General features: G+C 44.2%; 1 protein-coding gene across 1 annotated transcript; it reads right to left on the reverse strand.

The window, feature by feature from the left end:
* Positions 1 to 7,129: 7,129 nt before the first annotated feature.
* Positions 7,130 to 60,339, reverse strand: LOC128705603 (uncharacterized). Its single transcript, XM_070080793.1, has 4 exons — positions 60,249 to 60,339; positions 38,629 to 38,743; positions 29,268 to 29,392; positions 7,130 to 8,607 (listed from the first exon to the last, which is right to left on the reverse strand). The coding sequence occupies exons 1-4, from the start codon at positions 60,337 to 60,339 to the stop codon at positions 7,592 to 7,594; spliced, it is 1,347 nt and encodes a 448-aa protein (XP_069936894.1). The 3' UTR covers positions 7,130 to 7,591.
* Between the last annotated feature and the right edge of the window lie 11,750 nt (positions 60,340 to 72,089).

The raw sequence follows: 72,089 nt of genomic DNA on the forward strand, positions 1-72,089 counted from the left end.
TTTTACACATTCGGCAAGACATATATGTATATATAAATAAATAAATATATAATATATATATATAATATATATATATATATATATATATATATATATATATATATATATATATATATATATATATATATATATTTATTTATTTATTATTTTTTTATTATCACACTGGCCGATTCCCACCAAGGCAGGGTGGCCCGTAAAAGAAAAACTTTCAACATCATTCACTCCATCACTGTCTTGCCAGAAGGGTGCTTTACACTACTGTTTTTAAACTGCAACATTAACACCCCTCCTTCAGAGTGCAGGCACTGTACTTCCCATCTCCAGGACTCAAGTCCGGCCTGCCGGTTTCCCTGAACCCCTTCATGAATGTTACTTTGCTCACACTCCAACAGCACGTCAAGTATTAAAAACCATTTGTCTCCATTCACTCCTATTAAACACGCTCACGCATGCCTGCTGGAAGTCCAAGCCCCTCGCACACAAAACCTCCTTTACCCCCTCCCTCCAACCTTTCCTAGGCCGACCCCTACCCCGCCTTCCTTCCACTACAGACTGATACACTCTTGAAGTTATTCTGTTTCGCTCCATTCTCTCTACATGTCCGAACCACCTCAACAACCCTTCCTCAGCCCTCTGGACAACAGTTTTGGTAATCCCGCACCTCCTCCTAACTTCCAAACTACGAATTCTCTGCATTATATTCACACCACACATTGCTCTCAGACATGACATCTCCACTGCCTCCAGCCTTCTCCTCGCTGCAACATTCATCACCCATGCTTCACACCCATATAAGAGCGTTGGTAAAACTATACTCTCAGACATTCCCCTCTTTGCCTCCAAGGACAAAGTTCTCTGTCTCCACAGACTCCTAAAAGCACCACTCACCCTTTTCCCCTCATCAATTCTATGATTTACCTCATCTTTCATAGACCCATCCGCTGACATGTCCACTCCCAAATATCTGAATACATTCACCTCCTCCATACTCTCTCCCTCCAATCTGATATCCAATCTTTCATCACCTAATCTTTTTGTTATCCTCATGACCTTACTCTTTCCTGTATTCACTTTCAATTTTCTTCTTTTGCACACCCTACCAAATTCATCCACCAATCTCTGCAACTTCTCTTCAGAATCTCCCAAGAGCACAGTGTCATCAGCAAAGAGCAACTGTGACAACTCCCACTTTATGTGTGATTCTTTATCTTTTAACTCCACGCCTCTTGCCAAGACCCTCGCATTTACTTCTCTTACAACCCCATCTATAAATATATTAAACAACCACGGTGACATCACACATCCTTGTCTAAGGCCTACTTTTACTGGGAAATAATTTCCCTCTTTCCTACATACTCTAACTTGAGCCTCACTATCCTCGTAAAAACTCTTCACTGCTTTCAGTAACCTACCTCCTACACCATACACCTGCAACATTTGCCACATTGCCCCCCCTATCCACCCTGTCATACGCCTTTTCCAAATCAATAAATGCCACAAAGACCTCTTTAGCCTTATCTAAATACTGTTCACTTATATTTTTCACTGTAAACACCTGGTCCACACACCCCCTACCTTTCCTAAAGCCTCCTTGTTCATCTGCTATCCTATTCTCCGTCTTAATCTTAATTCTTTCAATAGTAAGTCTACCATACACTTTGCCAGGTACACTCAACAGACTTATCCCCCTATAATTTTTGCACTCTCTTTTATCCCCATTGCCTTTATACAAAGGAACTATGCATGCTCTCTGCCAATCCCTAGGTACCTTACCCTCTTCCATACATTTATTATATAATATATATATATATATATATATATATATATATATATATATATATATATATATATATATATATATATGTATCTATCTATCTATATATATATATATATATATATATATATATATATATATATATATATATATATATATATATATATATGTCGTGCCGAATAGGCAGAACATGCGATCTTGGCTTAAATAGCAACACTCATCTTGCCATATATGACAAGCGAAAATTTGTGTATGCAAAAATTTCGCCAACATCATTCTGAACCTAACGAAAAAAATACATTTCACTGTGTTTAGTATTAAATTATTGTAAACAAATCTAAAATATATTTAGTTGGGTTAGGCTAAAATAAATTGTTCTTATTATAATAAGCTTAGGTAAGTTTTCTAAGATTCTTTTGGTGCAAAATTAAAATTTTTACACCAACATTAATGAAAAAAATATATCTTTAAACGTATAAGAGACATTTTTTGAAAGGATTTAATTTTAAGTGAGTTCTTGCTAATTGACCAGTTTTACATATTCGGCACGACAAATATACATATATATACATATATATATATATATATATATATATATATATATATATATATATATATATATATATATGTCGTGCCGAATAGGCAGAACTTGCGATCTTGGCTTAAATAGCAACATTCATCTTGCCATATAGGACAAGCGAAAATTTGCGTATACAATAATTTCGCCAAAACCATTCTGAACCTAACGAAAAAAATACATTTCACTGTGTTTGTTTAGTATTAAATTATTGTAAACAAATCTAAAATATATTTAAATGGGTTAGGCTAAAATAAATTGTTCTTGTTATAATAAGGTTAGGTAAGTTTTCTAAGTTTCTTTTGGTGCAAAATTATAAATTTTTACATCAACATTAATGAAAAAAATATATCTTTAAACGTATAAGAGAAAATTTTAGAAAGGACTTAATTTTAAATGAGTTCTTGCTAATTGACCAGTTTTACATATTCGGCACGACATATATATATATATATATATATATATGTCGTGCCGAATAGGCAGAACTTGGGATCTTGGCTTAAATATCAACGCTCATCTTGCCATATAGGACAAGTGAAAATTTGTGTATGCAATAATTTCGTCAAAATCGTTCTGAACCTAACGAAAAAAAATTTATTTCGCTGTGTTTGTTTAGTATTAAATTATTGTAAACAAATCTAAAATATATTTAGTTGGGTTAGGCTAAAATAAATTGCGCTTGTTATGATAAGGTTAGGTAAGTTTTCTAAGATTCAGTTGGAGCAAATTTAAAAAAATTTATATTAACATTAATGAAAAAGATATATCTTTAAACGTATAAGAGAAAATTTTAGAAAGGACTTAATTTTAAATGAGTTCTTGCTAATTGACCAGTTTTACACATTCGGCAAGACATATATGTATATATAAATATATATATACATATATATATATATATATATATATATATATATATATATATATATATATATATATATATATATATATATATATATTATATATATATATAAATATATATATATATATATATATATATATACATATATAAATACAGATATATATATATATATATATATACATATATATATATATTTATATATATATATGCATATATGTCGTTCCGAATAGGCAGAACTTGCGATCTTGGCTTAAATAGCAACGCTCATCTTGCCATATAGGACAAGCGAAAATTTGTGTATGCAATAATTTCGCCAAAATCATTCTGAATCTAACGAAAAAATTATGTTTCACTTTGTTTGTTTAGTATTATATAGTTGTAAACAAATCTAAAATATATTTAGTTGAGTTAGGCTAAAATAAATTGTTCTTGTTGTAATAAGGTTAGGTAAGTTTTCTAACATTCTTTTGGTGCAATTTTAAAAATTTTCACATTAGCATTAATGAAAAAAATATATCTCTAAACGTATAAGAAATTTTTTTTAGAAAGCACTTAATTTTAAATGAGTTCTTGCTAATTGACCAGTTTTACATATTCGACACGACTTATATATATATATATATATATATGTATATATATATATGTATATATATATATATATATATATATATATATATAGATATAAATATATATATATATATATATATATATATATATATATATATATATTTACATGTATATATATATACATACATATATATATGTATATGTATCTATATATATATATTTATATATATATATATATATATATATATATATATATATATATATATATATATATATACATATATATATATATATATATATATATATATATATATATATATATATATATATATATATATATATATATATATGTCGTGCCGAATAGGCAGAACTTGCGATCTTGGCTTAAATAGCAACACTCATCTTGCCATATATGACAAGCGAAAATTTGTGTATGCAAAAATTTCGCCAAAATCATTCTGAACCTAACGAAAAAAATACATTTCACTGTGTTTAGTATTAAATTGTTGTAAACAAATCTAAAATATATTTTGTTGGGATAGGCTAAAATAAATTGTTCTTATTATAATAAGCTTAGGTAAGTTTTCTAAGATTCTTGTGGTGCAAAATTAAAATTTTTTACACCAACATTAATGAAAAAAATATATCTTTCAACGTATAAGAGATTTTTTAGAAAGGATTTAATTTTAAGTGAGTTCTTGCTAATTGACCAGTTTTACATATTCGGCACGACATATATGTATATATATATATATATATATATATATATATATATATATATATATATATATATATATATATATATATATATATATATATATAATATAAATATATAGGGAAGTACCACCTCTATAGCTGGAATGAGGACCCTCATCCTCAGAAAAGACAATAAACGTACCTCAGGGAAAACTCAAGGTTCTCCCCGGAGCTGTTTGAATATTTTCTTCTCCTACCACCCCCTATATATTTTTTATTCTATGTGAACATTTATTAATAAACAAAATACATTTACAGAAAAAAACATAAACATGAATACAATGGCACAATGTATCAAAGATGATGAATTTCCTCCAGCTCCTCCTAGGCTGGACGTGAGCCAAGTATGCAGCAAGCATTTCCCCTCTGGATGGCGACGCTGAGGCGCTGGAACATGAAAGTGGCTGCCCTTGGGTCCCTGGTGGTGTCGATGAGTCTGGAACCCAATTCTTTAAGGAAACGTGTGGCATTTTTTCCCCATGATCCCAAGGTCTCTGATCCCACTGGGACAAATTGATACTGTTGGCTAATGTCCCTGTACTTGCTGATCTTGTACTCCTCCCTGTGGTCAGCAGCTCCTCCCTGTCGCCCCACACTGTGATGGATATAGGTGTCAGCCAGTGTGGACACACAGGTATAGTCCCATGCTAAGAGCTTGCCATTCTTCCAAGGATAGATGGTGATCCCGTCGTGCCGAATATATATATATATATATATATATATATATATATATATATATATATATATATATATATATATTTATTTATATATATATATATATATATATATATATATATATATATATATATATATATATATATATATATATGTATATGTCGTGCCGAATTGGCAGAACTTGGGATCTTGGCTTAAATATCACCGCTCATCTTGCCATTTAGGACAAGTGAAAATTTGTGTATGCAATAATTTCGCCAAAATCATTCTGAACCTAACGAAAAAAAATGTATTTGATTGTGTTTGTTTAGTATTAAATTATTGTAAACCTATTTAAAATATATTTAGTTGGGTTAGGCTAAAATAAATTGTTCTTGTTATAATAAGGTTAGGTAAGTTTTCTAAGATTCTTTTGGAGCAAAATTAAAAATTTTTACATTAACATTAATGAAAAAATATATCTTTAAACGTATAAGAGAAAATTTTAGAAAGAACTTAATTTTAAATGAGTTCTTGCTAATTGACCAGTTTTACATATTCGGCACGACATATATATATATATATATATATATATATATATATATATATTTATATATATATATATATATATATATATATATATATATATATATATATATATGTATATATATAGATATATGTATATATATAGATATATGTATATATATAGATATATGTATATATATAGATATATGTATATATATATATATATATATATATATATATATATATATATATATATATATATATATATATATATTTATATATATATATATATATATATATATATATATATATATATATATATATATATATATATATATATATATTCATTATTATTATTATTTTTGTAATTTTGTTATTACTATTATTATTATGTTTTAAGCAGTAAACCAGCGTGAGTCAGTGAGTCCAAGGAGAGGTGGAGGCTCGATCCTGTTTTGGATCAATATTTACATCAGAAATTAAGAGACGAGGAAGTAAAACCACCTTGTATTGTCGTTAATATTTTATTAACTTCACCAAACTTCCATCAATCATCGTCAAACACTTGATCTACAAAAGTATCAATTATGATATTTGATATGTATGTATTTAATATTTCATGTATAAAACAGTGCTTAACCCGAGACACCAGTTACAGTGGCATGCGTATAAAAGGGGGACACGTGTGAATATACTGAATAATGATACATAGTACCATTGGCACCTTTTTATGTATAATCAGGCTCTTGTGCCTTTGGAGTACATACATTCATAAATACATATGTACATGCATGCAAACATATATACGTAAATACTTACACACGCGCACACACACACACACACACACACACACATACAGGAGCTGTGATTCTACCCCTGCAACCACAATTAGGTAAGAACACAAACACACAAAATACTGAGGGGAAGTGATAGGTGAATAGGAACTAACTGTTCGAGAGGCGCGAAATAGGAACACGAGGGCATAGCTGGAAGTTGATAAACAGATGATTCACTGGAATTTTATGATGTACTTCTTCAGCCTTCTAGTAGCCAGAAAAAGGAATGACTTAGAGAGCGGAGTGGTAGAGGCAGGATCCATACAGAGCTCTAAGAAGAGGTACGATAAGGTTTTCTAAGCCAGGAGAGAGTGAATCCAGTAGCGACCAGTGAAGAGACGGGGTCAAGAGCTGAGACGCGACCCTTGCAACACATACAGGCAAGTACACACAAACACACACATACACACACACTTCCAGTTTCAATATTTATTTCCGATATCCACTTTTCTGTCTTTAAGAAAAGTGAAGAATATTATGGACAAATAATAACGTATTATATATATATATATATATATATATATATATATATATATATATATATATATATATATAACTGCATACAGTGTTGATGGGTAAACTTATGTGTTGAGCACCTCACCCGTTGTCTATAACAGCACCATCTTTGTTTATATATGAAACTTCATATACTGAGTTTGAGGCCCAAGATATATATATATATGTGAGAGAGAGAAATGGCGGAGTTTTCGGATTTGTTTTTATACGAGTTGGCACTGAGAGTCACTGAGCACTTGTCACCGATAAAAATGTCTAGAAACTGTGGAAGAAATTGTTGCCCGCTCCACCACGCTCTTCTGAGTCACCGTACCCACCTATGTTTGCAGACACTAGCCTGTAACACATAATGCAACCCAAGCTTCTTAGACAACGTTTCGCTCAGGATTGAGCTTTAGTAAGCTGAAAATGAACGAAACGCCTTCGAAATGTAGGTTTGGTGGTGCATTAGGTACGTTTTACACCCAGGTCTCCCCTCCTGGGTCATAAGAGTATCGCCTGGAGTGTCGCCTCACGGCGTCTGGTTCTCATACCTCTGAGGATATTTTGGTGGTGGAGCGGGTGAGTGTGGCTGAGCGATGGCCAGACCGTCTCTCGAACACTGCCATTTGGCGTCCCTCGGTGGGTAAGGTGCGACTGTAGTCCCCCATCGTGAAGGAGTTGTACTCTGGTAGTCGAAGTGGCTCGCAGAGTGGTCTGTTGGTGGCGCTCTCGGCGTGTCTTCGTGACCCCCCTGCTGTTGCTGCCCTGGTGGAGGGTGGCAGGGGTAGTGGAGGCTCCAGGGGAGATGTGGAGGAGGAGGAGGAGCTTAGTGGAGGAGGAGGTACTACTGGAGTTAGGGCTCCACGCGGGGCTTCAATGATTACTCTCGAGGTTTCCACAGGCCAACTCCTCCCCTGTTGCTGTGTTTGTGACGGTTTTGACTGTTGTTGCTGCTGCTGCTTATGCTGTTGTTGTTGTTGCTGCTGCTTGTGTTGCTGCTTTTGCTGCTGCTGTTTTTGTTGCTGTTGCTGCTGGAGGTGGATGTGATCCCGTATAATATCCTCACCGAGGATAGTGGCTCGTGAGGAGCGCCTTGAGGCTGGAGGTTCAGAGGTGGAGTGGTCCTCCACGGGTCGTGTGAGGTCGACGATGGAGGGGCAGTGATGGAGGGGCGGCGGGGGCGGGGGAATGCACCCCCGAGGCTGGTGACGCCTGGAGTCACAGGTCAGGTAGGTTCTGATAGTGTCTGAAGTGAAGGACCTCTGGCCCAGGCATCCCTCACTGCGGCACCTCAGCAGGGGACGTGCCAGGCTCTCCTCCGTGCTACTCGACCGTGTCTTCATCATGCCACCCACCAGGGGGGCGTGGCGGGCAAGGTGGGCGTGACCTGTGAGGAGGGCGGCCAAGAGGGCGGCCACGCCCGCGCTGCTAGCCGCCATGAGGGACCATCCGTAGCGGTAAGCATACATGCTGGACCAACTGGTCCTTCGACCGGAAGCGATGGCGTATTCTTCCGATACCACTGACACAAACCACACCACGCCCACGCCCACGCTCAGACCTGCCATGGAGAAGCACATGATAAAATTACGTACCTAGCAACAGACAGGTATTTAGGGAGGTAGTAGAAGGCTGCAACTCAGTATTATTATTATTATTATTATTATTATCAAGGGGAGCGCTAAACCCTTAGGGATTATACAGCTCCTGTGGAGGAGGGGACTGGAAGGCATTCAGGCTTAATTCATGGAACTGGAGCACAGATCCAATTTCCTAGATCAAGAGCCCCTCACCAGCATCAACTCCCTTGAGAGGCCACAACTCATACAATATTTACCAAAAGTTTCGGTCCTCAGTACTTCTTTAATTAAGTGTATTATCGTGACAACAGCCGCGGTTCATACTCTAACATAATCCTTGTCGGAGTTCATTGTTTCCAACCTAACTAAAAAAAACTATTTTCACGATATGCTGAGTTTCTCACTTCATTTAAAAGCTGTGATGGTGGCATCACAACCAGCCTCTCACCTGAGGATCACTTAGACAAAATAACATATGCGAGAAACATAATGTTGGCAAAATATGTGAATAACGTCCAGGTTGCTTCTTATAGAACAGCGCAGAGCCAACACTAGCGGCATGGCTGGTCAGAGACGGGGCTGTGATTAGAAGACCGAGGACCCTACTTGAGTTTAGCAGCACACATTATAAACAAACTGCAAGACATACGTGAGGTCAGTGTTGGAATATGCAGAGCAAGAATGGAACCCTTCTTACTAAGATACATAAATAAGATACATAACATTTTCACAAGTCTGCTACAATGTATAGAGCAGCGAGCGTTGCGATGCTAAGACAAACTAAGAAGGCTGGAGCTAACTTAGAGCTTAGTAGAAGCGAAGGAGACATGAAATAAGAGGGGATAAAGAGGGAGGGGCATCTCACATAAATTGTTAAAGAAAAAAAAAACACAGATTGAACATCACTTCAAACGTATCCTTAGATACATGTAAACATAATAACATTGTCACAGATTCACAGGTTACACTCCCAAACACGAGAGTAGCATTGAGAGACACAGACAGGCTCGCTCACAGCATTACCTCACACGCGCGATCCCTCCACGAGCATGCAGCACCGGCGTGGAACCCTCACCTAGCGTAACACAAAGTGAAACTTGGGGAGTTGTAAAGGAGGGCATCAAGACTAGTGCCTGAGGTGAGAGGAACTAATTAGAATAAACTGCACTTACTAGACGACTGAAGATGAGAGGGGATAACACCAGTACATACAGAATACTTATGAGTATAGGCAAAATAGACAATAAGAGAGATATTAAAAAAATAGAAGGACATTGGTGGAAATTACACCAATGGGACACATGCAGTAGAGAATTGGAATGAACTGTGTAGTGTTACAGTGAGAGCTGACACTATACATGGGCTACTGTGCAGTGTTATAGTGACAGCTGACACTATACAAGGGCTACTGTGCGGTGTTATAGTGACAGCTGACACTATACAAGGGCTACTGTGCGGTGTTATAGTGACAGCTGACACTATACAAGGGCTACTGTGCAGTGTTACAGTGACAGCTGACACTATACAAGGGCTACTGTGCAGTGTTATAGTGACAGCTGACACTATACAAGGTCTACTGTGCGGTGTTATAGTGACAGCTGACACTATACAAGGGCTACTGTGCAGTGTTACAGTGACAGCTGACACTATACAAGGGACACTGTGCAGTGTTATAGTGACAGCTGACACTATACAAGGGCTCCTGTGCAGTGTTACAGTGACAGCTGACACTATACAAGGGCTCCTGTGCAGTGTTACAGTGACAGCTGACACTATACAAGGGCTACTTTGCAGTGTTATAGTGGCAGCTGACACTATACAAGTGCTACTGTGCAGTGTTACAGTGACAGCTGACACTATACAAGGGCTACTGTGCAGTGTTATAGTGACAGCTGACACTATACAAAGGCTCATGTGCAGTGTTACAGTGACAGCTGACACTATACAAGGGATAGTGTGCAGTGTTACAATGACAGCTGACACTATACAAGGACTACTGTGCAGTGTTATAGTGACAGCTGCCACTATGCAAGGGCTTCTGTGCAGTGTTACAGTGACAGCTGACACTATACAAGGGCTACTGTGCAGTGTTACAGTGACAGCTGACACTATACAAGGGCTACTGTGCAGTGTTACAGTGACAGCTGACACTATACAAGGGCTACTGTGCAGTGTTATAGTGACAGCTGACACTATACAAGGGCTACTGTGCGGTGTTACAGTGACAGCTGACACTATACAAGGGCTCCTGTGCAGTGTTACAGTGAGAGCTGACACTATACAAGGGCGCCTGTGCAGTGTTACAGTGACAGCTGACACTATACAAGGGCTCCTGTGCAGTGTTACAGTGACAGCTGTCACTATACAAGGGCTCCTGTGCAGTGTTACAGTGACAGCTGACACTATACAAGGGCTCCTGTGCAGTGTTACAGTGACAGCTGACACTATACAAGGGCTCCTGTGCAGTGTTACAGTGACAGCTGACACTATACAAGGGCTCCTGTGCAGTGTTACAGTGACAGCAGACACTATACAAAGGCTCCTGTGCAGTGTTACAGTGACAGCTGACACTATACAAGGGCTCCTGTGCAGTGTTACAGTGACAGCTGACACTATAAAAGGGCTTCTGTGCAGTGTTACAGTGACAGTTGACACTATACAAGGGCTCCTGTGCAGCGTTATAGTGACAGCTGACACTATACAAGGGCTCCTGTGCAGTGTTACAGTGACAGTTGACACTATACAAGGGCTCCTGTGCAGTGTTACAGTGACAGTTGACACTATACAAGGGCTACTGTGCAGTGTTACAGAGACAGCTGACACTATACAATGACTACTGTGAAGTGTTATAGTGACAGCTGACACTATACAATGGATACTGTGCAGTGTTACAGTGACAGCTGAGACTATACAAGGGCTACTGTGCAGTGTTACAGTGACAGCTGACACTATACAAAGACTACTGTGCAGTGTTACAGTGACAGCTGACACTATACAAGGGCTACTGTGCAGTGTTACAGTAACAGCTGACACTATGCAAGGACTACTATGCAGTGTTACAGTGACAGCTGACACTATACAATGACTACTGTGCAGTGTTCAACACACAGACACACACACAGACACACACACACACACACACACACACACACACACACGCACACACGCACACACACACACACACACACACACACACACACACACACACACACACACACACACACACACGATTTCAACCACGGAGATCGACTGGGAAAACCTGGAGCCACATGGGGGTCCCGAAACATGGAGAGCCAAGATGATGGATGTGGTACTTGAAAACCTCATGCATCAACATGTCAGGGACACAACCAGAGAGAGAGGGGAGGATGAGCCAGCAAGACTGGATCTTGTGTTCACCCTGAGCAGTTCAGACATTGAGGACATCACTTACGAGAGGCCCCTTGGAGCTAGCGATCACGTGGTTCTGAGTTTTGATTATATAGTAGAGTTACAAGTGGAGAAGGTAACAGGAACTGAAGGGGATAGGCCAAACTATAAAAGGGGGGACTACACAGGTATGAGAAACTTCCTGCAGGAGGTTCAGTGGGACAGAGAAATGGTAGGAAAATCAGTAAACGAGATGATGGAATATGTGGCAACAAAGTGCAATGAGGCAGAGGAAAGTTTTGTTCCCAAGGGAAACAGGAAGACCAAAACGAGTCCTTGGTTTACCCGAAAGTGTAGGGAGGCAAAAACTAAGTGCAACAGAGAATGGAAAAGGTACAGGAGGCATAGGACCCAGGAAAACAAGGAGATTAGTAGAAGAGCCAGAAACGAGTATGCACAGATAAGGAGGGAGGCCCAGCGACAGTATGAAAACGACATAGCATCGAAAGTCAAATCTGACCCGAAACTGCTGTATAGCCACATTAGGAGGAAGACAACAGTCAAGGACCAGGTGATAAGGCTGAGGAAAGAAGGTGGAGAACTCACAAGAAACGATCAAGAGGTATGTGAGGAGCTCAACACGAGATTTAAGGAAGTATTTACGGTAGAGACAGGAAGGACTCTGGGGGGACAGACCAGATGGGGACACCAGCAAGGAATACACTAACAAGTGTTGGACGACATACATACAGATGAGGAGGAGGTGAAGAAACTGCTAAGGGACATCGATACCTCAAAGGCAATGGGACCGGACAACATCTCCCCGTGGGTCCTTAGAGAGGGAGCAGATATGTTGTGCGTGCCACTTACCACAATCTTCAACACGTCCCTGGAAACTGGGCAACTACCTGAGGTATGGAAGACGGCAAATGTAGTTCCCATTTTTAAAAAAGGAGACAGAAAAGAGGCACTAAACTATAGACCTGTGTCATTGACGTGTATAGTATGCAAAATTATGGAGAAGATTATCAGGAGGAGAGCGGTGGAGCACCTGGAACGGAACAAGAGTATAAATGCCAACCAGCACGGATTCACGGAAGGCAAATCCTGTCACAAACCTTCTGGAGTTTTATAATAAAATAACAGAAGTAAGACACGAGAGAGAGGGGTGGGTTGATTGCGTCTTCTTGGACTGCAAGAAGACCTTTGACACAGTTCCTCACAAGAGATTAGTGCAGAAGCTAGAGCATCAGGCGCATATAACAGGAAGGGCACTGCAATGGATCAGAGAATACCTGACAGGGAGGCAACAACGAGTCATGGTACGTAATGATGTATCACAGTGGGCACCTGTGACGAGCGGGGTCCCACAGGGGTCGGTCCTAGGACCAGTGCTATTTTTGGTATATGTGAACGACATGATGGAAGGGTTAGACTCAGAAGTGTCCCTGTTTGCAGATGATGTGAAGTTAATGAGGAGAATTAAATCTGATGAGGACCAGGCAGGACTTCAAAGAGACCTGGACAGACTGGACACCTGGTCCAGCAAATGGCTTCTCGAATTTAATCTTGCCAAATGCAAAGTCATGAAGATAGGGGAAGGGCACAGAAGACCACAGACAGAGTATAGGCTAGGTGGCCAAAGACTGCAAACCTCACTCAAGGAGAAAGATCTTGGGGTGAGTATAACACCGAGCATGACTCCGGAAGCACACATCAATCAGATAACTGCTGCAGCATATGGGCGCCTGGCAAACCTGAGAACAGCATTCCGATACCTTGGTAAGGAATCGTTCAAGACACTGCACACCGTGTATGTCAGGCCCATACTGGAGTATGCAGCACCTGTTTGGAACCCGCAATTGATAAAGCACGTCAAGAAACTAGAGAAAGTACAAAGGTTTGCCACAAGGTTAGTTCCAGAGCTAAGGGGAATGTCCTATGAAGAAAGATTAAGGGAAATCGGCCTGACGACACTGGAGGACAGGAGGGTCAGGGGAGACATGATAACGACATATAAAATACTGCGTGGAATAGACAAGGTGGACAAAGACAGGATGTTCCAGGGAGGGGACACAGAAACAAGAGGCCACAATTGGAAGTTGAAGACACAAATGAGTCAGAGAGATATTAGGAAGTATTTCTTCAGTCATAGAGTTGTAAGGCAGTGGAATAGCCTAGAAAATGACGTAGTGGAGGCAGGAACCATACACAGTTTTAAGACGAGGTTTGATAAAGCTCATGAAGCGGGGAGAGAGAGAGCCCAGTAGCAACCGGTGAAGAGGCGGGGCCAGGAGCTAAGACTCGACCCCTGCAACCACAAATAGGTGAGTACAAATAGGTGAGTACACACACACACACACACACACACATAACAATATTCAATACATCTATCGAAACAGGGAGATTGCCTGAGGCATGGAAGACAGCAAATGTAGTCCCAATCTTTAAAAAAGGAGACAGACATGAAGCATTAAACTACAGACCAGTGTCACTGACATGTATAGTATGCAAAATCATGGAGAAGATTATCAGGAGAAGAGTGGTGGAACACCTAGAAAGGATTGATCTCATCAACAGCAGCCAACATGGTTTCAGGGACGGGAAATCCTGTGTCACAAACCTACTGGAGTTCTATGACATGGTGACAGCGGTAAGACAAGAGAGAGAGAGGGGTGGGTGGATTGCATTTTCTTGGACTGCAAGAAGGCGTTTGACACAGTTCTACACAAGAGATTAGTGCAAAAACTGGAGGACCAAGCAGGGATAACAGGGAAGGCACTACAATGGATCAGGGAATACTTGTCAGGAAGACAGAAGCGAGTCATGGTGTGTGGCGAGGTGTCAGAGTGGGCGCCTGTGACCAGCGGGGTCCCACAGGGGTCAGTCCTAGGACCAGTGCTGTTTCTGGTGTTTGTGAACGACATGACGGAAGGAATAGACTCCGAAGTGTCCCTGTTTGCAGATGACGTGAAGTTGATGAGTAGAATTCATTCGATCGAAGACCAGGCAGAACTACAAAGGGATCTGGACAGGCTGCAGACCTGGTCCAGCAATTGGCTCCTGAAGTTCAACCCCACCAAGTGTAAAGTCATGAAGATTGGGGAAGGGCAAAGAAGACCGCAGACGGAGTTCAGTCTAGGGGGCCAGAGACTACAAACCTCACTCAAGGAAAAAGATCTTGGGGTGAGTATAACACCAGGCACATCTCCTGAAGCGCACATCAACCAAATAACTGCTGCAGCATATGGGCGCCTAGCAAACCTCAGAACAGAATTCCGACATCTTAATAAGGAATCGTTCAGGACCTTGTACATCGTGTACGTTAGGCCCATATTGGAGTATGCGGCACCAGTTTGGAACCAAAACCTAGCCAAGCACCTAAAGAAACTAGAGAAAGTGCAAAGGTTTGAAACAAGACTAGTTCCAGAGCTAAGAGGTATGTCCTACGAGGAGAGGTTAAGGGAAATCAACCTGACGACACTGGAGGACAGGAGAGATAGGGGGGACATGATAACGACGTACAAAATACTGAGAGGAATTGACAAGGTAGACAATGACAGGATGTTCCAGAGATGGGACACAGCAACAAGGGGACACAGTTGGAAGTTGAAGACATAGATGAATCACAGGGATGTTAGGAAGTATTTCTTCAGCCACAGAGTAGTCAGGAAGTGGAATAGTTTGGGAAGCGATGTAGTGGAGGCAGGATCCATACATAGCTTTAAGCAGAGGTATGATAAAGCCCACGGTTCAGGGAAAGTGACCTAGTAGCGACCAGTGAAGAGACGGGGCCAGGAGCTTGGACCCGACCCCTGCAACCCTAACTAGGTGAGTACAACTAGGTGAGTACACACACACACACACACACACACACACGCACATGAAGATCGGAGAAGGGCAAAGAAGACAGCAGACAGAGTATAGGCTAGGCGGACAAAGACTGCAAACCTCACTCAAGGAGAAAGATCTTGGGGTGAGTATTATACCGAGCACGTCGCCAGAAGCACACATTAACCAGATAACTGCTGCGGCATATGGGCACCTGGCAAACCTGAGAACAGCGTTCCGATACTTCAGTAAGGAATCGTTCAAGACTTTATACACTGTGTACGTCAGGCCCATACTGGAGTACGCAACACTAGTTTGGAACCCACATCTGGTCAAATAAGTCAAGAAATTAGAGAAAGTGCAAAGGTTTGCAACAATGCTAGTTCCAGAGCTAAGGTGAATGTCCTACGAAGAAAAGTTAAGGGAAATCGGTCTGACGACACTGAAGGACAGGAGGGTCAGGGGAGACATGATAACGACATACAAAATACTGCGTGGAATAGATAAGGTGGACAGAGACATGAGGTTCCAGAGATGGGACACAGAAACGAGGAGTCACAATTGGAAGCTGAAGACTCAGATGAGTCAAAGAGATGTTAGGAAGTATTTCTTCAACCACAGAGTTGTTAGGAAGTGGAATAGTCTGGGAAGAGATGTAGTGGAGGCAGGAACCATACATAGTTTTAAGAAGAGGTGTGATAAAGCTCATGGAGCAGGGAGAGGGAGGTCCTAGTAGCGGTCAGTGAAGAGGCGGGGCCAGGAGCTGAGTCTCGACCCCTGCAACCACAATTAAGTGAGTACAATTAGGTGAGCACACACACACACACACACACACACACACACACACACGCTAAATCACTCTGGTTCTAGTGTATATTTTCCCACCCTCCGGTAATTTGATTACCGGGTAATAAATCGGGCGTATTAATTACTAATTCGCGCATATTAATTATTAATTTACTTAAAAAACGCTTCATAAATTACGCCAGCGAGTTAATTGAATCAGGAACCTCAGTCAGAGGATTCGTCTGATCACGTCTGAGCTGTATGCCTGTGACACACCTGTGGTATACCTGTGACACACCTGTGGTATACCTGTGACACACCTGTAGTATACCTGTGACACACCTGTGGTATACTTGCGACACACTTGTGGTATACCTGTGACACACCTGTAGTATACCTGTGACACACTTGTGGTCTACCTGTGTCATGCCTGATATGTACCTGTGGTATACCTGTGACACACCTGTGGTATACCTGTGTCATACCTGATATGTACTTGTGGTATACCTGTGACACACCTGTGGTATACCTGTGTCATACATGATATATACTTGTGGTATACCTGTGTCATACCTGATATGTACTTGTGGTATACCTGTGACACACCTGTGGTATACCTGTGTCATACATGATATATACTTGTGGTATACCTTCTTGTTGCTCCCTGGAAATAGGTCACAATGTAATATTTAGTTACGGTCAGAGAATGATTCTCACTTAATACTATAATTTGTTACTATAATTATTATTTCTGTTATTATTATTATTATTATTATTATTATTAGAATTGTAAATAGTAGGATGTGTTTCTTTTGTGACATGAAGAAAAGTAATACTTAATGGCTGGAAACCGTCAGGTCAATTACTGTTAACTGGTTTAAGGTCTAGCTTACAGTGGACGGGGTCCCTTGATCCAACCTGGTGTCAGTTTTAACAGCCTCGGAGTCAAGCAGTCTGCTCCCTAGACCAGCCCTGAGTCAAGCAGTCTGCTCCCTAGACCAGCCCTGAGTACACAACGTATATCTGTCCTCACGCTGCTTGGTAAAGTTTCCAATTTCTTTGAGAATCAGAGTTTGAGGTGACTCTTAGTTTACAACTGAGTTATTCATAATCTCGATCATTTGTGGTGTCTTTGGAGGTATATGTCTTTCAGACATTTTTCATGTATCTATTTTCTTTAATATAGAAGATTGATTTTTATCAATTAACGTACCCACGTTTAGACATAGCTTGAATTATTAGTATGGAGCCAATATTTGGCCTACAAAGGAAAGGTTTTAACGATGGTCGTTATTCCTTGTTTGTGACTGAGGACAGATATACTCCTGCTTTATCTTGAACTGAGTTTCACATCTGAATTATTTGAAAAAGTCGTATGATCCGTCATTACATGTACAATGTAATATTTCCATTGAAATTAAGTGTTTGTAACTTCTATGAAAATTTATTTCTGTGACTTAGAGTTACAATACAATAAAACAATTGTGCTTTGTATATAATTTATAAACAGAAGAACAGAATGTTGTGATTAAACACTTTAATGATTAAGATGGTAATTCTATATTTGTTGGATTGTGTTTAATAGTGGAAATAAGATCATTACCCTTATACTGTAAAAGGATAACTAGGATAAATATTGTTCCAATACCTCGTTGCCCGTAAGGGGCGATCTTAGTTACAGGATAAATACTACTTGGAGTACCTGGAGTACCTGGAGTACTTGGAGTACCTGGAGTACCTGGAGTACCTGGAGTACTTGGAGTACCTGGAGTACCTGGAGTACCTGGAGTACTTGGAGTACCTGGAGTACCTGGAGTACCTGGAGCTTCTTCACAGAATTCCAGGAAATAATGTCTTTACAAAACCCTTACTCGCTACACTGATATATACTTGTGGTATACCTGTAACACACCTGTGGCATTCCTGTGACATAACTGTAGTATACCTGTGACCCACCCATGGTATACATGTGACACCTGTGGTATACCTATGACACACCTGTGACATATCTATGGCACACCTATGATCAGACTTCCCTTCTGACTGCCTGATCAACCAGTCTCTTGCTGCCAGGGACTGGCACGTGTATCTCATCCATCACAGCGTGGTTGATCAGACATACACCATGCTTCTCACACCTCGCCGTCTTACCTTATAAAACTGTCTTACCAAAGGTCCTTCAAGGCAGGCTCTTTGACGCTGGTGAGGGGCTCTTGATCTAGGGAATTGGATCTGTGCTCCGGTTCCCTGAATTTCATCCTATAAGGGCTATATAATCCTTCCGGATTTAGCGCTTCCTCATGATCATAATAATAATAACTGATCAAAGATACAGAGAGATTTTTTTTTTTGTATCCCTCTTTGAGAATGTACCGAGTAGCGAAATTATCCAGCCTTGATAATCTTTGAAACTTGGATAAAATAGGATACATTGACAGATAATTGATAAATGACTATATCTATAATTATAATGATAAATATTGATGATAGATATGTTAAATAAGGCAGGTCTCACTACTTAATAAGATCCACTTCACAACCCGTACCGTAGCAGTGGAATTTTGTAGCAACATTACGGTACTGGAGCATTGTGTCTCACCGGTGCTCCATCACGTCAAGTAAGTTTATTCAGGTATACACAAATACAGTTACATAGATTATCATACATAGCAGCGTATGTATAGAGATCCTGGGATAACCCAAAAAAAAGTCAGTGACTTATTTCCATTGGAGTCATAAGGAAAGTGCGGGTTTTTAGTGAGCTGTTGCAGACACGGTACTGTGACCTGTTAATTACTCAGTAGTGTCATGTGTAGTACTGTGTGACCCAGGCGGGCTTTGCGCTTCACATAAAGTATCTTCAGCTAACTAGTAACTTACAGACTTAGGAAAAAATGGAATGAACAACAACAACAACAACAACAACAACAACAACGACGACGACGACAACAACTTTCATTACTACAAGTACGGGATACAACATTTACAGACCATAGCTGACACCAGTGCCATACTACTATAAAAAGTCCCTCGTTATGCAAAGCATTTCTGGTAAGTTAGGTTAATTTTGTCCTCAGGATGTGACCCACACCAGTCGACTAACACCCAGGTACCTACTTGCTGCTTGGTGAACAGGGACAGCAAGTGTCTTAAGGAAATACGCCCCTATGTTTCCATCTGTACCGGAAATCGAACAACGATCATCAAAGTTTGAGCTGAGTGCGCTACCAACCGAGCTGCGGGACACCACAATAATACTTGGTTGCTTGGTTAATGGGGGTTTCAAGCCTATCGACTACACTAGGCTGCATACAACCTCTTCACCACCAAACGAGAATAATTCCTAAATTAGAGATCAAACTCTTAGCAGTTATACACTGGGAGAAATACACCTCCTAGTGTATAGATCATGTATCATCATGTATGAAGGTATAAATGAAGAGTTTTGATGAAGGTAAAATGTTCATCTCAAGATGGCGACTTATTATGTATGGTAAAGATAATAACGTAAGTAGTAAAGAGATGGGGGATACGGAGACTTTATTTACGTTTCAAGAAAAGGATTTGTAAAGGTTATTTTTAAAGGTTAATTTGGATAATGAGGCCATTGTTCAGGGTCACCATTATGGTGGCACAAGTATCAGTGTTGTCATGGCTCAGGGTCACTAGTGGGGTGACACAAGTATCAGTGTTACCATGGTTCAGGGTCACTAGTGAGGTGACACAAGTATCAGTGTTACCATGGTTCAGAGTCACTAGTGAGGTGACACAAGTATCAGTGTTACCATGGTTCAGGGTCACTAGTGAGGTGACACAAGTATCAGTGTTACCATGGTTCAGGGTTACTAGTTGGGTGACACAAGTATCAGTGTTAACATGGTTCAGGGTCACTAGTGAGGTGACACAAGTATCAGTGTTACCATGGTTCAGGGTCACTAGTGGGGTGACACAAGTATCAGTGTTACCATGGTTCAGGGTCACTAATGTGTTGACACAAGTATCAGTGTTACCATGGTTCAGAGACACTAGTGATGTGACACAAGTATCAGTGTTACCATGGTTCAGATTCACTAGTCATGTGACACAAGTATCAGTGTTACCATGGTTCAGAGTCACTAGTGATGTGACAAGTATCAGTGTTACTATGGTTCAGTCACTAGTGAGGTGACACAGGTATCAGTGTTACCATGATTCAGAGTCACTAGTGAGGTGACACAAGTATCAGTGTTACCATGTTTCAGGGTCACTAGTGAGGTGACACGAGTAACAGTGTTACCATGGTTCAGGGTCACTAGTGAGGTGAAGCAAGTATCAGTGTTACCATGGTTCAGGGTCACTAGTGAGGTGACACAAGTATCAGTGTTACCATGGTTCAGAGTCACTAGTGAGGTGACACAAGTATTAGTGTTACCATGGCTCAGAGTCACTAGTGAGGTGACACAAGTATCAGTGTTACCATGGCTCAGGGTCACTAGTGGGGTGACACAAGTATCAATGTTACCATGGGTCAGGGTCACTAGTGGGGAGACACAAGTATCAGTGTTACCATGGTTCAGAGTCACTAGTGAGGTGACACAAGTATCAGTGTTGCCATGGTTCAGGGTCACTAGTGGGATGACACAAGTATCAATGTTACCATGGGTCAGGGTTACCATTGTGGTAACACAAGTATCAGTGTTACCATTGGTGAGAGTCACTAGTGAGGTGACACAAGTATCAGTGTTACAATGGGTCAGGGTTGCCATTGTGGTGACACAAGTATCAGTGTTACCATGGTTCAGAGTCACTAATGAGGTGACACAAGTATCAGTGTTACCATGGTTCAGAGTCACTAGTGAGGTGACACAAGTATCAGTGTTACCATGGCTCAGGGTCACTAGTGGGGTGACACAAGTATCAATGTTACCGTGGGTCAGGGTCACTAGTGGGGAGACACAAGTATCAGTGTTACCATGCTTCAGAGTCACTAGTGAGGTGACACAAGTATCAGTGTTACCATGGTTCAGAGTCACTAGTGAGGTGACACAAGTATCAGTGTTACCATGGTTCAGAGTCACTAGTGAGGTGACACAAGTATCAGTGTTACCATGCTTCAGAGTCACTAGTGGGGTGACACAAGTATCAATGTTACCATGGTTCAGAGTCACTAGTGAGGTGACACAAGTATCAGTGTTACCATGGTTCAGGGTCACTAGTGGGGTGACACCAGTATCAATGTTACCATGGGTCAGGGTTACCATTGTGGTAACACAAGTATCAGTGTTACCATTGGTGAGGGTCACTAGTGAGGTGACACAAGTATCAGTGTTACAATGGTTCAGAGTCACTAATGAGGTGACACAAGTATCAGTGTTACTATGGTTCAGGGTCCCTAGTGAAGTGACAGAAGTATCAGTGTTACCATGGTTCAGAGTCACTAGTGAGGTGACACAAGTATCAGTGTTACCATGGTTCAGAGTCACTAGTGAGGTGACACAAGTATCAGTGTTACAATGGGTCAGGGTTGCCATTGTGGTGACACAAGTATCAGTGTTACAATGGTTCAGAGTCACTAATGAGGTGACACAAGTATCAGTGTTACCATGGTTCAGGGTCACTAATGTGTTGACACAAGTATCAGTGTTACCATGATTCAGAGTCACTAGTGATGTGACACAAGTATCAGTGTTACCATAGTTCAGAGTCACTAGTGGGGTAACACAAGTATCAGTATTACCATGGTTCAGAGTCACTAGTGAGGTGACACAAGCATCAGTGTTACCATGGTTCAGGGTCACTAGTGAGGTGACACAAGTAACAGTGTTACCATGGTTCAGGGTCACTAGTGAGGTGACACAAGTATCAGTGTTACCATGGTTCAGAGTCACTAGTGAGGTGACACAAGTATCAGTGTTACCATGGATCAGGGTCACTAGTGAGGTGACACAAATATCAGTGTTACCATGGTTCAGAGGCACTAGTGAGGTGACACAAGTATCAGTGTTACCATGGTTCAGAGTCACTAGAGAGGTGACAAAAGTATCAATGTTACCATAGTTCAGAGTCACTAGTGAGGTGACATAAGTATCAGTGTTACCATGGCTCAGGGTCACTAGTGGGGTGACACAAGTATCAGTGTTACCATGGGTCAGGGTTACCATTGTGGTGACACAAGCATCAGTATTACCATGGTTCAGAGTCACTAATGAGGTGACACAAGTATCAGTGTTACCATGGTTCAGAGTCACTAGTGGGGTGACACAAATATCAGTGTTACCATGGTTCAGGGTCACTAATGTGTTGACACAAGTATCAGTGTTTCCATGGTTCAGAGTCACTAGTGATGTAACACAAGTATCAGTGTTACCATGTTTCAGAGTCACTGGTGGGGTAACACAAGTATCAGTGTTACCATGGTTCAGGTCACTAGTGAGGTGACACAAGTATCAGTGTTACCATGGTTCAGGTCACTAGTGAGGTGACACAAGTAACAGTGTTACCATGGTTCAGGGTCACTAGTGAGGTGACACAAGTATCAGTGTTACCATGGTTCAGAGTCACTGAGGTGACACAAGTATCAGTGTTACCATTGGTCAGGGTCAATAGTGAGGTGACCCAAGTATCAGTGTTATCATGGTTCAGGGTCACTAGTGAGGTGACACAAGTATCGGTGTTACCATGGTTCAAGGTCACTAGTGGGGTGACACAAGTATCAATGTTACCATGAGTCAGGGTTACCATTGTGGTGACACAAGTATCAGTGTTACCATGGTTCAGAGTCACTAGTGAGGTGACACAAGTATCAGTGTTACCATGGTTCAGGGTCACTAGTGGGGTGACACAAGTATCAGTGTTACCATGGTTCTGGGTCACTAGTGAGGTGACACAAGTATCCGTGTTACCATGGTTCAGAGTCACTAGTGAGGTGACACAAGTATTAGTGTTACCATGGTTCAGGGTCACTAGTGAGGTGACACAAGTATCAGTGTTACCATGGTTCAGGGTCACTAGTGAGGTGACACAAGTATCAATGTTACCATGGTTCAGGGTCACTAGTGAGGTGACACAAGTATCAATGTTACCATAGGTCAGAGTCAATAGTGGGGAAACACAAGTATCAGTGTTAAAATGGTTCAGAGTCACTAGTGAGGTGACACAAGTATCAGTGTTACCATGGTTCAAGGTCACTAGTGGGGCGACACAAGTATCAGTGTTACCATGGGTCAGGGTTACCATTGTGGTGACACAAGTATCAGTGTTAAAATGGGTCAGGGTCACTAGTGAGGTGACACAAGTATCAGTGTTACCATGGTTCAATATCACTTGTGAGGTGACACAAGTATTAGTGTTACTGTTGCGAATAAGAAATTTTTTAAAGAACTTCAGAATGTGGCCTGTTACCATTTATTTCTTATGCAACAAGATTTTTGGATCCGAGTTCTTTAAAGGTCTTTTAGAGTCTAGGGGAAATAATTTCAACTGGGAAACTCCATAGAATAATATTCAAATTTATTAAAGTATTTAAATACAATACTTTATCTTCTCTTTGTAGTTAATGTAACTTAATACTTTGTACAATAAATTTACCATATACATTTAGTTCAAAATCATGGAAATGTCACATTAATAAGGAAGTTTAATTATTCTTCCTGTAATTCAGTCTTCAATAACATTTACGTCTTTGTCTTAACAAGACTGTAGACTCAAAATACAAAAGGTACAAGATTTAACAAGACCTTTGAATCTGGCCGTATAGTATCTCTATGGATTACTGAACTGACCAAGAATATAAATATCAAAAGAGTCTTTCAAAGTAATGAGGAACAAGGTGAGTCAGCTCTAGAGTCCAATTCTCAAAACCATTCAACTGTAAACCGTAAGAGCCAATATACGATCAGTTGTCAGGGCTAGAGCAGAGAGCAGACTGACTACTTGCCAGTCTGTTGACGTGTCGTCAGGTTGGATCAGCTGACCCACGTCAGCCAGCCGGACATAAACAATTGAACAATTCACCGGATAGTTCCGAGACTTGAACTCTATATACACAAGAAATCCTACCTAACCATAATAGTAAAATAATAGTGATAATAACAAAATAGTGATAATAACAAAATAGTGATAATAGTGATAATAACGATAATAGTGATAATAACGATAATAGTGACAATAACGATAATACCGTGGTATTTTTCATATATTAACAGATAATAATATAACGACGAAAGTCTCTATTTTAGCTATAAACGGGGACTTTCGCGCTATAATATTAAGTGATGAACATATTCTGTTACAATAGTTAAATAACACAGGATGACCAATTTCGAAGATATAACAGTTACCCTGGTTCAGGGTCACTAATGAGGTGACACAAGTATCAGTGCTACCATGGGTCAGGGTCACTAGTGAGGTGACACAAGTATGAGTGTTACCATGGTTCAGGGTCACTAGTGGGGTGACACAAGTATCAGTGCTACCATGGTTCAGGGTCACTAGTGGGGTGACACAAGTGTCAGTGTTACCATGGCTCAGGGTCACTAGTGGGGTGACACAAGTATCAGTGTTACCATGGGTCAGGGCCACTAGTGGGGTGACACAAGTATCAGTGTGCCATGGGTCATGGTCACTAGTGGGGTGACACAAGTATCAGTGTTACAGTGGGCCAGGGTAACTAGTGGGGTGACACAAGTATCAGTGCTCCCATGGTTCAGGGTCACTAGTGGGGTGACACAAGTATCAGTGCTACCATGGTTCAGGTCACCAGTTGGATGACACAAGTATCAGTGCTACCATGGTTCAGGGTCACCAGTTGGGTGACACAAGTATCAGTGCTCCCATAGGTCAGGGTCACTAGTGGGGTGACACATGTATCAGTGCTACTGTGGTTTAGGGTCACCAGTTGGGTGACACAAGTATCAGTGCTACCATGGTTCAGGGTCACCAGTGGGGTGGCACAAGTATCAGTGCTACCATGGTTCAGGGTCACCAGTGGGGTGGCACAAGTATCAGTGCTACCATGGTTCAGGGTCACCAGTTGGGTGACACAAGTATCAGTGCTACCATGGTTCAGGGTCACCAGCTGGGTAAGACAAGTATCAGTGCTACCATGGTTCAGGGTCACCAGTGGGATGGCACAGGTATCAGTGCTACCATGGTTCAGGGTCACTAGTGGGGTGACACAAGTATCATTGCTACCATGGTTCAGGGTCACCAGTAGGGTGACACAGGTATCAGTGCTACCATGGTTCAGGGTCACCAGTGGGGTGACACAGGTATCAGTGCTACCATGGTTCAGGGTCACCAATGGGGTGACACAATTATCAGTGCTTCCATGGTTCAGGGTCACCAGTGGGGTGACACAGATATCAGTGCTACCATGGTTCAGGGTCACTAGTGGGGTGACACAAGTATCAGTGCTACCATGGTTCAGGGTCACCAGTTGCATGACACAAGTATCAGTGCTACCATTGTTCAGGGTCACCAGTTGGGTGACACAAGTATCAGTGCTCCCATAGGTCAGGGTCACTAGTGGGGTGACACATGTATCAGTGCTACTGTGGTTTAGGGTCATGGTTCAGGGTCACCAGTGGGTGACACAAGTATCAGTGCTACCATGGTTCAGGGTCACCAGTGGGGTGGCACAAGTATCAGTGCTACCATGGTTCAGGGTCACCAGTTGGGTGACACAAGTATCAGTGCTACCATGGTTCAGGGTCACCAGCTGGGTAAGACAAGTATCAGTGCTACCATGGTTCAGGGTCACCAGTGGGATGGCACAGGTATCAGTGCTACCATGGTTCAGGGTCACTAGTGGGGTGACACAAGTATCACTGCTACCATGGTTCAGGGTCACCAGTGGGGTGACACAGGTATCAGTGCTACCATGGTTCAGGGTCACCAGTGGGGTGACACAGGTATCAGTGCTACCATGGTTCAGGGTCACCAATGGGGTGACACAAGTATCAGTGCTTCCATGGTTCAGGGTCACCAGTGGGGTGACACAGGTATCAGTGCTACCATGGTTCAGGGTCACTAGTGGGGTGACACAAGTATCAGTGCTACCATGGTTCAAGGTCACTAGTGGGGTGACACAAGTATCAGTTCTACCATGGCTCAGGGTCACTAGTGGGGTGACACAAGTATCGGCGCTACCATGGTTCAGGGTCACCAGTGGGGTGACACAAGTATCAGTGCTACCATGGTTCAGGGTCACCAGTGGGGTGACACAAGTATCAGTGCTACCATGGTTCAGGGTCACCAGTGGGGTGACACAAGTATCAGTGCTACCATGGTTCAGGGTCACTAGTAGGGTGACACAAGTATCAGTGCTACCATGGTTCAGGGTCACTAGTGGGGTGGCACAAGTATCAGTGCTATTATGGTTCACGGTCACCAGTCGGGTGGCACAAGTATCAGTGCTACCATGGTTCAGGGTCTCTAGTGGGGTGACACAAGTATCAGTGCTACCATGGTTTAGGGTCACTAGTGGGGTGACACAAGTATCAGTGCTACCATGGTTCAGGGTCACCAGTGGGGTGGCACAAGTATCAGTGCTACCATGGTTCAGGGTCACTAGTGGGGTGACACAAGTATCAGTGCTACCATGGTTCAGGGTCACCAGTGGGGTGGCACAAGTATCAGTGCTACCATGGTTCAGGGTCACTAGTGGGGTGACACAAGTATCAGTGCTACCATGGTTCAGGGTCACTAGTGGGGTGACACAAGTATCAGTGCTACCATGGTTCAGAGTCACTAGTGGGGTGACACAAGTATCAGTGCTACCATGGTTCAGGGTCACTAGTGGGGTGACACAAGTATCAGTGCTACCATGGTTCAGGGTCACTAGTGGGGTGACACAAGTATCAGTGCTACCATGGTTCAGGGTCACCAGTGGGGTGACACAAGTATCAGTGCTACCATGGTTCAGGGTCACTATTGGGGTGACACAAGTATCAGTGCTGGTTCCAATAATCTTTCTCATTCACGTGAACAGTTCATTGCAAGAAATAAAATTATCTTTGAAAAATGTCAAAAAAAATTGTAAATCTTATTAAAGTTATTAGAATCAGCAAGTGGGTTAAATACCAAACAGTGGGTTTTAAAGTTATATTTTTTTATAAAATATGAAGATAAGTGAGAGAGCACACAGGCCACTTGAAAAGTCTAAGTTGTTTCTTTAATTATTAGACTGAAAAAAGGACGACTAGATAAATGATGCTGTAAGATTATTATTGGTATTATTAATTATTATTATTATTAATTATTAATAATAATTATTTTTATTATTACTATTATTATTATTTTTATTATTATTATTATTATTATTATTATTATTATTATTAATGTTATTATTATTATTATTATTATTATTACTGCTATTATTTTTGTTATTATTACTGTTGTATTTATTATTATTATTTATAGAAGATGTCATGAGATAATGTCTGTGGTAGTCATGAAAGGCTCAAGGGTAGGTAAGCTGGGTCCTCACCTCCTAGGAACTACTGTAAAGCTAGGTCCTCACCTCCTAGGAACTGCTGTAAAGCTGGGTAATCACCTAGGAACTACTGTAAAGCTAGGTCCTCACCCAGGAACCGTTGTAAAGCTAGATCCTCACCTCCTAGGAACTGCTGTAAACCTAGGTTCTCACCTCCTAGGAACTGCTGTAAACCTAGCTCCTCACCTAGGAACTGCTGTAAACCTAGGTCCTCACCTCCTAGGAACTGCTGTAAAGCTAGGTCCTCACCTCCTAGGAACTGCTGTAAACCTAGCTCCTCACCTCCTAGGAACTGCTGTAAACCTAGGTCCTCACCTCCTAGGAACTGCTGTAAACCTAGCTCCTCACCTCCTAGGAACTGCTGTAAACCTAGGTCCTCACCTCCTAGGAACTGCTGTAAACCTAGGTCCTCACCTCCTAGGAACTGCTGTAAACCTAGCTCCTCACCTCCTAGGAACTGCTGTAAACCTAGGTCCTCACCTCCTAGGACTACTGCTGTCACCCAAACCTAGGTCCTCACCTCCTAGGAACTACTGTAAAGCTAGGTCCTCACCTCCTAGGAACTGCTGCAAAGCGTCCTGACCTCCTAAAGCTAAAGCTCGGTCCTCACCTCCTACTGCTGAACTGGGTCCTCACCTCCTAGGAACTGTAAAGCTAGGTCCTCACCTCCTAGGAACTGCTGTAAAGCTGTCCTCACCTCCTAAACTGCTAGCTAGTCCTGACCTCCTAGGAACTGCTGTAAACCTAGGTCCTCACCTCCTAGGAACTACTGTAAAGCTAGGTCCTCACCCAGGAACCGTTGTAAAGCTAGGTCCTCACCTCCTAGGAACTGCTGTAAAGCTAGGTCCTCACCTCCTAGGAACTGCTGCAAAGCTAGGTCCTGACCTCCTAGGAACTGCTGTAAAGCTAGGTCCTCACCTCCTAGGAACTGCTGTAAAGCTAGGTCCTCACCTCCTAGGAACTGCTGTAAAGCTAGGTCCTCACCTCCTAGGAACTGCTGTAAAGCTAGGTCCTCACCTCCTAGGAACTGCTGCAAAGCTGGGTCCTCACCTCCTAGGAACTGCTGCAAAGCTAGGTCCTCACCTCCTAGGAACTGCTGTAAAGCTAGGTCCTCACCTCCTAGGAACTGCTGTAAAGCTAGATCCTCACCTCCTAGGAACTGCTGTAAAGCTAGGTCCTCACCTCCTAGGGAGAAGAGCAAGGCTGCGAGCAGTGCAGCATGAGAGTAGCAACAGCGGGCAGTCACAGCGAACACACACGCCACAGACAGCATTCCACACGCCGCCACCAGGAACGGAGTCGACAGCCTGTACCACGGTAGTTAATAGGGAGTTAGAGGAGGATTACTGGTAGTTAGTAGGGGTGTTACTGGTAATTAGTAGAGCTTACTGCTAGTTAGTAGGTTGTTAGAGGGGATATCTGTTGTTAGCAGGAAGTTAAATGGGACTTACTGGTAATTATAACGGCGTTAAAAGCCGCTATTAACGTTAATAGGTAGTTAGAAGGGCTTACAGAGGTAGTTAGAGGAGTCTTACTAGTGGTTAGTAGAGTGTAATAGGGGCTTACTAGTAATTACAGGCGGTTATAGGTAGTTATAGTTTACTTATGGTGACTGACCAGGCTGTTGGTGACTGCTATCAATTAGTGATGATTAAAAACGTTTATTAGCCAGATACAGTTAATTACTGAAGTTAATTGGAAGTTATAGACTCTTATATGCAGGTCTGGCCATAAGGGGTGATATTGGAGGTAGTTAATGGGTTAATGGATAATTAACAACCCATTAATGGGTTAATAGATAATTATCAACCAGTTAACAACACATTGTTAATGGGTCCACTAACAATGAGTTGCTAATGAATCCATTAGCAATGAGTTGTTAAAGGAACCATGAACAATGCGTTTGTTAATGGACCCATTAAATGGGTTGTTAAGAGACCCATTAACAATGGGTTTTGAAGGACCCATTAACAATGGGTTTTGAAGGACCCATTAACAATGGGCTGTTAATGGGCCCATGAACAATGGGTTGTTAATGGGTGCCTAATGGGTTAGTGGCTTATTGAGTGGCTAATAAATAATAATTACAATAATAATAATAATAATAATAATAATAATAATAATAATATTAATAATAATAATAATAAGAGCAATGGGTAGTTAATAAAAGTTAATATTTAGTTAATAGATTTTTAATAATTTATTGAAAGTTAATGGGTAGTTAATAAATTATAAGTGGGTAGTTTATGGAAAGGTAATGGTTTTAATGGGTTGTTAATATATAATAATAGATAGCTATTAGACTTAAATATGCAGTTGCTAGTCATGTCATGAGCAGTTAATAGATGTTAATGGAAAGTCAGTGAGCAGTAATACGTAGTTAACAGAGTTAATGGGTGATTAATGGGTCATCGACGGGGCAGTTAACGGTAAATAATTAATGGGCAGTTAATGTTGCCCAGGAACTTCCGAGAAATGACTGAAAGATCAGCATCAGTATCATCATCATCATCATCATCATCATCATCATCCTCATTATCGTCATTATCATCATCTTCATCACGTCATGACTGGAGGGATGCCAGTCATGACGTGATGATGATAATGGCCATGAAGGTCATGACTAGCATGTATGAGATGAATAGTAATTAAAGAAATTATAAGTCAATTAAGGGTCATTTAGAGATGGGTCATTATCATCAATGTCTCCTGTTAGGGTTAGAGTTGTAATTATCTTGGTAGAGTTACCGACATTATGCTAGTTAAGAGGACACAAGTGCAAGTTATGTGACATTTTATTGTGGCAACGTTTCGCACTTGTGAGTTGCAAAACAAGTACCGCAACAAGTACTTCTACTACTACTACTATTACTGCTACTACTACTACTACTACTACTGCTGCTACTACTAACACAATGATTACTATTACTACTACCTACTACAATAATATTGTATTTTGAACCTTTGTACCTTTATATATCTCTATGTGTCCCTATAGTGTTGGTAACGGCTTGACAAAGCTCCTGGAGAGCGAAACGTTGCCAGAATAAAAGGTCACATTAATTACATTAAGATGGTTTAGATGAGTAGTGATGAAGGAGGTTATACTGTGTTTAGGTTAGTGGTTCTCAAACAGGGGTCCAAAGACCCGAGGAAGGGGCCACAATGGGCCATGAAAATCTAGGATATTTTATAGAAAATCTAAGATGTATGCATATATATATATATATATATATATATATATATATATATATATATATATATATATATATATATATATATATATATATATATATATATATATATATATATATATATATATATATATATATACTTTTTTATTATTTTATTATCACACTGGCCGATTCCCACCAAGGCAGGGTGGCCCGAAAAAGAAGAACTTTCACCATCATTCACTCCATCACTGTCTTGCCAGAAGGGTGCTTTACACTACAGTTTTTAAACTGCAACATTAACACCCCTCCTTCAGAGTGCAGGCACTGTACTTCCCATCTCCAGGACTCACGTCCGGCCTGCCGGTGTCCCTGAACCCCTTCATAAATGTTACTTTGGTCACACTCCAACAGCACGTCAAGTATTAAAAACCATTCGTCTCCATTCACTCCTATCAAACACGCTCACGCACGCCTGCTGGAAGTCCAAAGCCCCTCGCACACAAAACCTCCTTTACCCCCTCCCTCCAACCTTTCCTAGGCCGACCCCTACCCCGCCTTCCTTCCACTACAGACTGATATACTCTTGAAGTCATTCTGTTTCGCTCCATTCTCTCTACATGTCCGAACCACCTCAACAACCCTTCCTCAGCCCTCTGGACAACAGTTTTGGTAATCCCGCACCTCCTCCTAACTTCCAAACTACGAATTCTCTGCATTATATTCACACCACACATTGCCCTCAGACATGACATCTCCACTGCCTCCAGCCTTCTCCTCGCTGCAACATTCATCACCCATGCTTCACACCCATATAAGAGTGTTGGTAAAACTATACTCTCATACATTCCCCTCTTTGCCTCCAAGGACAAAGTTCTTTGTCTCCACAGACTCCTGAGTGCACCACTCACCCTTTTCCCCTCATCAATTCTATGATTCACCTCATCCTTCATAGACCCATCCGCTGACACGTCCACTCCCAAATATCTGAATACATTCACCTCCTCCATACTCTCTCCCTCCAATCTGATATCCAATCTTTCATCACCTAATATTTTTGTTATCCTCATAACCTTACTCTTTCCTGTATTCACTTTTAATTTTCTTCTTTTGCACACCCTACCAAATTCATCAACCAATCTCTGCAACTTCTCTTCAGAATCTCCCAAGAGCACAGTGTCATCAGCAAAGAGCAACTGTGACAACTCCCACTTTATGTGTGATTCCTTATCTTTTAACTCCACGCCTTTTGCCAAGACCCTCGCATTTACTTCTCTTACAACCCCATCTATAAATATATTAAACAACCACGGTGACATCACGCATCCCTGTCTAAGGCCTACTTTTACTGGGAAATAATTTCCCTCTTTCCTATGTACTCTAACTTGAGCCTCACTATCCTCGTAAAAACTCTTCACTGCTTTCAGTAACCTACCTCCTACACCATACACCTGCAACATCTGCCACATTGCCCCCCTATCCACCCTGTCATACGCCTTTTCCAAATCCATAAATGCCACAAAGACCTCTTTAGCCTTATCTAAATATTGTTCACTTATATGTTTCACTGTAAACACCTGGTCCACACACCCCCTACCTTTCCTAAAGCCTCCTTGTTCATCTGCTATCCTATTCTCAGTCTTACTTTTAATTCTTTCAATAATAACTCTACCATACACTTTACCAGGTATACTCAACAGACTTATCCCCCTATAATTTTTGCACTCTCTTTTGTCCCCTTTGCCTTTATACAAAGGAACTATGCATGCTCTCTGCCAATCCCTAGGTACCTTACCCTCTTCCATACATTTATTAAATAATTGCACCAACCACTCCAAAACTATATCCCCACCTGCTTTTAACATTTCTATCTTTATCCCATCAATCCCGGCTGCCTTACCCCCTTTCATTTTACCTACTGCCTCACGAACTTCCCCCACACTCACAACTGGCTCTTCCTCACTCCTACAAGATGTTATTCCTCCTTGCCCTATACACGAAATCACAGCTTCCCTATCTTCATCAACATTTAACAATTCCTCAAAATATTCCCTCCATCTTCCCAATACCTCTAACTCTCCATTTAATAACTCTCCTCTCCTATTTTTAACTGGCAAATCCATTTGTTCTCTAGGCTTCCTTAACTTGTTAATCTCACTCCAAAACTTTTTCCTATTTTCAACAAAATTTGTTGATAACATCTCACCCACTCTCTCATTTGCTCTCTTTTTACATTGCTTCACCACTCTCTTAACCTCTCTCTTTTTCTCCATATACTCTTCCCTCCTTGCATCACTTCTACTTTGTAAAAACTTCTCATATGCTAACTTTTTCTCCCTTACTACTCTCTTTACATCATCATTCCACCAATCGCTCCTCTTCCCTCCCGCACCCACTTTCCTGTAACCACAAACTTCTGCTGAACACTCTAACACTACATTTTTAAACCTACCCCATACCTCTTCGACCCCATTGCCTATGCTCTCATTAGCCCATCTATCCTCCAATAGCTGTTTATATCTTTCCCTAACTGCCTCCTCTTTTAGTTTATAAACCTTCACCTCTCCCTTCCCTGATGCTTCTATTCTCCTTGTATCCCATCTACCTTTTACTCTCAGTGTAGCTACAACTAGAAAGTGATCTGATATATCTGTGGCCCCTCTATAAACATGTACATCCTGAAGTCTACTCAACAGTCTTTTATCTGCCAAAACATAATCCAACAAACTACTGTCATTTCGCCCTACATCATATCTTGTATACTTATTTATCCTCTTTTTCTTAAAATATGTATTACCTATAACTAAATAACAAAAAGGCACAATACCGTGACTGGAACGATACACAAATAACCCGCACATAAAAGAGAGAAGCTTACGACGACGTTTCGGTCCGACTTGGACCATTGACAAAGTCACACTAACAGAGGTGGAGCAGGACGGCTATATATAGGCAGGAAGAGGTGGAGGAAGTAGTAGTAGTAGTAGTAGTAGTACAAGAATTGTATATAATACCGACAGGATGAAATGACACATGCACAACACCCGGGCATCCCCACCGTAGACGTTTCGCCATCCAGCCAGCCACTGGCTGGCGAAACGTCCACAACAAAGACAACCAGACGCCGCACATGTGTCTTAATTTCATCAGTAGTTGTAGTAGAAGAAGAAGAGGTAGTAGTAGTGGTAGAAGTGGGAAATAAGGAAGACGAGCCAGTCAAATACAAAGGAAGGGGAGCACTGCAAGAGAGCTAGAATCCCACAGAGGGAGAGCAAGCGCACCGAGGTGCGTGAAAGGGGAAGTGGTGAAATAAAATAAATGAAGAAGGAACAGAAACACGAGACAGGAGAGAGAAAGACAACCCAGAGGAGAAAAGGAGAGAGGAAAGGGGAAGAGGAAGAAGAAAAAGAAGAAGGAGAAGAAGAAGAAGAAGAAGAAATGAGGATTCAGGTTAAGTCACGGGTGTTCTGAAGTTTGGAGCATTTTACAATGTAGTGGGAGAGGAAGGCATCTACAGAGACGAAGCCAGGGCTAAGGTATGAACCTTAGCCCTGGCTTCGTCTCTGTAGATACCTTCCTCTCCCACTACATTGTAAAATGCTCCAAACTTCAGAACACCCGTGACTTAACCTGAATCCTCATTTCTTCTTCTTCTTCTTCTTCTCCTTCTTCTTTTTCTTCTTCCTCTTCCCCTTTCCTCTCTCCTTTTCTCCTCTGGGTTGTCTTTCTCTCTCCTGTCTCGTGTTTCTGTTCCTTCTTCATTTATTTTATTTCACCACTTCCCCTTTCACGCACCTCGGTGCGCTTGCTCTCCCTCTGTGGGTTTCTAGCTCTCTTGCAGTGCTCCCCTTCCTTTGTATTTGACTGGCTCGTCTTCCTTATTTCCCACTTCTACCACTACTACTACCTCTTCTTCTTCTACTACAACTACTGATGAAATTAAGACACATGTGCGGCGTCTGGTTGTCTTTGTTGTGGACGTTTCGCCAGCCAGTGGCTGGCTGGATGGCGAAACGTCTACGGTGGGGATGCCCGGGTGTTGTGCATGTGTCATTTCATTCTGTCGGTATTATATACAATTCTTGTACTACTACTACTACTACTACTCCTCCACCTCTTCTTGCCTATATATAGCCGTCCTGCTCCACCTCTGTTAGTGTGACTTTGTCAATGGTCCAAGTCGGACCGAAACGTCGTCGTAAGCTTCTCTCTTTTATGTGCGGGTTATTTGTGTACCTATAACTAAACCCCTTTCTATACAAAGTTCAATCAAAGGGCTCCCATTATCATTTACACCTGGCACCCCAAACTTACCTACCACACCCTCTCTAAAAGTTTCTCCTACTTTAGCATTCAGGTCCCCTACCACAATTACTCTCTCACTTGGTTCAAAGGCTCCTATACATTCACTTAACATCTCCCAAAATCTCTCTCTCTCCTCTGCATTCCTCTCTTCTCCAGGTGCATACACGCTTATTATGACCCACTTCTCGCATCCAACCTTTACTTTAATCCACATAATTCTTGCATTTACACATTCATATTCTCTTTTCTCCTTCCATAACATATATATATATATATATATATATATATATATATATATATATATATATATATATATATATATATATATATATATATATATGTCGTGCCGAATATGTAAAACTGGTCAATTAGCAAGAACTCATTTAAAATTAAGTCCTTTCTGAAATTTTCTCTTATACGTTTAAAGATATTTTTTTTTCATTAGTGTTAATGTAAAAATTTCTAACTTTGCACCAAAAGAATCTTAGAAAACTTACCTAACCTTATTATAACAAGAGCAATTTATTTTAGCCTAACCCAACTAAATATATTTTAAATACGATTACAATAATTTAGTACTAAACAAACACAATCAAATATATTTTTATCGTTAGGTTCAGAATGATTTTGGCGAAATTATTGCATACACAAATTTTCACTTGTCCTATATGGCAAGATGAGCGTTGCTATTTAAACCAAGATCGCAAGTTCTGCCTATTCGGCACGACATATATATATATATATATATATATATATATATATATATATATATATATATATATATATATATATATATACATATATATTAAATTGGTCGAGTAACGCTGCTGTTACAGGCAGCGGTGCTCATTGGCTGACACGGTGGGCGTGGACGCGCACACGCATACCATTGGCTACTCGGGGAGGCTGTAGGTAGATCATATTCACTCTGTTTACAGTGATCTGTCAAGACTCTCAGCCAGTTTCTTTTGCGTAATTGTTTGAATACTTCCTGGGATGCCTCTAAGGTTACCTCTTTGTATACCTCATTGCGTACCTGTTTGGACATTTCTTGCCCCATTATTTTTAGCTCCTCTTTCCACCTCCTCTTTATGCCTATTCTCCAGTTATTTTTTACACCTTTTGCTTCACAGTTCTTTTCGCAGCTCCTCCCACACTTTTTTCTGCATTTACATCTCTTCTCTGCCTTCGGTTCTTCATACTTCTTTTTTTTCCACCTCTTCCACACTGCTCTTACCGCAGCTCCTTCTCGGGGAAATTACCCTTTGTGTGTTTGTAACATTTTCACCCTTTCTTTTTTTTTGTCCTCACGATGCCCAATTTTATTCCAGTTTTCTCGTTACTACTATTACTTCTCTTACTCTCTCTCTCTCTCTCTTTCTAATTCTCTCTATATGTATGTATCTATCTATATCTATCTTTTTATATTTATCAATATCTTTGTATCTATATTTATCTATATCTATCGATCTATAGCTATTTATGTCTATATATCTGTAATTATCTACCTATATACAACTATCTATCTATCCATCTCACGGACGTGGGAGGAGGAGGAAGGGGAGGCAGACAGAAGAGTCCAGCCATTCCAGAGGGAAAGACAATCACTTATATGGTGGTGTTACTGCTGTTCTTGCTGTTACTGCTACTGCTGTTGCTGCTGTTCCTGCTGTTGTTGCTACTGCTGCTACTGCTGCTGCTGTTCCTGCTGTTGCTGCTACTGCTGCTGCTGTTCCTGCTGTTGCTGCTATGCTGCTGCTGTTGCCGCTGTACAGTCAGGCTCAAGGTGTTGATAACTACCCGTCTTGTGGTATAACAACGACCTTCAAGAAGTCGACTATATTCAGGGCAAGATACTTAAAAATCACCCTTAAGCTTCGTCTATGATTTGTGTTAAAAAATAATCCAAGTTAACTTGTGGATATTTTGTGGTTTTAAGTTTTAAATCAAGTTAATGATTTGGTTTGATTATAATAAATCTTTCAAGTAAGGGTTTTTAAAACCCACTCAGATTATTTTCTCCCTGTGATGTGTGAGGTAATATCACCATAAGAAAGTCTACACGTGCAATAAGTACTTTTGGAAACGCATAAGTGGCTGAAGGGGAAAACTAGAGAACACAGATGATGACAGAGATAGAACAAGGAGGAAGAGAAAGGAGAGGAGAGGTTAAGCAAATATGGAGAGAAGAGGTCACGAAGGCCCGGATAATAAGCGCTGAGAGAGAGACAGACAGACAGAGAGAGAGAGAGAGAGAGAGAGAGAGGGAGAAATGAAGCGGTTAATTTGGAGATAAGAGGGAGATGGAGGATGAGGCTGGGACGGTCACAGCCAGAATTTCCATTTTTGAATCTCTCTCTCTCTCTCTGTCTCTCTCTCTCTGTCTCTCTCTCTCTCTCTCTCTCTCTCTCTCTCTCTCTCTCTCTCTCTCTCTCTCTCTCTCTCTCTCTCTCTCTCTCTCTCTCTCTCTCTCTCCTTACAATTTACACTTTATCAATAACTCTTCTTTTTTATTCCTTTCTTCTTCCTCTTCTTCTTCTTCTTCTTCTTCTTCTTCTTCTTCTTCTTCTTCTTCTTCTTCTTCTTCTTCTTCTTCTTACTTTTATTATTAGTATTAATATTAGTATTATTATTTTTATGGGGAAGCGTTAAATCCGCGTGGGTCACACAGCACGTTAGAGAGGGATGAAACCAGTTATCGTAAGAATCGAATGAAACCCTTCAGTACAGAAACAAAGTTAATATTTTCGTGAAGCGGTAAACCCGTGTGAGTCATAGAGAGCTGGGTGGAGGTGAAGGCTCGATCCTCTGTCAACAGATCCCAAGAGAAGAACTACTCTGCCTAGGCTTCAACCTCGCTAATATAGATGATGATGATGATGATAATAAGGACAATAATGATAATAAAGATAACAATGATGATAATAATAACAATATTAATTAATAATAATAATATTAATAATAATAATAATAAAAGTACTAATAATAACAACGATGAAAATAAAATGGTGAATAAAACATTAGTTTATGGATAGAAGGGAGAGAGAGAGAGAGGTGTAACTCACCTCATCCTGGCCATGACAGTCTGCAGTAGGGGTGCAGGGGCAGGCAGGTGTAGGTCTCTGTGACTGATGCTCTGCCAGGAGTAGCTGATACTGCTGCAGGGTGGTGACACCACTACTGTAGGAGGAGCAAGAGGCACGAGTTAGTAGTGGCAACCAGGAGAGGGTCAGTCCGCCTATATATACTGATATATATATATATATATATATATATATATATATATATATATATATATATATATATATATATATATATATATATATATATATGTAGATGAATGGTTCAGAGAACCGACATGTTGATAAATTAGACACATGTGCAACTCTTGGGTATCTTTATTGAGGAAACGTTTCGCCACACAGTGGCTTCATCAGTCCATGCGTAGGAGAAACTTGAAGAACAGGAGGAGGATGAGGTAATCAGTCCCTCAACCTTGAGTCGATACGGTTTATAAGCTGCTTCTCCGCTGATATGCCGTATTCTATTCAAGATTGATGGACTGAACACATCGACTCAAGGTTGAGGGACTGATTACCTCATTCTCCTCCTGTTCTTCAAGTTTCTCCTACGTATGGACTGATGAACCCACTGTGTGGCGAAACGTTTTCCTCAATAAAGATACCCAAGAGTTGCACATGTGTCTAATTTATCATATATATATATATATATATATATATATATATATATATATATATATATATATATATATATATATATATATATATATATATGTCGTGTCGAAAAAGTAAAACTGGTCAATTAGCAAGAACTCATTTAAAATTAAGTCCTTTCTAAAATTTTCTCTTATACGTTTAAAGATATACTTTTTTCATTAATTTTAATGTAAAAAAATTAATTTTGCGCCAAAAGAATCTTAGAAAACTTACCTAACCTAATTATAACAAGAACAATTTAGTTTAGCCTAACCTAACTAAATATATTTTAGATTTGTTTACAATAATTTAATACTAAACAAACACAGTGAAATATATTTTTTTCGTTAGGTTCAGAATGATTTTGGCGAGATTATTGCATACACAAATTTTCGCTTGTCCTATATGGCAAGATGAGTGTTGCTATTTAAGCCCCGATCGCAAGTTCTGCCTATTCGGCACGACATATATATATATATAGATATATATATATATATATATATATATATATATATCTATATATATATATATATATATATATATATATATATATGTATATATATATATGTATATATATATATATATATATATATATATATATATATATATATATATATATATATATATATATATATATATATATATATTCAGTACAATCGCAAACAGGGGATCTTACATAGGGATGTAAGTCTTTAGCTCTAGATTTTTCGTACTCTCGTGCGTCGTCAGGAGCTATGTAATGCTGCAAGACAGCGACAGATAGAAGACGAAATTCTCTAAGGCAAACCAGAAAGCATCAATGACGACCCATGCAACATAGGGTTTGAAATCAGACACTTCAACTTTTTACCAAGACAGAAGGTGAGGTTCTGACGATTTTACCACAAGGCCACAAATACATACCTCGGAGCTTAGGGTGGCTAACAGATGCTGATACACATTTATTTCAAAGCCAGGTACATCGGTAGCTTTGAAGCATGATCCTAGCTATTTCATTCTTCTCCACGATGTGTGTCACGACAACAGCCTTGACATATAGCTTGCATAGTGATATTAGTCAGTAGACAGAGATGGAAAAGTAATTTGGTGTGATATAAACTCTGTAGAGAGGAAATCCAAGATGGTGGTTGATGAGAATATCAGTAAACAGGAAGTCGACCTCTAGACTCAGAGGCTATTGTTGTAGTCTCATGTTCTCGCTGTTGTTAATAAAATCTTGATCGCTCACGTGTGTGAGGCGAAGGTGCCCATGGAAGGTGAGTGTAGACCCTCGGCTATATTAGTATTTTATAAGTAAAAGGATCCTCGTGTTTACTGTCTCTTCTCACCTTTTATTTTGCTTCCCCTCTTTACTCTCTCTCAGTAAACTTCTTCACATTTTTCCTATTAGCCTCTCTCTAAACTCCCTTTCTATTTTCCTTGTCTTAATCTCCTTCAGTGTATTTCTTACATTCATCTGATTCCCTGTACTCCTTTCATCAATCTTTCTCTCAATATCTTCCTTCTACCTCCATCTCTGTACTCCTCCCTCTTACCTCCATCTCTGTACTCCTCCATTTTACCTCCATCTCTGTACTCCTCCCTCTAACCTCCATACCTGAACCCCCATCTACAGTTATCTTCCCTACTAAACACTGTTCCCTAATCTTCCTGCCTTGAAGCCATCCAAATAATCTCTTCTCCCTGAACTTCTTCCCCTTTCCCATTTCTTTCCTCTACATCTCCCAGTTTCAATGCTTACCAAATTCTTTCTCACCCCTTCCCCTCTTCCACGTTGCTTCTCATCGTGGCACTGAAGCCTCTCTCAGTACTTCATATACCTCTCTTCACAACCCTGGCTTCTTCTGGAACTCCTTTTCCCCCACTGTGCTTCGTTAATGGAGTGAATGCCTTAAAAGACGGAGAAAAAATATCATGCGGATTTTATTTTTAAAGAACTTGTGTCTCTATTAACTTTTGGGAGACTAACGGGACAGTCCACAAAAATGTTATGTTTGTACAAGTCGATGTTATTTCTCTCTCTCTCTCTCTCTCTCTCTCTCTCTCTCTCTCTCTCTCTCTCTCTCTCTCTCTCTCTCTCTCTCTCGAATATTTGAGTTGCTTGTCTCCTCTGGTTAGAAGTTTTTATCTCCAGTGTCGAACATTTCTTTGCATCTCCCATGTCGTGTTTATCCTGGGATGAGTTTCTTCTCTTTTATCGGTTCTTACGTCCCTGTCACCCTCGTCTATATATACCTGCTCCCTCATTCCCTTGTGTCAGTGTGACTTGTAAACGGTCCAAGTCGGACCGTAACGTCGTCATGAGCTTCTCTCGCCTATGTGCAATAGAACTAGTTTACTTGATTATGTACTGGCAGATAAAAGGCTGATGGGTAGACTTATGTTCTTTTAGAGGAGCGACTATATAAGATCATTATTTAGTGACAGAGTGAGAGAAGGAGGTGGCTGGGGTATAAGAAGAATGTTATAAGTGGGTAAGGAAAAACTGAATGTTATAAGTTAATTAAAAAAGACAACTGAGGGAAGATATAAACTATTGGGAGAAAGGTGAGGAAAGAGTACAGATAATGAAGAGATGGAAGATGTAGGGGATAGATTTAAATATTCAGATGTCTCGTAGCTCGATCACTAGCACACCTCAGTTCACAAATACTGAGGTCCGTGATTCGATCCCCGGTACGGGTGAAAACATAAGGTGTTTCGTATGACACTTGATGTCCCTGTTCACTCTGCAGTAAAATAACTACCTAGGAGTTAGTCAAGTGGTGCAGTTCGCATCCTGGGGACAAAACTGACCTAATTTGCCCCAAGTACTCTGTATAACAAGGGGCTTTGTATATAGTAGGATGTCACTGATGTCAGCTAGGTCTATATTATACATGTACTTGTAGAAATAGATTATTATTATTGTTATTATTATTAGCGTGTGCTACAGAAGTTTGGGGAATGGAAGAGTGGGTGCGGGTGGGAAGAGGAGCGATTAATGGAATAATGAGGCAAAGGGGGACTGATAACAGAGAAAAAGTTAACATGAGGGTGGAGTATGGTAGAAGAGAGGTGAGGGAGTGTATAAGGAGAGCCAATGAAAGAGTAAGGTTTTATCAACTTTGCCGAGAATATATTTGTAGCAGGTTCGCCGGTGTTGTCCCGTCCCGGTCTTTTCCAGATGGTGACCCAGCGATGGCCCTCCCAGGTGGGGGGTACTGCTGAGAATAAGAAAAAGTTTTGGAGTGAGATTAATAAGTTGAAAAAGGAAAGAAATGGATTTAGCAAAAGAGGGTAGTGAGAATGGGAAAATGGATTAAATGTTGATGGAGAAAGAGAAGTGGCGATCTCACGCATAGGGCAGGGAGGTATAACATCTTATAAGAATGAAGAAGAAACAGATACTAATGTAGAAGGGGGGGGTAAGTTCGTGAAGCTGAATAACAGGGGTAAAACAGCTGTGATAGATGGGATCAAGACAGAAATACTAAGACACATGTTGATGTTATTTTGGAGTGGTTGGTGTAGTTGTTTAATGTATTCAGAGAGTTTTAAGAAGTGTAGACCATTTGTTTACAATGAACCATATAAGTGAACACTAGGTTGCTAGGAGAGATATGAGATAGAAAGATAGCGAATTTAATGCAAACTGTAAGTTATCACACTTGCTCTTTGCCAATGATAGGAGAGATTCTGAAGAGAAGTTGCAAAGGTTGGTAGAGGATTTTGGAAAGGTACGTAAAAGAAGGAAGTTAAAAGTGAACATAGGGAAGAGCAAGGTGATGGGAGTAATACAAAAATCTAGGCAATGAAAGACTGGATATCAGATTAGAGGGAAGAGTATAGAGAAAGTGAATTTATTCAGGTATTTGGGAGTGGACTTGTCGCTGGATTTGACTATGAAAGATAAGGTGACTATGGAATTGACGAAAGGGAAAAAGGTGGGTGCCGTGAGGCATCTGTAGAGACAGAGAACGTTATTCGTGGATATATAATGGCGAATGTACCAGAGTATAGTGGTACCAACACTGTTATATGGATGTAAAGCATGGGTTTTAAACATTGAAGCCAGAAAAAAGCTGGAGGCAGTGAAGATATCGTTTTAAAAGGCAAAGTGTGGTGTGAGTATCATGCAGAAAGTTAGGAGTTTGAGGATTAGAAGGTATGCGTTACGAAGAGCAATAAGAGGGCGGAGGAGAGGTTGTTGAGGTGACTTTGACATTTAGAGATGATAGAGCAAAATAAGATGACTAGAAAGGTGTATAAATCTTGGGTGGAGGGAAGGAAGGGTAGAGGTCTTCCCAGGAAAGGATGGAGGAAGGAGGGGGAGGCGAATGAGACTTATAGTACTAGGAGCTTGGTCCTGTGCTCACACACCTGTGTGAGCACAGGATTGAGTGTAGGCAGGTGCTTTTTTGTGGCCTGATGTGCTGTTGGAGTGTAAGTAACGCAGTATTGATAAAGGAATTCAGGGAAACGAGTTGCTGAACTCGAGTCCTGGAGGTGTAAGTGCAGCGCCTTCACTGTGAAGGAAGAGGAAAGGATGTTGCAGTTCGGAAGGTCATCTGAAGTGTAATGTCAGCAATGGTCGGAGAAGTGGCAGATGCAGTTTAATATTGACAAATGCAAAGTTCTAAGTGTTGGATAGTTAAATAACCATGCGACATATAAACTAAATAATGTAGATCTTAATACTACTGATTGCGAAAAGGATTTAGTTCTGGTTAGCAGTAACCTAAAACCAAGACAACAGTGCATTAGTGTTCGCAATGAAGCTAATAGAATTCTTGGCTTCATATCTTGAAGTATAAATAATAGAAGTCCTCAGGTTGTTCTTCAACTCTATATATCCTTGGTTAGGCCTCATTTAGACTACGCTGCACAGTGTTGGTCACCGTATTACAGAATGGATATAAATGCTCTGGAAAACGTACAGAGGAGGATGACAAAGATGATCCCATGTATCAGAAATCTTCCCTATGAGGATAGACTGAGAACCCTGAATCTGCACTCTCTCGAAAGGCGTAGAATTAGGGGGGATATGATCGAGGTGTATAAATGGAAAACAGGAATAAATAAAGGGGATGTAAATAGCGTGCTGAAAATTTCCGGCCAACACAGGACTCGGGGGAATGGTTTAAAGCTGGAAAAATTCAGATTCAGGAAGGATATAGGAAAGCACTGGTTTGGTAATAGAGTTGTGGATGAGTGGAACAAACTCCCGAGTACAGTTATTGAGGCTAAAACGTTGTGTAGTTTTAAAAATAGGTTATTAAATACATGAGTGGGTGTGGGTGGGTGTGAGTTTGACCGGACTAGCTTGTGCTGCTGGGTCTAGTGCCGTGATCCTTCCTTGAGTGGAGGTGACCAGAATGGGTGGGTCATTGGGCTAATCCGGGAGGGGGATGGGACATGGACCTGCTCGCATGGGTCAGTAGACCTGTTGCAGTGTTCCTTCTTTCTTATGTTCTTATGTGGTGTGTGGTGTTGTGTGTGGTGTGTGGTGTGAGGTGGCAGCCCAGTCCAAGCAAAGATATAACTCATGATACAGTGGTGGCACAGTTGTGGCACAGTGGTGGCACAGTGGTGGCACAGTGGTGGCACAGCCGAAAATACCAATTTTTAAGCTTATCATCCAGCTAAATTGTCTGACTGCTGAGACAAATGAAGTTCATGTTTGTTGTCTCCCTCTCTCCCTTATTTTATCCTCCCTCTCTCCCTTACATTATCCTCCCTCTCTCTCCCTTACTTTATCGTCCCTCTCTCCCTTACTTTTTCCTCCCTCTCTCCCTTACTTTATCCTCGCTCTCTCCCTTACTTTACCCTCCCTCTCTCCCTTACTTTAACCTCCCTCTCTCCCTTACTTTATCCTCCTTCTCTCCCTTATTTTATCCTCCCGCTCTCCCCTACTTTATCCTCCCTCTCTCCCTTACTTTATTCTCCCTCTCTCCCTTACTTTATCCTCCCTCTATCCCTTACTTTATCCTCCCTATCTCCCTTACTTTATCCTCCCTCTCTCCCTTACTTTATCCTCCCTCTCTCCATTGCTTTATCCTCCCTCTCACCGTTACTTTATCCTCCCTTTTTCCCTTACTTTATCCTCCCTCTCTCCCCTACTTTATCCTCCCTCTCTCCCTTACTTTATCCCCCCTCTCTTCCTTACTTTATCCTCCCTCTCTCCCTTACTTTATCCTCCCTTTCTCCCTTACTTTATCCTCCCTCTCTCCCTTACTTTATCCTCCCTCTCTCCCTTACTCTATCCTCCCTCTCTCCCTTACTCTACCCTCCCTCTCTCCATTACTCTATCCTCCCTTTCTCCCTTACTCTATCCACCCTCTCTCCCTTACTCTATCCTCCCTCTCTCTCTTACTCTATCCTCTCTCTCTCCCTTACTCTTTCCTCCCTCTCTCCCTTAATCTATCATCCCTCTCTCCCTTACTCTACCCTCCCTCTCTCACTTACCTTCCCTCCCTCTCTCCCTTACTCTATCCTCCCTCTCTCCCTTACTCTACCCTCCCTCTCTTCCTTACTCTACGCTCCCTCTCTCTCTTACTCTATCCTCCACCTCTCCCATACTCTACCCTCCCTCTCTCCCTTACCCTACCCTCCCTCTCTCCCTTACTCTATCCTCCCTCTCTCCCTTACTCTACCCTCCCTCTCTCCCTTACATTACCCTCCCTCTCTCCCTTACTCTATCCTCCCTCTCTCCCTTACTCTGTCCTCCCTCTCTCCCTCACTCTACCCTCCCTCTCTCCCTTACTCTACCCTCCCTCTCTCCCTTACTCTATCCTCCCTCTCTCCCTTACTCTATCCTCCCTCTCTCCCTTACTCTATCCTCCCTCTCTCCGTTACTCTATCCTCCCTCTTTCCCTTACTCTATCCTCCCTTTCTCCCTTACTCTATCCTCCCACTCTCTTTTACTCTATCCTCCATCTCTCCCTTACTCTATCCTCCCTCTCTCCCTTACTCTACCCTCCCTCTCTCCTTTACCCTACCCTCCCTCTCTCCCTTACTCTATCCTCCCTCTCTCCCTTACTCTACCCTCCCTCTCTGCCTTACTCTACCATCTCTCTCTCCCTTGCCCTACCCTCACTCTCTCCCTTACTCTATCCTCCCTCTCTCCCTTACTCTACCCTCCCTCTCTCCCTTACCCTACCCTCCCTCTCTCCCTTACTCTATCCTCCTCTCTCTCCCTTACCCTACCCTCCCTCTCTCCTTGTCCCTCCCTCTCTCCACTCTCCCTGCCCTCCCTCCTCTCTCCCCTACTGTGCCCTCCCTCTCTGCCTTACTCTCCCACCTCTCCCTCTCTCCAACCCTTGCCCTACCCTCCCTCTCTCCATACTCTATCCTCCCTCTCTCCTTACTCTCTCCTCCCTCCTCTCCCTACTCTACCCTCCCTCTCTCGCATACTCTATCCTCCCTCTCTCCCTTACTCTATCTCCCTCTCTCTCCATACTCCTATCTCTCTCTCCCTTACTCTATCCTCCCTCTCTCCCTTACTATATCCTCCCTCTCTCTTTTACTCTATCCTCCATCTCTCCCTTACTCTATCCTCCCTCTCTCCCTTACTCTACTCTCCCTCTCTCCTTTACCCTACCCTCCCTCTCTCCCTTACTCTATCCTCCCTCTCTCCCTTACCCTACCCTCCCTCTCTCCCTTATTCTATCCTCCCTCTCTCCTTTACCCTACCCTCCCTCTCTCCCTTACTCTATCCTCCCTCTCCTACTCTGATCCTCCTCTCTTCCTTACCCTCTCTCCTCCTCTCCCTTACCCTCCCTCCTTTCTCCCTTACTCTATCCTCCCTCTCTCCTTACCTCCCTCCCTCTCTCTCCTCCCAACCCTCCCTCTCCCTTCCCTCTCTCAACCCTCCCACCTCCTCTCCCCTACTGCCCTCCCTCTCCTTACCATCCTCCTCTCTCTCTCTCTATCCTCCTCTCCTACTCCTCTATCCTCCCTCACCCTCCTCCTCCTATCCTCCCTCTCTCCCTTACTTCCTCCCCTCTCTCCCACTCTACCCTCCTCTCCCTACTCACCCTCTCTCCATTACTTCCTCCCTCTCTCCCTTACTCATCCTCCCTTTCTCTTCTATCCTCCCTCTCTCCGTTACTATTCCCTCTCTCCCTTACTCTATCCTCTCTCCTTTCTATCCTCCCTCTCTCCCTTACTCTGTCCTCCTCTCTCCCCTCTCCTCCCTCTCTTACTCTACCCTCCTCTCTTTTACCCACCCTCCTCTCTCCCATACTTCCTCCCTCTCTCCCCTGCCCTCCTCCCTCCTCTCCCTTACTCCATCCTCCCCTCTCTCCCTTACCCTCCCTCCTCTCTTCATTATCCTCCTCTCCTTTTCTGCCCTTTCTCCCTTACTATCCTCCTCTCCCCTTACTCTACCCCCTCCCTCTCCTTATCCTCCCTCCCTCTCCCTCTCTACCTCTCTCCCCCTCCTTACCCTCCCCTCTCCGCTCCCTCCCCCCTTCTCTCCATCCTTCCCTCCCCTCTCTCCCTACTCTCTCCTCTCCTTACTCTTCCTTTCCTCCTTATCTTCCTCCTCTCTCCCTTACTCTATCCTCCCTTTCTCCTTTCTCTCCTCCCTCTCTCCCTTACTCTATCCTCCCTTTCTCCCTTACTCTATCCTCTCTCCTTCTTTTCTTCCCCTCTCTCCCTTACTCTATCCTCCCTCTCTCCCTTACTCTATCCTCTCTCCATTGCTTTATCCTCCCTCTCACCGTTACTTTATCCTCCTTTTTCCCTACTTTTCCTCTCCCCTCTTTACCTCTCTCCCTCTCCCCCTCCCCTTACTTTTCCTCTCTCCTCTTTATCCTCCCTCCTCTCCTTACTTTATCCTCCCTCTCCTTCTTTATCCTCCCTCTCTCCCCTTCTCTATTCCCTCTCTCCCTTCTCTCCCTCCTCTCCCCTTACTCTACCTCCCTTTCTCCCTTCTATCCATCCTCTCTCCTTACTCTATACCCCTCCCTCTCTCTCACTCCTCCTCTCTCTCCCTTATCTTTCCTCCCTCTCTCCCTTAATCTCTCCTCTCTCCCTTATCTCCCTCCCTCTCTCTACCTCCTCCTCTCTCCACTCTATCCTCCTCATCCTCCCATCTCTCTTTATCCCTCCTTCTCTATCTACCTCCATCTCTCCCTTACTCTACCTCCCTCTCCCTCTCTTACCCTCCTCTTTCCCTTTCCTCCTCCCTCATCCCTTATCTCCTCCTCTCTCCCCTTACTCTACCCTCCTCCTCTCCTTCTCCTACACCTCTCCTCTCTGCTCCCTCTCTACTCTACCCTTTCTCCCTTACTCCCTGCCTCCTATCCCTCTCTCCCTCCATACCCTTCCCTACCCTCCCCTCTCTCCCCTACTGTACTCCCTCCCTCTCCCTTACTCTATCCTCCCTCTCTCCCTTATCTGTCCTCCTCTCTCCCTCCTCTACCCTCCCCTCTCTCATATCCTCCCTCTCTCTCCCTTACTCTATCCTCCCTCTCTCCCACTATCATCCTCCCTCTCCTTACTCTATCCTCCATCTCTCCTTACTCTATCCCTCTCTCTACTACTCCTATCCTCCTCTACTCCTATCCTCTCCTCCCTCTACTCCTATTCTCATCCCTCTCGTTCTCCCTATCTCCCTCTCCCTTTACTCTGCCCTCCCTCTCCCTTGCCTACTCCTTACCTCTCTCCCTCTGTCCTTTCTCCCTTACTCCCTACTCTACTCTCCCTCCTCTCTCCTACCCTACCTCCTCTCTCTTTCTACCTCCTCTCCCTTACTCTATCCTCTCCCTCCCTCTACTCTACCTCCCCTCCCTCTCTGCTCACCCTCCCTCCCCTCTCCCACTCTGTCTCCTCCCTCTCTCTTACTACCTCCCTCCCTCTCCCTATCCTCCTCTCTCCCCATTTACCTCCCCTCCTCCTCTCCCCTACTGTATCTCCTCTGCCTACTCTCCCACTCTACTCCCTCTTGCCCATCCCTCCTCTCTCTCTACTCTATCCTCCCTCTCTGCTCTGTCTATCTCTCTCTCCCTCTACCCTCCTCTCTCCCTTACTCTATCCTCCCTCTCTATCTCCCCTATCCCTCCCTCTCTCCCTTACTCTATCCTCCCTCTCCCTCCCTTACTCTATCCTCCCTCCTTCTACCCTACTATATCCTCTCTCTTTGCTCTATCACCCATCCTCTCACCTCCCTCTCTACCTCTATCCTCCCTCTCTCTACTCTCTCTCTCCTCCTATCCCTACCTCCCTCTCTCCATACTCTCTCCTCTCTCTCACTACCTACCCTCCCTCTCTCCTTATTCTATCCTCCCTCTCTCCTTTACCCTACCCTCCCTCTCCCTTACTCTACTCTCTACCCTACTCTATCCTCCCTCTCATCTCATACCCTACCTCCTCTCTCCTCTCCCTACCCTCTCCTCTCTCCCTTACTCCTACCCTCCTCTCTGCCTTACTCTACCCTCCCTCTCTCCCTTACTCTATCCTCCTCTCTTCCTTACCCTTCTCCTCCCTCCCTCTCCTACCTTCCCTACCCTCCTTTCTCCCATTACTAGCCTCTCTCCCATTACTCTATCCTCTCCTCCTCCCTCTCCCTTAATCCTCCCTCTCTCCCTTATACCCCTACCCTCCATCCCTTCCCCTCTGCCCCTCTCTCCCCATACTCCCTACTCACCCTCCCTCTCTCCCCATTACTTCCTATCCTCCCTCTCTCATACTCTATCTCCCTCCTCTCCCTTACTCTATCCTCCCTCTCTCCCTCTCCCCTCTCCTCCCCCTTACTCTATCCTCCTCTCTCTCTCTTCCTCCCTCTCTCCCTTACTCTACCTCCTCTCTCTCCCTATCTCCCGGCTCTCCCTCCCTCCCTCTCTATACCTCCTCTCTCCCTCCCTACCCTCCCTCCCCTCTCATTACTCTATCCTCCCTCTCGTCACTCTATCTCCTCCCTCCCTCCCTCTCTTTATCCTCCTCTCTACCCTACCCTCCTCTACCCCTCCTGTCCCTCCTCTCTTACTCATCTCCTCTCTCCCTTACTCTATCCTCCTCTCCTACTCTATCCTCCTCTCCCCCTACCCTCCTCCTCCTCTCTCCTTACCCTCTGTCTTTCCCTTGCTCTATCCTCCTTTCCTCCCTCTCCCTTTATCCCTTACCTACCCTCTCTCCTTACTCTATATCCTCTCTCCCATACCCTACTCTCCTCTCTCTCCCATACTCTTTATCTCCTCATCTCCAATCATCCCTGCCTCCCTTTCTCTTATTCCCCTCTCTCCTACCCTCCCTCTCTCCTATTATTCTGCCTCCCTTTCTCCCTACCTCTACTCTCTACTCTACCCTCCCTGCTACTCCCTCCTCTCGCCTCTCTATCCTCTCCCTCCCTCCTTACCCATCCCCTCTCCCACTCTACCTCCCTTCTCTCCATCACTCTTCCTCCTCTCTCCCTCACCTCCCACCCTCCCTCTCGCTACCTTCCTCCCTCTCTCCATTCCTCTTCCTCCCTCTCTCTCCTTACTCTATCCCTCCCTTTCTCCCTTCTTCCTATCCTCCCTCCCTCTCTTACTCTATCCTCCCTTTCTCCCTTTACTCATCCTCCCTCCCTCTCCCTTACTCTATCTTCCCTCTCTCCTCTTACCCCTCTCTCCCTTACTCTATCCTCCCTCTCTCCATTGCTTTATCCTCCCTCTCACTGTTACTTTATCCTCCTTTTCCCTTACTTTATCCTCCTCTCCCTACCTCTCCCTCCTACTTTCTCTCCTCTCTTTACTTTATCCTCCCTCTCTCCTTATCCTCCTCTTTCTACTTTATCCTCCCTCTCTCCTCCTGCTCCCTCCTCTCTCCTACTCTATCCTCCTCTCTCTCTACTCCCTGCCTCTCCATTACTCTATCCTCCTTTCTCCCCTACTCTATCCATCCCTCTCTCTCTTATCCTATCCTCCCTCTCTACTTCTATCCTCTCTCTACTCTATCTCTCCTCTCTTATCCCCAATCTCCCTCATCTCTCTCGCTCTACCTCCTCTCTCTCTCCCTCCTACTCTATCCTCCTCCCTCTCTCCCCTTACTCTACCCTCCCTCCCTCTCTTCCCACTCTACCCTCCCACTCTCTCACTCTATCCTCCATCTCCTTACTCTACCCTCCCCTCTCTCCCTTTATCCCTCCCTCCCTCCCTCCCACCTTCCTACTCCTCCTTACTCTACCCTCCCTCTCCTACCCCCTACCCTCCTCTCTCTACTCTATCCTCCTCTCCCCCCCTTACTCTGTCCTCTCTCCCTCACTCCCTACTCTCCCTTACCCTACCCTCCCTCTCTCCCTACTCTATCCTCCCTCTCTCCCTTACTCTATCCCTCCCTCTCCGTCCCTTACCCTCCCTCTCTCTTACTCTATCCCTCCCTCTCTACTCTCCTCCTTTCTCCCTCTCCCTACCTCCCACTCTCCTCTCATCTCATCTCTCCGTCCTCCTCTATCCCTACTCCACCCTCTCTCTCTCCTTCTATCCCTCCTCTCCCTACTCTATCCTCCTCCTCTCCCTTACTCCCACTCCCTCCTCTCTTGTCTACTCCTCTTCTCTCCTTGCCCCTACCCTCCCTCTCTCTACCCTCTCCTCCTCCTTTCTCCCCTACTCTCTCCCTCCTCCCTCTCTCCCCACTCCCTCCCTCTCCCTTACTCTATCCTCCCTCTCCCTTACCTCACTCTCTCCATCCTCCCTCTCTCTACCTCCCTCCTCTCTCCCCCACTGTACCCTCCTCTCTGCCTTACTCTATCCTCTCTCTCCCTTGCTCCTACCCTCCTCTCCTTATCTCCTATCCCTCCCTTCCTCTGTCCTCCTCTCTCCCTGCTACCTCCCTCTCTCCCTTACTCTATCCTCCTCTCTACCTTATCTATCCTCCCTCTCTCTCCCTACTCCTCCCCTCCTCTCTCCCCTACTCTATCCTCCCTCTCTCCTACTATATCCTCCTCTCTCTTTACTTCCATCCCTCTATCCCTCTCTCCCTTCCATCCTCCTCCTCTCTCCTACCTCTCCTCTCCCTTATACCCTCCCTCTCTCTTCTCTATCCTCTCTCTGCTCCCCTACCTTCCTCTCTACTCCTCCCTCCTCTCTCCTTACTCCTCACCTCCCTCCTCTCCACTCTGTCCTCTCTCCTCTCCCATCCTCCTCTTCTCTCACTCCCTCTCCCTACCCACCCTCCTTTCTCCCTTACTCTCCTCCTCCCTCTCCCTTACTCTACCCTCCTCCCTCTCCCTTTCCCCAACCCTCCCTCTCTCCCTTTATCCTCCCTCTCCACCTCCTACCTCTCTCCTACTGTACCTCCCTCTCTCCCTTACTCACCTCCCTCCTCTATCTCTATCCTCCCTCTTCTCCCTTATTCCTCCCCTCTCTCCCTTACTCTATCCTCCCTCCTCTCCCTTACTCTATCCCTCTCTCTACTCCCCTACTCCCCTCTCCCTACCTCCCCACCCCTCCCTCTCATTACTCTTCCCTCCCTCTCCCTTACTCTATCCTCCCTTTCTCCCTTACTCATCCCTCCCTCTCCGTTACTCATCCCTCTCTCCCTTACTTCTACCTCCCTCCCTCTCCCCTACCTCTATCCTCCTCTCCACTTCTATCCTCCTCTCTCTCCCTTATCCTATCCTCCCTCTCTTACTCACCCTCCCCTCTCCTCACCCTCCTCCTTCTCTCCCACTCATCCTCCCTCTCTCCCCACCCTCCCTCCCTCCCTCTCTCCCCTTTACTCCTATCCCTCCCTCTCTCTTACCCTACCTCTCTACTCCCCTATATCCTCCCTCTCCCTTATTCTGCCCTCCCTTTCTCCCTTACTCTATCCTCCTCCTCCCTCCTCTCCCCCTCTACCTCCCTCTCTTCCTTACCTACCCTCCCTCCTCTCGCCTACTCCCCTATCCTCTTTCCCTCCCCTTACCTACCCTCCCTCTCCACCCCTTACTCTACCTCCTTCTCTCCATCACCTCCCTCCCTCTCTCTCCCTCTCTACCCTCTCTCCTCTTCCCTCCCTCTCTCCATTACTCTTCCCTCCCTCCTCTCCCTATACCCTCCTATCCTCTCCTTACTCCCTATCCTCCCTCTCTCCCTACTCTATCCTCCCTTTCTCCCTACTCTCCTATCCTCCTCCCTCTCCCATACCCCATCTATCTTCCCTCTTTCCCTTACTCTATCCTCCCTCTCTCCCTTACTCTACCCTCCCTCTATCCCGTACCCTACCCTCCCTCTCTCGCCTACTCTATCCTCCCTCCGTCCCTTACCCTACCCTCCCTCTCCCCCTTACTCTAACCTCCCTGTCTCCCTTACTCTATCCTCCCATCTCTTCCTTACTCTACCCTCCCCTCTCTACCCTTACTCTACTCTATCTCCCTCTCGTCCCTTTACCCTACCCTCCCCCCTCTAACCTCCCTGTTACTTACCTATCCTCCTCTCTCCCTTACTCTCTCCTCCCTCTCTCCCTTACTCTTCCCTCCCTCTCTCCCTTACTCTACCATCCCTCTCTCCCTTACCCTACCCTCCCTCTCTCCCTTACTCTATCCTCCCTCTCTCCCTTACCTTACCCTCCCTCTCTCCCTTACCCTACCCTCTCTTTCTCCCTTTCTCTATCCTCCCTCTCTCCTTTTCTCTATCCTCCCTCTCTCCCTTACCATACCCTCCCTCTCTACCTTACTCTATCCTCCCTCTCTCCCTTACTCTATCCTCCATCTCTCCCTTACTCTATCCTCCCTCTCTCCCTTACTCTACTCTCCCTCTCTCCTTTACCCTACGCTCCCTCTCTCCCTTACCCTACCCTCCCTCTCTCCCTTACTCTATCCTCCCTCTCTCCCTTACCTTACCCGCCCTCTCTCCCTTACCCTACCCTCTCTTTCTCCCTTTCTCTATCCTCCCTCTCTCCCTTTCTCTATCCTCCCTCTCTCCCTCACTCTACCCTCCCTCTCTCCCTTACTCTATCCTCCCTCTCTCCCTTACTCTATCCTCCCTCTCTCCCTTACTCTATCCTCCCTCTCTCCCTTACTCTATCCTCCCTCTCTCCCTTACTCTATCCTCCCTCTCTCCCTTACCCTACCCTCCCTCTCTCCCTTATTCTATCCTCCCTCTCTCCTTTACCCTACCCTCCCTCTCTCCCTTACTCTATCCTCCCTCTCTCCCTTACCCTACCCTCCCTCTCTCCCTTACTCTATCCTCCCTCTCTCCCTTACTCTACCCTCCCTCTCTCCCTTACCATACCTTCCCTCTCTCCCTTACTCTATCCTCCCTCTCTCCCTTATTCTCACATCCCTCTCTCCCTTACTCTATCCTCCCTCTCTCCCTTACTCTATCCTCCCTCTCTCCCTTACTCTACACTCCCTCTCTCCCTTACTCTACACTCCTTCTCTCCTTTACCCTACCCTTCCTCTCTCCCTTACTCTATCCTCCCTCTCTTCCTTTACCCTACCCTCCCTCTCTCCCTTACTCCATCCTCCCTCTCTCCTTTACCCTACCCTCTCTCTCTCCCTTACTCTATCCTCCCTCTCTCCCTTACCATACCCTCCCTCTCTCCCTTACTCTATCCTCCCTCTCTCCCTTACTCTACCCTCCCTCTCTGCCTTACTCTACCCTCCCTCTCTCCCTTACTCTATCATCCCTTTCTCCCTTACTCTACCCTCCCTCTCTCCCTTACCATACCCTCCCTCTCTCCCTTACTATATCCTCCCTCTCTCCCTTACTCTACCCTCCCTCTCTCCCTTACCCTACCCTCCCTCTCTCCTTTTATCCTTCCTCTCTCCCTTACCCTACCCTCCCTCTCTCCTTTACTGTACCCTCTCTCTCTTCCTTACTCTATCCTCCCTCTCTCCCTTATTCTACCCTCCCTCTATCCCGTACCCTACCCTCCCTCTCTCGCCTACTCTATCCTCCCTCCGTCCCTTACCCTACCCTCCCTCTCCCCCTTACTCTAACCTCCCTGTCTCCCTTACTCTATCCTCCCTCTCTTCCTTACTCTACCCTCCCTCTCTCCCGTACCCTACCCTCCCTCTCTCGCCTACTCTATCCTCCCTCCGTTCCTTACCCTACCCTCCCTCTCCCCCTTACTCTAACCTCCCTGTCTCCCTTACTCTATCCTCCCTCTCTCCCTTACCTTACCCTCCCTCTCTCCCTTACCCTACCCTCTCTTTCTCCCTTTCTCTATCCTCCCTCTCTTCCTTACTCTACCCTCCCTCTATCCCGTACCCTACCCTCCCTCTCTCGCCTACTCTATCCTCCCTCCGTCTCTTACCCTACCCTCCCTCTCCCCCTTACTCTAACCTCCCTGTCTCCCTTACTCTATCCTCCCTCTCTTCCTTACTCTACCCTCCCTCTCTCCCGTACCCTACCCTCCCTCTCTCGCCTACTCTATCCTCCCTCCGTTCCTTACCCTACCCTCCCTCTCCCCCTTACTCTAACCTCCCTGTCTCCCTTACTCTATCCTCCCTCTCTCCCTTACCTTACCCTCCCTCTCTCCCTTACCCTACCCTCTCTTTCTCCCTTTCTCTATCCTCCCTCTCTTCCTTACTCTACCCTCCCTCTGTCCCGTACCCTACCCTCCCTCTCTCGCCTACTCTATCCTCCCTCCGTCCCTTACCCTACCCTCCCTCTCCCCCTTACTCTAACCTCCCTGTCTCCCTTACTCTATCCTCCCTCTCTTCCTTACTCTACCCTCCCTCTCTCCCGTACCCTACCCTCCCTCTCTCGCCTACTCTATCCTCCCTCCGTCCCTTACCCTACCCTCCCTCTCCCCCTTACTCTAACCTCCCTGTCTCCCTTACTCTATCCTCCATCTCTCCCTTACTCTATCCTCCCTCTCTCCCTTACTCTATCCTCCCTCTCTCCCTTACCTTACCCTCCCTCTCTCCCTTACCCTACCCTCTCTTTCTCCCTTTCTCTATCCTCCCTCTCTCCCTTTCTCTATCCTCCCTCTCTCCCTTACCCTACCCTCCCTCTCTCCCTTACTCTATCCTCCCTCTCTCCCTTACTCTATCCTCCCTCTCTCCCTTACTCTATCCTCCCTCTCTCCCTTACTCTATCCTCCCTCTCTCCCTTACTCTGTCCTCCCTTTCTTCCTTACTCTATCCTCCCTCTCTCTCCCTTACTCTATCCTCCCTCTCTCCCTTACCCTACCCTCCCTCTCTCCCTTACTCTATGCTCCCTCTCTCCCTTACTCTATCCTCCCTCTCGCCCTTACCCTACCCTCCCTCTCTCCCTTACTCTATCCTCCCTCTCTCCCTTACCCTTCTCTCCCTCTCTCCCTTTCCCTTCCCTCCCTCTGTCCCTTACTCTATCCTCCTTCCCTCCCGTACCCTACCCTCCCTCTCTCTTTTACCCTACCCTCCTTCTCTCGCATACTCTATCCTCCCTCTCTCCCTTACCCTGCCCTCCCTCTCTCCCTTACTCTATCCTCCCTCTCTCCCTTACCCTACCCTCCCTCTCTTCATTACTCTATCCTCCCTCTCTCCCTTATTCTGCCCTCCCTTTCTCCCTTACTCTATCCTCCCTCTCTCCCTTACTCTACCCTCCCTCTCTTCCTTACCCTACCCTCCCTCTCTCGCCTACTCTATCCTCTCTCCCTCCCTTACCCTACCCTCCCTCTCCCACTTACTCTACCCTCCTTCTCTCCATCACTCTTCCCTCCCTCTCTCCCTCACTCTACCCTCCCTCTCTCGCTTACTCTACCCTCCCTCTCTCCATTACTCTTCCCTCCCTCTCTCCCTTACTCTATCCTCCCTTTCTCCCTTACTCTATCCTCCCTCTCTCCCTTACTCTATCCTCCCTTTCTCCCTTACTCTATCCTCCCTCTCTCCCTTACTCTATCTTCCCTCTCTCCCTTACTCTATCCTCCCTCTCTCCCTTACTCTATCCTCCCTCTCTCCCTTACTCTATCCTCCCTCTCTCCCTTACTCTATCCTCCCTCTCTCCCTTACTCTACCCTCCCTCTCTCTTTTACCCTACCCTCCTTCTCTCCCATACTCTATCCTCCCTCTCTCCCTTACCCTACCCTCCCTCTCTCCCTTACTCTATCCTCCCTCTCTCCCTTACCCTACCCTCCCTCTCTTCCTTACTCTATCATCCCTCTCTCCCTTACTCTATCCTCCCTCTCTCCCTTGCTCTATCATCCCTCTCTCCCTTACTCTACTCTCCCTCTCTCCCTTACCTTCCCTCCCTCTCTCCCTTACTCTACCCTCCCTCTCTCCCTTAATCTATCCTCCATCTCTCCCTTACTCTACCCTCCCTCTCTCCCTTACCCTACCCTCCCTCTCTCCCTTACTCTATCCTCCTTCTCTCCCTTACTCTACCCTCACTCTATCCCTTACCCTACCCTCCCTCTCTCCCTTACTCTATCCTCCCTTTCTCCCTTACTCTGTCCTCCCTCTCTCCCTCACTCTACCCTCCCTCTCTCCCTTACTCTACCCTCCCTCTCTCCCTTACTCTACCCTCCCTCTTTCCCTTTCTCTATCCTCTCACTCTCCCTTACTCTATCCTCTCTCTCTCCCTTACTCTATCCTCCCTCTCTCCCTTACTCTACACTCCCTCTCTCCCTTACTCTACACTCCCTCTCTCCTTTACCCTACCCTTCCTCTCTCCCTTACTCTATCCTCCCTCTCTCCCTTACCCTACCCTCCCTCTCTCCCTTACTCCATCCTCCCTCTCTCCTTTACCCTACCCTCCCTCTCTCCCTTACTCTATCCTCCCTCTCTCCCTTACCCTACCCTCCCTCTCTCCCTTACTCTATCCTCCCTCTCTCCCTTACTCTACCCTCCCTCTCTGCCTTACTCTACCCTCCCTCTCTCCCTTACTCTATCCTCCCTCTCTCCCTTACTCTACCCTCCCTCTCTCCCTTACCCTACCCTCCCTCTCTCCCTTACTCTATCCTCCCTCTCTCCCTTACTCTACCCTCCCTCTCTCCCTTTCCCAACCCTCCCTCTCTCCCTTTATCCTCCCTCTCTCCCTTACCCTACCCTCCCTCTCTCCCCTACTGTACCCTCCCTCTCTTCCTTACTCTATCCTCCCTCTCTCCCTTATTCTACCCTCCCTCTCTCCCGTACCCTACCCTCCCTCTCTCGCCTACTCTATCCTCCCTCCGTCCCTTACCCTACCCTCCCTCTCCCCCTTACTCTAACCTCCCTGTCTCCCTTACTCTATCCTCCCTCTCTTCCTTACTCTACCCTCCCTCTCTCCCGTACCCTACCCTCCCTCTCTCGCCTACTCTATCCTCCCTCCGTTCCTTACCCTACCCTCCCTCTCCCCCTTACTCTAACCTCCCTATCTCCCTTACTCTATTCTCCCTCTCTCCTTTACCTTACCCTCCCTCTCTCCCTTACCCTACCCTCCCTCTCTCCCTTACTCTATCCTCCCTCTCTCCCTTACCCTACCCTCCCTCTCTCCCTTACTCTATCCTCCCTCTCTCCCTTACCTTACCCTACCTCTCTCCCTTACCCTACCCTCTCTTTCTCCCTTTCTCTATCCTCCCTCTCTCCCTTTCTCTATCCTCCCTCTCTCCCTTACCCTACCCTCCCTCTCTCCCTTACTCTATCCTCCCTCTCTCCCTTACTCTATCCTCCCTCTCTCCCTTACTCTATCCTCCCTCTCTCCTTTACTCTGTCCTCCCTCTCTTCCTTACTCTATCCTCCCTCTCTCTCCCTTACTCTATCCTCCCTCTCTCCCTTACCCTACCCTCCCTCTCTCCCTTACTCTATGCTCCCTCTCTCCCTTACTCTATCCTCCCTCTCTCCCTTACCCTACCCTCCCTCTCTCCCTTACTCTATCCTCCCTCTCTCCCTTACCCTTCTCTCCCTCTCTCCCTTACCCTTCCCTCCCTCTGTCCCTTACTCTATCCTCCCTCCCTCCCGTACCCTACCCTCCCTCTCTCCTTTACCCTACCCTCCCTCTCTCCATTACTCTTTCCTCCCTCTCTCCCTTACCCTACCCTCCCTCTCTCCCTTACTCTAACCTCCCTCTCTCCCTTACTCTATCCTCCCTCTCTCCCTTACTCTATCCTCCCTCTCTCCCTTAGTCTATCCTCCCTCTCTCCCTTACTCTATCCTCCCTCTCTGTCTTGCTCTATCCTCCCTCTCTCCCTTACTCTATCCTCCCTCTCTCCCTTACTCTATCCTCCCTCTCTCCCTTACTCTCACATCCCTCTCTCCCATACTCTATCTTCCCTCTCTCCCTTAATCTATCCTCCCTCTCTCCCTATCTCTGTCCTCCCTCTCTCCCTTACTCTGTCCTCCCTCTCTCCCTTACCCTACCCTCCTTCTCTCCCTTGCTCTATCCTCCCTCTCTCCCTTACCCTACCCTCTCTCCCTCTCCCTTACTATATACTCCCTCTCTCCCTTCCTTACCCTACCCTCCCTCTCTCCCTTAATCTGCCCTCCCTCTCTCCCTTACTTTATCCTCCCTCTCTCCCTTCCTTACCCTACCCTCCCTCTCTCCCTTACTCTATCCTCCCTCTCTCCCTTACCCTACCCTCTCTCTCCCTTCCTTACCCTACCCACCCTCTCTCCCTTACCCTCCCCTCCCTCCCTCACTTACCTTACCCTCCCTCTTTTATCCTACCCTCCCTCTCTCCCTTAAACTATCCTTTCTCTCCTCCCTCCTCCCTCACTCCCTGTCTCTCCTCCCTCCCTCTTCTCCCTAACTCTCCTCCCTTCTTCCTTCATTCTCTGCCTCCCTCTCTCTCTCCCTCCCTCTCTCCTCCTTCCCTCCCTTTTTTCTTTCCTTCCCTTCTTCTCTCCCTCTCTCCCTGCCAGGGTGCAGCTGGCTCAGAAGTCATTTTCACTGGCTACATTTACCATTCATGGGGCGGGTGTACCAAGTCTCTCACCAGCTCCTCACCATCTGTCATCTTCAGGCAGCCATCTGTCACCATCGCGCAGCCATTTGTCGCTGTCGCATGTTACACCTTCGCTGAATGTGATATTTTCACAACGTTGTGTTTTTGGTGACTGTTTGTCATATTCGCGCCACCAGTCATATTCACGCTCTTACCTGTCATATTCACTTTCTTACCTGTCATATTCGCGCCATTACTTGTCATATTCACTCTCTTACCTGTCATATTCGCGCCATTACTTGCCATATTCACTCTCTTACCTGTCATATTCGCGCCATTACTTGTCATATTCAAGCTCTTACCTAAAAATTCGCTTCAATACTTGTCATATTCGTACTCCAGTCGTAGTTGACAGAAGGGTGTTAGACAGCTGGGTGTTAGATAGCTGGGTGTTAAACAGCTAGGTGTTAGACAGCTGGGTGTTAGACAGCTGGGTGTTAGATAGCTGGCTGTTAGATAGCTGGGTGTTAAACAGCTAGTTGGTAGACAGCTGGGTGTTAGACAGCTGGGTGTTAGATAGCTGAGTGGTAGACAGCTGGGTGGTAAACAGTTGATTGGTAGACAGCTGGGTGGTAGACACGTGGGTGGTAGACAGTTGGGTGGTAGACAGCTGGATGGTAGACAGCTGGATGGCAGACAGCTGGCTGGTAGACAACAACCACCTCTCATAAGTGTGTGAGACAAAAGCCTGTTAAACTGTTTTGTGAGCAGGAAAGATGGCTGATAAGATGGCTGATAAGATGGCTGATAAGATGACAAACTCTTGTTTTCCATCTTATCTGCAGATGGTAGATAAGGTGGAAGTCAAGATGACAGTCAAAATAGCAGCCAAGATGGCAGTCAGGATGGCTGTCAAGATGGCAGGGAAAATAGCAGCCAAGATGGCAGTCAGGATGGCTGTCAAGATGGCAGGGAAAATAGCAGCCAAGATGGCAGTCAGGATGGCTGTAAAGATGGCAGAGAAAATAGCAGCCAAGATGGCAGTCAGGATGGCTGTCAAAATGGCAGGGAAAATAGTAGCCAAGATGGCAGTCAGGATGGCTGTCAAGATGGCAGGGAAAATAGCAGCCAAGATGGCAGTCAGGATGGCTGTCAAAATGGCAGGGAAAATAGTCGCCAAGATGGCAGTCAGGATGGCTGTCAAAATGGCAGGGAAAATAGCAGCCGAGATGGCAGTCAGGATGGCTGTCAAGATGGCAGGGAAAATAGCAGCCAAGATGGCAGTCAGGATGGCTGTCAAGATGGCAGGGAAAATAGCAGCCAAGATGGCAGTCAGGATGGCTGTCAAGATGGCAGGGAAAATAGCAGCCAAGATGGCAGTCAGGATGGCTGTCAAGATGGCAGGGAAAATCTTACCAACTTCCATTTAGCTTCAGAATACAGTAGAAAGCTTTGTTAATATTGTTAGAAAGCTTTCTTAGTGCTGTTAGAAAGCTTTGTTAGTGCTATTAGGAAGTTTTCTTAGTGCTGTTATAAAGCTTTGTTAATGTTGTTAGAAAGCTTTGTTAGTGCTGTTAGAAAGCTTTGTTAATATTGTTAGAAAGCTTTGTTAATGTTGTTAGAAAGTTTTGTTAGAAAACTTTGCTAGTGTTGTTAGTGTAGATCTTGGTCTTACCAAGATCTACTCCTCCTCAAATTGCCAACATCAAACCTCCTTTCTCCGCTACAGCTAGGACCTACCTTGAAGAGTGTGCAGATGACTTAAACAATGCTACAAAGGAAGCTTTTCTCCAAGCCAGAACACTAGACACAGCACTTCGGGGCAACATGAACAGACGCACCGCCGAAATCATTCGCAGCAGAGTTACCACAGCGAATGTTCAACAGAAGATCAGACTTACTAGGAAACTACAAACTCTCTGCGATAATAGTCATTGGAAAAGTTTAGGAAGACCTGAAATTATTCAAAATCTTTCATCTCGTCCACTGTCAACCGCAGAAAATGAAGCCCTCAGGTTAGGCCTCAAATTCGCAACAGGAATTACGAAACCAAAGCAAGACCTCAATTTCATCGCCAAAAACTACAGACACAATGACTCCGACTTCCTAAAAGATTATCTTCAAGGCATCATCTCAGCAGCCATCTCAACACACAGCTCCCCAGTCATACCTCGACGCTACATCAATGCACTTAAAGGTTTAGCAGAAGACACGACCATCAGGGTCACCACCGCTGATAAAGGAGGTGGTGGTGTTATCATGAACACTGACGATTACAGGAACAAAATGCTCAATCTACTTAATGACCCAGATACCTACAAACCTCTCACAACTAACCAAGTAAACAACCTTACTAAAACTTTTCTTCAAAGGACTCGCCCCATTCTGAGGGACTCAGAACAAGGGAAGAAACTTCTGCACACCATACCCAGCAACCCCAGGCCTGCCAGAATGTACGGCCTGCCAAAAACTCACAAGCCTGGTATCCCATTGAGGCCCATATCTTCGGGAATAGGCAGTGCTCCCCACCAACTCTCAGGAATTCTCGCAAAACACCTCTCTAAACTCTTGGGCACTATCAGTCCAGCACATCTCAAACACTCGGATGATCTTCTCAATCGCATTCGCAACATCAACATCAGGAACAAGAAACTTTCCAGCCTTGACGTAACTTACCTATTCACCAAAGTACCTACTACACAAGCCATCGATCTCTTGCGCAGGAAAATTGACGATTCACTTGATCTTCCTATTCCAGCCAGCGATTTCATCGACCTTGTTGAACTATGTGTTGGCTTTACGTGTTTCTCTTTCGAAAATCACCTCTTCCAGCAGACTTTTGGACTACTCATGGGTTCGCCACTCAGTGCCGTCCTGGCGAACCTATACATGGAACATCTGGAAGCCGAGCGGTTCTCCAACATTATTCCCTCTTCTGTCACCTGGCTCCGTTATGTTGACGACATTCTCCTCATGACTCCCAGACGCTTCAACATTCAAGCTCTCCAAGACAAGCTCAACCAGGTCAAGTCCTCAATCCAGTTCACACTTGAAGAAGAAGTCGACAACACTCTTCCTTTCCTTGATGTTCTTCTCTGCAAAGCTGACCATGAACTTCGTTTTAAAGTCTATCAAAACCCACCAACCAACACGATCTTCTCCACTTCTACTCTCACCACGACACCAAAACTAAACGTGGTGTAATTATAGGCTTTTTCCTGCGCGCACTCAGAATCTGCAGCAATGAGTTCCTTAAGGAAGAATGCACTATAATCGAACAAATATTTTCTAAACTTCACTATCCTCGTCACTTCATCAGAGACTGCAGACGAAGAGCATTAAACATCTTCAACACACCCAGAGAAGACACGGCCGAGAAGAGATACGTAGTCCTCCCCACCAACTCCATTGCCAAACACGTTTCCAAAACCTTTTCCAGTACCTCATTCGAAGTATCTACCTCCACAACCACTACCATCAAGGACATTACCAGTAATAGACAGGACAAGCTTCCATCCTCTGCAGGGGTATACATAATCCCTTGTAATGACTGCAACAAATTATACGTGGGCGAAACATCAAGAGACCTCCAAACACGTATTTCAGAACACCAATACGCAGGCACGTCTGACGATACAAGGAATGCCTGTGTACAACACCGTAATTCACACATCCATTTAATAAACTACAGAAACTCAAAACTTATCGCCACAGAAGACAACACTCAATACCGAAGAATCCTGGAATCATCGCTTATCTCTATATCCGAAACCTTCAACCAGAATAATGGCTTCTATAACATATCTGAACCACTTGCCAAGAAACTTCTTCATCGCTATCCCACATAAGAGCATAGAAATGGAAGAACACTGCAGAAGGTCTGCTCACAAACTTATCCAATCTCCCTTCCAAGCTACCCAAGATTTTAGACTCTATAACCTCACTCGGTAGATCATCAGATGCAGCATTCTCCACCTGACCTCAGCATTCTGAACCTGACTATAAATACTCGCGTACCTTCCACATTATACTGCATATGTGTTTATATTTCCATTGCGTCGGTATTTTATAACATTTATTTCCAGGGTAGACGCTACTTAACTGTAGCAAGATCCCTATCTACAGGACGTAGTGCGACATAACGACTCCTAATTTTTTTGAAATCGAAAGTGCTGTACGGGTTTGATTGGTGTGGTGGGTACGGAAGGAAATTCTTGGGTAGCTTTGGGAAATGGTGGTTTTGATAAGGACCTGCCTTGTATGGGATAGTAGGCCTTCTGCAGTGTTCCTCTAGTCTTATGTTCTTATGTACTACGACCAAGTATTGACAGGCATTTCATAACATAGGACGAACACCGCCACCCAGAATAACCAACACCATTTCCTCTAAAAACATCACAAAAGACCATCCTGGGAATAAGATACTCCTGTCCCAACATCATAATGGAACCACAGCCGCCAATTTTTATTTTTATTTATTTTTAATTAAACTCCTCATTATTCTCCATCAAGTTATTCATTATTTATTTTTCCATTCTTTTGTTTAGGAGGAAGGCGCGACCCTGACATTTAGAAAGCTTTGTTAGTGTTGTTAGACAGCTTCGTTAACGTTGTTAGAAAACTTTGCCAGTGTTGTTAGAAAGCTTTGCCAGTGTTGTTAGAAAGCTTCGTTAACGTTGTTAGAAAGCTTTGCCAGTGTTGTTAGAAAGCTTTGTCAATATTGTTAGAAAGGTTCGTTAACGTTCTTGTTACCGTGTTTGTTAAAGCTTTGCCAGTGTTGTTAGAAAGCTTCGTTAACGTTGTTAGAAAGCTTTGCCAGTGTTGTTAGAAAGCTTTGTCAATATTGTTAGAAAGGTTCGTTAACGTTCTTAGAAAGCTTTGCCAGTGTTGTTAGAAAGCTTTGCCAGTGTTGTTAGAAAGCTTCGTTAACGTTGTTAGAAAGCTTTGCCAGTGTTGTTAGAAAGTTTCGTTAACGTTTGAAAGCCAGCCGTGTTGTTAAAGTTTGCCAACGTTGCTTCGTTAACGTTGTTAGAAAGCTTTGCCGGTGTTGTTAGAAAGGTTCGTTAACGTTGTTAGAAAGCTTTGCCAGTGTTGTCAGAAAGCTTTGCCAGTGTTGTTAGCAAGGTTCGTTAACGTTCTTAGAAAGCTTTGCCAGTGTTGTTAGAAATCTTTGCCAGTGTTGTTAGAAATCTTTGCCAGTGTTGTTAGAAATCTTTGCCAGTGTTGTTAGAAAGCTTCGTTAACGCTGTTAGAAAGCTTTGCCAGTGTTGTTAGAAAGCTTTGCCACTGTTAGAAAGCTTCGTTAACGTTGTTAGAAAGCTTTGCCAGTGTTGTTAGAAAGCTTTTCCAGTGTTGTTAGAAAGCTTCGTTAACGTTGTTAGAAAGCTTTGCCAGTGTTGTTAGAAAGCTTTGCCAGTGTTGTTACACAGCTTCGTTAACGTTGTTAGAAAGTTTTACCAGTGTTAATAGAAAGCTTCGTTAACGTTGTTAGAAAGCTTTGCCAGTGTTGTTAGAAAGCTTCGTTAGCGTCCTCAGAAAGATTTGCCAGTGTCGTTAGAAAGCTTTGCCAGTGTTGTTAGAAAGTTTTGCCAGTGCTGTTAGAAAGCTTCTTTACCGTTATTAGAAAGCTTTGCCAGTGTTGTTAGAAAGCTTTGCCAGTGTTGTTGGAAAGCTTCGTTAACGTTGTTAGAAAGCTTTGTCAGTGTTGTTAGAAAGCTTTGCCAGTGTTGTTAGAAAGCTTTGCCAGTGTTGTTAGAAAGTTTTGCCAGTGTTGTTAGAAAGCTTCTTTACCGTTGTTAGAAAGCTTTGCCAGTGTTGTTAGAAAGCTTTGCCAGTGTTGTTAGAAAACTTTGCCAGTGTTGTTAGAAAGCTTCGTTAACGTTTTTAAAAAGCTTTGTTAGTGTTACTTTCAGAAAAATTCGTTAATGTTATTGTTAAAGGCTCTTGTTAGTGTCATTGTCAGGAAAGAAAATACGAAGGTTACTGGGTAATAAAAACAGAGAGAGAGAGAGAGAGAGAGAGAGAGAGAGAGAGAGAGAGAGAGAGAGAGAGAGAGAGAGAGAGAGAGAGAGAGAGAGAGAGAGAGAGAGAGAGAGAGAGAGAGAGAGAGAGAGAGAGAGAGAGAAAGAGAGAGAGCAGAGCAGAAATCAGCAACTACAGACCAGTGTCACTCCTGTCAATCACTGGTAAGATTCTAGAGACAATAATCTCAAGACAAATGACAGAGTTTTTTGACTACCACTCACTACTTTGTGATCGTCATATGGCTTCAGGAAAGGTTATTAAACCTCTCCACTAAGTGGCACCAGTCACTGAATGAATCCAAAGTCAGCTGTGTGGTAGCACTGGACATTGCTGGCGCTTTCGACCGGGTGTGGCACCAGGGCCTCTTTGCAAAACTTCAAGCACTGGGAATTGCAGGCTCTACGCTATGTCTCCTCAGTGATTACCTTCATGGTAGATCTCTAAGTGTAGTTCTCAATGGAACGGAATCAGCAAGACATCCTATTGGGGCAAGTGTTCCACAAGGAAACATGCTGGGACCATTGTTATGGAATGTTTACTTCAACGACCTTCTTCATCTCATCCCAGAATCACATGAATATGCAGACGACTGTACACTGACATTCACTTATCCAAGAGAAGAAATGCCAGCTGCTCTAAGCTACATCAATCACCAGCTAAGAGCTATATCAGCTTGGGGAAATAGATGGCAAGTAACATTTGCACCTGAGAAAACGCAAATGATGATGGTCTCTAGGCACCATGACGATAATGCTGGTGCAGTAGTAAGGATGAATGGGAGGGTGTTGGCACCTGGAGAAGTTGATATTATCGGGGTGAAATTTGACTCCAAACTAACCGTGAAGAACCATGTTGTAAATCTTGCAAACAAGGCAGCCAGGAAGCTTACAGCACTTCGCCGTATCTCGCATCTGCTTGACAGTAGGGGTTGCAAGATTCTGTACGAGGCACAAGTACGCTCACACCTTGAGTATGCTCCACTTTCTTGGTTTGCCTCCCCTCCTCCGCACCTGCGACTGCTTGACAGAGTAGAGAACAGAGCAAGACGTCTCATCTCTGCCTGGACCTCCCATCCTTGATAGATCTGTCATTTCAGCAGAGCCTTCAACACAGGAGATGTGGTGGGCTTTACTATTATGTACAAGGCCAATATTGCCAAAGTACCACACTTGGATCCACTTCTGAGGACAGCGTGGAAACAAGCTTTTATGCCACAAGACGGGCAGAAAGTGCAGCAATCACTCTGGCTGCAATCACTCCAGAACATCACTCCATCTGAGATCATATATGCCCAGGATGACTCGAGTATGGAACACATTTGTACAGCATAATGATGTCAACGAGATAAAGTCAGTTGATCAAATGAAAATGCTGCCCCACAGATGGCTCCAACTTCATCCTGTCCCCTACTTGTATGCCTCATAACAATAAAAATGTTTTCAAATGAGCTGATGTAGGTAACAGCTCTTAGCTTGTCAATAAAGTTAGGAATCCTTAACCTGTAAATAGCTTGTCAATAAAGCTAGAGATCCTTAACCTTGTCAAACCCTGTGTAAAAAAAAAGAGAGAGACAGACAGATAGACCAAAACAGAGAGAGAGAGAGAGAGAGAGAGAGAGAGAGAGAGAGAGAGAGAGAGAGAGAGAGAGAGAGAGAGAGAGAGAGAGAGAGAGAGAGAGAGAGAGAGCGAGAGCGAGAGCGAGAGCGAGAGCGAGAGCGAGAGCGAGAGCGAGAGAGAGAGAGAGAGAGAGAGAGCGAGAGAGCTCTGAGCTCGCCACCACCGACTGGAATGCTCTTCTCCAAGGGGATGTTGACAACCAAGTGAAAGCCTTCACTGGACACATCCTTAATCTACAACAAGAACACATTCCTCACCGGCAATATGTGACGAAGCCTACAGATCAGCCTTGGTTTGGCTTTCGTTGTAGAGGCTGGCTACTGCTAAGTTCAAAGCATGGCGAAGGTATAAGAGACATCCTACATCTATAACAGGAACTTGCACATGCAAGCCTGTAGGCATATGGGTGATGTTCAAAAGTGGGCCATTGCTAAATGGGAGGTGGACACTAAAAGAAAGTTAGCATCAGGTAGGGTAGGCTCCAAAACCTGGTGGTCCCTGGTCAAGGACAGACAAGGTTATCTACCTGATGAACTTATTTCACCTCTAAATCGACAGGATGGGACCACCTCTACTAGTAGTCAAGAGAAGGCGGACCTCTTTGCTGAACACTTTGCTACCAAAATGCAAGTTCTGATCCAGCAAGGGACCCTCCTAGGGCTAGCTGCAAGAACTGTGTCAAAACTGTCAGTGGTGACAATAAGGCAGGAGGAGGTGCATTTCCTTCTTAAATCGCTTGACCAAGAAAAGGCTGTGGGCCCAGACAAGTTGAGCCCAAGATTGCTGAGAAGATGTGCAGACCAGCTAGCAGCACCTCTAACTCGCATCTTTCAGCACTGCCTAGTACATTACATATGGCCCTCTTTATGGAAAGAGGCAAATGTAGTCCCTGTTCACAAAAAAGAAGAGCAGAGCAGAAATCAGCAACTACAGACAGTGTCACTCCTGTCAATCACTGGTAAGATCCTTGAGACAATAATCTCAAGACAAATGACAGTTTTTTGACTACCACTCACTACTTTGTGATCGTCAATATGGCTTCAGGAAAGGTTACTCTGCTGCTGATCTGTTGTTAAACTCTCCACTAAGTGACACCAGTCACTGGATGAATCCAAAGTCAGCTGTGTGGTAGCATTGGACATTGCTGGCGCTTTCGACCGGGTGTGGCACCAGGGCCTCTTAGTAAAACTTCAAGCACTGGGAATTGCAGGCTCTACGCTATGTCTCCTCAGTGATTACCTTCATGGTAGATCTCTAAGTGTAGTTCTCAATGGAACTGGAATCAAGCAAGACATCCTATTGGGGCAAGTGTTCCAACAAGGAAACATGCTGGGACCATTGTTATGGAATGTTTACTTCAACGACCTTCCTTCATCTCATCCCAGAATCACATGAATATACAGACGACTGTACACTGACATTCACTTATCCAAGAGAAGAAATGCCAGCTGCTCAAGCTTACATCAATCACCAGCTAAGAGCTATATCAGCTAGGGGAAATAGATGGCAAGTAACATTTGCACCTGAGAAAACGCAAATGATGATGGTCTCTAGGCACCATGACGATAATGCTGGTGCAGTAGTAAGGATGAATGGGAGGGTGTTGGCACCTGGAGAAGTTGATATTATCGGGGTGAAATTTGACTCCAAACTAACCGTGAAGAACCATGTTGTAAATCTTGCAAACAAGGCAGCCAGGAAGCTTACAGCACTTCGCCGTATCTCGCATCTGCTTGACAGTAGGGGTTGCAAGATTCTGTACGAGGCACAAGTACGCTCACACCTTGAGTATGCTCCACTTTCTTGGTTTGCCTCCCCCCCTCTCACCTGCGACTGCTTGACAGAGTAGAGAACAGAGCAAGACGTCTCATCTCTCGCCTGGACCCATCCTTGATAGATCTGTCATTTCAGCAGAGCCTTCAACACAGGAGGGATGTGGGTGGGCTTACTGTTATGTACAAGGCCAATATTGTCAAAGTACCACACTTGGATCCACTTCGAGGACAGCGTGAAACAAGCTTTTATGCCACAAGACGGGCAGAAAGCAGCAACTTCACTCTGGCTGTACCCTTCTCCAGAACATCACTCCATCTGAGATCATATATGCCCAGGATGACTAGAGTATGGAACACATTTGTACAGCATAATGATGTCAACGAGATAAAGTCAGTTGATCAAATGAAAATGCTGCCCCACAGATGGCTCCAACTTCATCCTGTCCCCTACTTGTATGCCTCATAACAATAAAAATGTTTTCAAATGAGCTGATGTAGGTAACAGCTCTTAGCTTGTCAATAAAGTTAGGAATCCTTAACCTGTAAATAGCTTGTCAATAAAGCTAGAGATCCTTAACCTTGTCAAACCCTGTGTAAAAAAAAAGAGAGAGACAGACAGATAGACCAGAGAGAGAGAGAGAGAGAGAGAGAGAGAGAGAGAGAGAGAGAGAGAGAGAGAGAGAGAGAGAGAGAGAGAGAGAGAAAAGAGAGAGAGAGAGAGAGAGAGAGAGAGAGAGAGAAAGAGAGAGAGTGAGAGAGAGAGAGAGAGAGAGAGAGAGGTAATTGGCCAGCCCTTTGCTCTGCTCCGCCACCACCGACTGGAATGCTTCTCCAAGGGGATGTTGACAACCAAGTGAAAGCCTTCACTGGACACATCCTTAATCTACAACAAGAACACATTCCTCACCGGCAATATGTGACGAAACCTACAGATCAGCCTTGGTTTGGCTTTCGTTGTAGAGAGGCTGCTACTGCTAAGTTCAAAGCATGGCGAAGGTATAAGAGACATCCTACCATCTATAACAGGAACTTGCACATGCAAGCCTGTAGGCATATGGGTGATGTTCAAAAGTGGGCCATTGCTAAATGGGAGGTGGACACTAAAAGAAAGTTAGCATCAGGTAGGGTAGGCTCCAAAACCTGGTGGTCCCTGGTCAAGGACAGACAAGGTTATCTACCTGATGAACTTATTTCACCTCTAAATCGACAGGATGGGACCACCTCTACTAGTAGTCAAGAGAAGGCGGACCTCTTTGCTGAACACTTTGCTACCAAAATGCAAGTTCCTGATCCAGCAAGGGACCCTCCTGGGCTAGCTGCAAGAACTGTGTCAAAACTGTCAGTGGTGACAATAAGGCAGGAGGAGGTGCATTTCCTACTTAAATCGCTTGACCAAGAAAGGCTGAGGGCCCAGACAAGTTGAGCCCAAGATTGTTGAGAAGATGTGCAGACCAGCTAGCAGCACCTCTAACTCGCATCTTTCAGCACTGCCTAGTACAGTGTAAATGGCCCTCTCTATGGAAAGAGGCAAATGTAGTCCCTGTTCACAAAAAGAAGAGCAGAGCAGAAATCAGCAACTACAGACCAGTGTCACTCCTGTCAATCACTGGTAAGATCCTTGAGACAATAATCTCAAGACAAATGACAGTTTTTTGACTACCACTCACTACTTTGTGATCGTCAATATGGCTTCAGGAAAGGTTACTCTGCTGCTGATCTGTTGTTAAACTCTCCACTAAGTGACACCAGTCACTGGATGAATCCAAAGTCAGCTGTGTGGTAGCATTGGACATTGCTGGCGCTTTCGACCGGGTGTGGCACCAGGGCCTCTTAGTAAAACTTCAAGCACTGGGAATTGCAGGCTCTACGCTATGTCTCCTCAGTGATTACCTTCATGGTAGATCTCTAAGTGTAGTTCTCAATGGAACGGAATCAGCAAGACATCCTATTGGGGCAAGTGTTCCACAAGGAAGCGTGCTGGGTCCATTGTTATGGAATGTCTACTTCAACGACCTTCTTCATCTCATCCCAGAATCACATGCATATGCAGACGACTGTACACTGACATTCACTTATCCAAGAGAAGAAATGCCAGCTGCTCTAAGCTTACATCAGTCACCAGCTGAGAGCTATATCAGCTTGGGGAAATAGATGGCAAGTAACATTTGCACCGAGAAAACGCAAATGATGATGGTCTCTAGGCACCATGATGGTAATGCTGGTGCAGTAGTAGATGAATGGGAGGATGTTGGCACCTGGAGAAGAAGTTGATATCCTTGGGGTGAAATTTGACTCCAAACTAACCATGAAGAACCATGTTGTAAATCTTGCAAACAAGGCAGCCAGGAAGCTTACAGCACTTCGCCGTATCTCCCATCTGCTTGACAGTAGGGGTTGCAAGATCCTGTACGAGGCACAAGTACGCTCGCACCTTGAGTATGCTCCACTTTCTTGGTTTGCCTGCCCCCTCTCTGCGACTGCTTGACAGAGTAGAGAACAGAGCAAGACGTCTCATCTCTCGCCTGGACCCATCCTTGATAGATCTGTCATTTCAGCAGAGCCTTCAACATAGGAGGGATGTGGGTGGCCTTACTGTTATGTACAAGGCCAATATTGTCAAAATACCTACACTTGGATCCACTTCGAGGACAGCGTGAAACA

Source organism: Cherax quadricarinatus, unplaced genomic scaffold, assembly GCF_038502225.1.
Source record: "Cherax quadricarinatus isolate ZL_2023a unplaced genomic scaffold, ASM3850222v1 Contig977, whole genome shotgun sequence".
Taxonomy (NCBI): domain Eukaryota; kingdom Metazoa; phylum Arthropoda; class Malacostraca; order Decapoda; family Parastacidae; genus Cherax; species Cherax quadricarinatus.

Bases quoted from the DNA above. Each gene is read 5' to 3' on its own strand.
- LOC128705603 (XM_070080793.1), bottom strand. From the start codon at position 60,339: ATGACAGGTAAGAGAGTGAATATGGCAAGTAATGGCGCGAATATGACA. The intron at 29,393-38,628 runs GTGAGTTACACC...ACCGTGGTACAG, and splicing joins ACTGTCATGGCCAGGATGAG to GCTGTCGACTCCGTTCCTGG. The intron at 8,608-29,267 runs GTGAGGACCTAG...TCTCCATGGCAG, and splicing joins CTTGCTCTTCTCCCTAGGAG to GTCTGAGCGTGGGCGTGGGC.